The 62,420-nt window shown below is 32.6% G+C and overlaps 6 protein-coding genes and 1 pseudogene across 9 annotated transcripts in view; 2 read left to right on the top strand and 5 right to left on the bottom strand.

The window, feature by feature from the left end:
- Window positions 1–2,621: 2,621 nt before the first annotated feature.
- On the bottom strand, window positions 2,622–3,946 carry LOC105159157 (transcription factor HEC2 pseudogene; annotated as a pseudogene).
- Window positions 3,947–14,953: 11,007 nt separating this feature from the next.
- On the bottom strand, window positions 14,954–16,638 carry LOC105159156 (heat stress transcription factor B-4-like). Its single transcript, XM_011076115.3, has 2 exons — window positions 16,148–16,638; window positions 14,954–15,965 (listed from the first exon to the last, which is right to left on the bottom strand). Exons 1-2 carry the CDS (start codon window positions 16,394–16,396, stop codon window positions 15,099–15,101), a joined length of 1,116 nt encoding a protein of 371 aa, XP_011074417.2. The 5' UTR covers window positions 16,397–16,638; the 3' UTR covers window positions 14,954–15,098.
- A 13,041-nt stretch (window positions 16,639–29,679) lies between these two features.
- Window positions 29,680–32,660, bottom strand: LOC105159155 (putative BOI-related E3 ubiquitin-protein ligase 3). The gene is made up of 4 exons (XM_011076114.3): window positions 32,502–32,660; window positions 32,303–32,403; window positions 31,889–32,220; window positions 29,680–30,271 (listed from the first exon to the last, which is right to left on the bottom strand). The coding sequence occupies exons 1-4, from the start codon at window positions 32,579–32,581 to the stop codon at window positions 29,756–29,758; spliced, it is 1,029 nt and encodes a 342-aa protein (XP_011074416.1). The 5' UTR covers window positions 32,582–32,660; the 3' UTR covers window positions 29,680–29,755.
- A 3,262-nt stretch (window positions 32,661–35,922) lies between these two features.
- On the top strand, window positions 35,923–36,744 carry RALFL34 (ralf-like 34). The gene has a single exon (XM_011076113.3). The coding sequence runs from the start codon at window positions 36,145–36,147 to the stop codon at window positions 36,529–36,531; it is 387 nt and encodes a 128-aa protein (XP_011074415.1). The 5' UTR covers window positions 35,923–36,144; the 3' UTR covers window positions 36,532–36,744.
- A 5,981-nt stretch (window positions 36,745–42,725) lies between these two features.
- On the top strand, window positions 42,726–48,761 carry LOC105159153 (protein MRG1). Of its 4 annotated transcripts, XR_016064582.1 has the most exons (11): window positions 42,728–43,037; window positions 43,431–43,484; window positions 43,659–43,672; window positions 43,948–44,093; window positions 44,418–44,458; window positions 45,573–45,674; window positions 45,887–45,966; window positions 46,317–46,486; window positions 47,245–47,329; window positions 48,105–48,253; window positions 48,616–48,761. XR_016064582.1 is itself a non-coding variant. In XM_011076112.3 (10 exons), the coding sequence occupies exons 1-10, from the start codon at window positions 42,882–42,884 to the stop codon at window positions 47,469–47,471; spliced, it is 861 nt and encodes a 286-aa protein (XP_011074414.1). In that variant the 5' UTR covers window positions 42,726–42,881; the 3' UTR covers window positions 47,472–47,865. The 4 variants fall into 4 exon arrangements, 3 of the variants coding, with proteins under 3 accessions (XP_011074414.1, XP_011074412.1, XP_020548121.1); XM_011076112.3 differs by lacking the exons at window positions 48,105–48,253; window positions 48,616–48,761 and adding an exon at window positions 47,459–47,865 and having other exon boundaries at window positions 42,726–43,037; XM_011076110.3 differs by lacking the exon at window positions 48,616–48,761 and having other exon boundaries at window positions 42,729–43,037; window positions 48,105–48,397.
- On the bottom strand, window positions 48,507–50,017 carry LOC105159152 (transcription factor MYB73). Its single transcript, XM_011076109.3, has one exon. It carries the CDS (start codon window positions 49,807–49,809, stop codon window positions 48,826–48,828), a length of 984 nt encoding a protein of 327 aa, XP_011074411.1. The 5' UTR covers window positions 49,810–50,017; the 3' UTR covers window positions 48,507–48,825.
- Window positions 50,018–62,156: 12,139 nt separating this feature from the next.
- ASPGB1 (N-terminal nucleophile aminohydrolases (Ntn hydrolases) superfamily protein) overlaps window positions 62,157–62,420 on the bottom strand; it is a 1,869-nt gene continuing 1,605 nt past the window's right edge. Inside the window, exon 4 of the mRNA XM_088878180.1 lies at window positions 62,157–62,420. This exon is cut by the window's right edge and continues 387 nt beyond it. Within this exon, the coding sequence (XP_088734306.1) occupies window positions 62,307–62,420 (114 nt within the window). The 3' untranslated portion in view covers window positions 62,157–62,306.

Below are 62,420 nucleotides of genomic sequence, written 5' to 3'. Positions count from 1 at the left end.
AGTCCATTTTGTTAGCCTTTGTTAGATTTTCGTCCAATTTTTATAGTAAAATAACCAAAATACCCTTTGGTTGTAAATTTTAATTTTATATATTGTTAGAATTTTTTAAAGAATATTTTTTTGGATTAATATGCCCTATTGATTATTTAGTTTACCCACCCTTTGTTTTATGTTTTTTTCAAATATTTTAAGAAAAAAATCATCAAGGACAAAATAGTAATGTCCACTCCACCATCTAAGGGCTACATAATTATCTTCTACTAAACGGAATATTAGTAATTACTCAAATAATAAGGGAGTATTTGTAATTATGTCGAACTTTTAGGAAATATTGCTGTAATTTATCCTAAAGAATATGACAGATCGATAAGTTATGACTAACGCTTATCAATATTTCTCACGATTTTAATAAAGTTCAAGACTACAAAAAATCCATGATTAGTTAGCATGCAACGAGTTTTTTACTTTTGATTATGGTAATTAATCGAAATAAAAAAATCATATCTATTTTAGTGAGTTCAGTAATTAATTATTACAGGTCAAAATCCTTCAAGTGTTTTTCCTGGTTTATATATGTACTTATTATTTGTTTATTTTATGTGAAAGGATAAGAATTTTTCTCTGAAAAAAAAAAACAATATTACTTTGTCGTATTTATATTAAATTAAGGGTGTCATATATAAAATTAATAAATTTATATTAAAATTGGGAGATTGATGTATTTGTGGGAAGCAATATTACTTTGTCGTATGGTGCGTGCACCAGATGCATTTCACTTAGTTTATGTGCTACATTTATTTTTATAAAAAATGAATATCATGCCGTATTTAATATTTTTTGGTGAAGGATATTATTGTAACTTTAATAACTTTTAATTATTATACAGATCCATCACTTTGAGAGCCTTTATGCTTTACATTATTTGCCTCCAAAGTCGCGCTTCGATTTGTTTACTCTTCTTTGATCGAAATTACCAAAAACCCCCCAAAAGCATTATTTATTTAAAAAAAGTGGGATCTAGGAAAATTAATTGTATTACAATTAAAATCCAATAACATAACACTTATTTTTAAGGTTATATCTCGGGTTGAAGCCTTGCAATAAAAAAAAAATTATGAGTTTGAATCTTATTTTTATAGTATGTTGTTATTTTTTTTTGTCTCGTTTAATCATATACATTAATTTAAACTATTAATATACTGAATGATATAATAAATCATATACTATTAAAAATAATATGAAATGAAAAACCGTACATAAAAAAGAAATCAAGAACTCTCATGTAGGATCAAACACATACTTTTGTGGTAAAGTATAATTATTGGCAATATTAATTAAATACAAAATGAAGAAATTCAAGTATTTTTAATTAAATTTAAGAATTGGGATTGAAAATGAGAGTAAACATCATTAATGATGATGTGGAGTGCTACGTAGGATTAGGAAGAAGAAGCAGGTAAGTAATGTCACGTGGCAGTGGAATGGTAATAGAATGCGATTAAGAGCGCTGAATTGTAAAGACCACCGCACTATGTCAGTGGTTCACGTGGACATCTCGTGTCTTAGCCCCATCACAATTATGCCTTTCTTGATTTGCCTTATGCTCCAACACTCTTCAATTCGTGAGATTTTGGCATATAATCTCACGCGGGGGCTTCCACAATTAGCATCTCAATGGGGCCAACATCCACTCCTCATTATTCCCATAATTCTTTCAATCATACATGCATTTTATTTTAAATAAAGTTTGTTTGTACTTAGAAGTAAATTAATCATGTACTTTCTCTTATATATTATATTTCTTTGTCTTCCATAATATGAACGAGTGACCTAATTAAATAAAATATCCCTTCAAAATCATTAACCCACCAATCAAACGTCTATATTTCTTCGGGTCATCAAACACTAGGTCTTCAAAAGCTGTAGGTCTCAATCCCAACAAATCAGTTCTGGAAATTACGTTCAATGCATATTTTTTTGACAGAAAAAATTTAATTTAGGTCTCGTGCTACTTCTATTTTTTTAAAAAAAAAAAAGGCTTTAAATTTTAACTTGAAAAGCAGAATTTAATGAAATTGTCCACTTAAATACGTTGGTGTAAAGTGATGATGCTATAATCCATGAATTCACAACTATTATACATTGAATTCCGGGAGTCCCAAATAGAGAATATGTGGACAAGTGAAGGGTGGGAATTGGAGGATCCTGAACATCAAAATCCCCAAAATGCTTCCTAGTTGTGCAATGAAGTGATGATGATTTTGGGGCGGAAAGAGAGGTTTGCTCCAATGACTTGGCACATGTATATGTTTAACTGGACCTACAAGTAACCAGTTTAAGGAGCATGTGTAGGCTGGTTGACCATCCAAATCCCCCAAACCAAGCTCTTCACTGGTCCCAACTCTCATCGCTTTATTGCTCATCTCTCTCTAGATTTTTCTTTTCTTCTTACATGACAAAACTTGGTGTTGGAGATAGTTTGCACATGGGCTTGTAACCTCAGCATAATAGTCAGTGTTGATTCCTTTCCGCTTAAGGATAGCAGCACAGAAAATAAAGAGTGTTGGATGAATTTTATGATTTAAATTGGAATACGTAATGAATGAGATGTAATAATATGATGAAATTAAATCAGAATCTTTGATGAAATATTATGTGCCAAGATTGTAGTATTATTCTCCAGGAATACACATGCATGACATAATTTGGCAATGATGAGGAAATTAAGCGAGCTCTCTTTCTTTACAACACCACCCCCACAATCAAGAATTAAACCCTTAAAAACACAACCCCTTTTGCACTAATTAACAAACTACGTACTGCCTTCATTCTCTGCCTTCTCCGTATCAAGAATCTGCCAAATGCTGCACATTCGTCGCCGATGATTGATGGTACCCTTTTGCCCCCACCGGAAAGTAGTTCCCGCTAGACATCGGCACCGGGAATCCCATCCCGGCAGCCGGCCTATTCGCTGCCACCCGCTCAAGGGACTGAACTTGGTTTTTCAAGAACTTGACGTAATGAATCGCCTCATCCAGCATCGAAGCAGTGTCCATCTTAGTTCCCCCGGGGACCAGTCTCTGCAGAATCCTTATCCTCTCACTTATCCTCTCCCGGCGGTGGCGTGCCGCCACGCTCTGAGGGTCAGTGGATATCTTCACGTTCCTCCTCTTGGGCGGCTTCACGGATTCCGGGTCAATGTGGATCGGCTGCATTGCCGCTATCCTAAAGATCATCTCCCGCATCGCGGCCATTGAATTCCGCTTCTGCTGCGACCCGCCTGAAAATTCATCCGCTTTCCATCTCCCACCACTGGAACTCGGCTGCTGCTGGAGGAAGGCTGCTGCCGATGGGTCCTGATGATGAACCCCGCCGGAAAACGATATGGTGGAAGGCTGGAGGTTCATGAATGTAGGCGAAGAAACATGTAAATTTTGATCAAGACTATTATTACAAGGGATGGGTGCAACATTACTACAACTCCCAGGATGGCTGCTGCTGAATTCCATCATGGGAATCTCATTAACATCAGAGTAATTCCCCGAGAAATCAGGAAGCTTCTCCATCTGCAGCAACATCATTTCCATCTGATCTTCAGCAGCGGATTTCATGAAGTCGATATCCATGGCTCCCTGGATTTAGCTTCCGTTATATATATATTATATATATATACAAGGAGCGGGAGAAATGGGCAGAAAGTGGGGTTTGTAGGAGAAAGAAAAGCTGGGGGACAGAGGGATGGGTAAGATGAAGAGAAGAGCGTGTAGACTGAGAGTTGTATCAGAAGGAGTAGTGCAGTGGGAGTAATTCACAGTAGCATTAGGGTCTGATGGTGAGGAAATGAAGGGGGAGAAGACTGAAGAGGAATAAAATAGTGATATGGGGAACAGGCTAATTGAGGCCACTGCCAAAGATATATATATATATATATATGTATATATATAACAACTACTTCACTCATATTATGTAATAAATATAATATACGAATTATAAAAAATGCTTCACTTATTTTTATTAAATAATATAATGTCAAATATCATAAAGTTGGTGAACTTTTTCCTTTTAAAAAAAAAATCAAAATTGTGAGAAATTAATGAAGATGTATAAAATAAATAAAACAATCTTCTCTACCTTAGCTGCTACATTATATGAGAAATGTCAGATATTGGGGTGTATGATTATTATATTGCTGTATACAAAAGCAATGATCCTGCAAATTGATCACTCGCTAGCTAGCTACCCCTCTTTCTCTCTCTCTATCTCTCTCTATATATATATAAAAGATCAACTCTTCTGAAATAATCATGGGCCATTTCTTACACATGATCACTCCTAACAAAATTACAATTTATAATAACCAATTAATAAACAACTTATATTGCACAATTTGATCATGCAATTCCAATATTTTCAATGGACTGAAATCATAGATACAAACTCTCTTGGAATCTCAGTTTTTTCACTATTAAATAAATAAATAAATAATACAAATAATATATAAGAGAAATTATAATTTTAATCTTGAAAGTACGGGAAACGACAATTTTAGTCCTATATCATAATATTGTATTTTGCCAATTTTATCCTATTAATTTAAGAATTTTGCACACTAAGACAAAAATAGTCAAAATTTGCTAAAATAGACGAAAAATGGCACCCAATTAAGCAGGTCACGTGCACTTTTTCGACTATTTACTCGAATTTTGAGTATATTTGTCCTTTATTTATTGCAACATTCTTAAGATTCTGAAAATAGATTACTAAAATGAATTCATACAGAACTAAAATTACTATTATGTACACTTACACAACTCTAAAATTACAATTTTCCCTTATATTTCAATGAAACTTGAAATAGATTACTTATGGAGCAGTGACCAATTTAAGTAAATTTATTTATGGGGTTTGAATATTTTGTTGTAATTCAACATCTTTTTTCCTACAACTTATGATAGAAATATAGATAGATAGTGGAAATGATAAAAAGGGGCGGGATTGATGAAAATGTTGGCTTAACAGAAGAATTTGGCCCACTGCAGTGCCAATGCCCAATGCCAGAGATGTAATCTACCAACTGTTCCAGGGTTGCCATAAGTGCTTTTGGTGGTTGCACAAATATATATAGTATATGAGTATGTGTGCATTTGAGTGGACGCTTTGATCACTCACTCTTAACTTTGGCTTAAAATTTACATTCTTTTAAAAACCCTAAAACCCCACTCACATGACACTCGTCAGAGACCCCTCTTTAAATCTGCCACTCCACCACCCGGTGCCGGTGGGGGTCGCCCCCCAAACTCCGGTGCCGGTGCTTCCATGCATGTTCAATATACTTAAACCACAATTCCTCCTCAATATTATTATTGTTGTTATGAATTAATATGATAAGTCCTTTAAAATAAATTAAATTAAATTTATTATTTTTAACAAATTAAATAAAACAATTATATATCATTCTTTTATATATTACGGAAACGTAAACAGTGAAATAGCATCTACAAAATCTCCTTGGGTAAAACTTGTGTCTATATATATCTTGATCCTAGCAATAACGATTGAAATTGTAGAAGCACTATACCATATGATTGTATTTGGATTGAAAATTTTAAAATCATGAATTTTAAATTCTTTGTAATAAGTTTTTTGAATATGTTTTTATAATTCTAGATATAATTAAAGGATTTCAAACTCTTTCATTTTTAATTTTGAAAGTTTTGATGAATATGGATGGGTTCAAATTTCTTTGAAGATCCTTTCTCCAAATACTTTCTTCAAATCCAAATTCATCAATCCAAATATACCCTATTATAAATTTGTTAAGAATCGAAACCCTAATCTATTGATTAATAGTTACAAATAAAATGTATGGTAAATTATATTATGTGCAATACCTCTTGAAATCTAATTACACAAATACTCTTTATTATTGATTATAAAATTATAATTACATCCCTTAAAGTTGTAATTATAATTTACATTGACATCCCATCAATGATAAAAATTTACATAAATATTTTTTGGGGAAATTATATTGACACCCGACCCTTAATTAGGGGTCTGCTTATAATTTTATAAAATGTGAGCGTATATGTATAATTAGATTTAATTTTAGGGTTATCTATATAAATATTTATCTTAAAATATAAGTATAATCTGATCAAAAATCTTGAATAGAATTAAATAATTGCTTTATACAGGGTAAGTTGTATAATTAAAAATGATAGTGGAATTTTTTTTTTAAAAAAAAAAAAAAGGAGCAACCATTCTGGAAAGTTCAGAGTCTCCCCCACCCCCACCCTAAGAACCCAAAATATAGGTTGAAACAAATTGGGGTCGGCACACTAATCGAGGAGGATCAGGTTATGACTGCAACAACTTACAACTGTCTCATGTGCTGCTCTCAACCGAATTACCACCGGTAAACTACCTTCCTATTTCCCATTTCCCATTTACTTCTTATTACTTACAATATTTGAACAATTACATCAATTCAATTAATACATCAATCTAATTATTAATAAATGGGTAGGGGTTCTCCAAACCCTCATCTAGATAAATAAAAAAAATGAAAAAGTAAACATAAGTAACATTATGAAATAAATTACGATAAATTCAGATAAAAAGTGAGATAAATGCAAATTACCCCCCTGAAATATTAACAAATGGCGAAAAGCTCCCTTGAAAAAAAAAATAAAAACAAAGGGCAAAGAGCCTCCCCGACATTTGAATAAAGAAGTATATTGCCCCCTTCTGCTGGACAATGTAGTTCACTCACCCATTTTTGCGACTGATTAGCTATTTTGGTTTGTAAATGATTATTTTTATCCCTAATTAGTAAAACTAAAGTTGAAAAACATTAACACTTTCTCTTTTTTTATATTGCAGCACGTTACTCTCTTCTTTTAGAGGTTATTCGTCTATGGATTCTATGTAGTTTCTATGAAAACATATGCAGTTTATTTAGTAATTAGGGGATAAAAGTGATCAGTTATAGGTCAAAATAGCTAAATCAGTCGCAAAATGGATAAGTAAACTACATTGCCCAGCGGAGAGGAGTAATAAGCTACTTTATAGGTTGGGGAGGCTTTTTGCCCTTTATTTTTCTTTTCAAAGGTTTTTTTTTTACCTCTTTTCAATATTTCAGGGGTAATTTGGATTGATAACTATGATTATTCATCATACTAAATTAATCATAATACTCCATTCATTTATGTTAAATTTTTTTATCTTTCATTGGCTGATAAAAGTAATTTTCTTATCGTTGATAAAATTAACAAAGTAGCATGTGATATTCGACCCACGAAACATACCTTTTATATTAATTAAAAAGGACCAGTTGCCTGAGTTGACTATAAGAGGTTTTACGTTAAGGGCAACCCTATAGTACCTCTAACGATTGGTGTTTGTTACCATTCTTATTTCACACTAAATTGAGAAGAAAAAAAAAAATGGGACGTATTAAGCAACACGACAGTCAAACCTCAGGTCCCAGACCTCATCAACACATATTTTGGTTATATATATACAGTAAATTTACCAATTAAGTTAAAATATACCTATATAGGTGGGGGGGGGGGGGGGGGGCACAGAGAGTTCTCCCTTGACAAGGTTGAGATGAGGCTGCGGCAAAATTCCAATGAGGACATATTTAAATGAATTAGAATGACAGGGACTTGTAACGGGTATAAATAGTGCTATAATTATATAAGTTGTGAAGACGACCTTTGGGGTAAGCGACAAACTTTATTCATTGTATCAATACACACTGCCAATTTTCTAATTTGTTCAAATTCTATCCTTTTTACTTTATTTTTCTCATCATCCTACCTTGTCTCATAATTCACTCACTTTCATTTTATTTTCAACTTAATTAAATTGATCAACAATCCTAAATTATGATAATCTCAAGTACTCGCTACCACCACTTTTAATAATCATACTCTTAACAATATTTAGGTTAATTAATTGAGTCTTTTATATGGTTAGAGTCCTTTCCTGAAAGTATATAAACAAATAAATCTTTAATTAAATATTTGTGTCGAGTATTACTTATAAATTTAACATATTATATGATTGATAATCATGTCTCCTCATTGGATGGTACCACTTCCCATGGGATCAAAGAGCCTATTTAGGGAGGATACTGAGTTTATAGAATGGATTGGTCGAGGCTCGTATAAAGACAAGAAGATTCTTGATCTATCAAAAAATTACTAATTTCCAAATTAGGCGGCATTTTGAACTAAGAAATATTGGTATATGTATTCAATTACATATTTAATATTCTAAAAAAAAACTATATTTAAACGCTATATATTAATTAGGTGCAGTATAGTAACAAATATATTAATCATATCATCACATTTTAATATTACTGCACACAAACTTCCACACCCACAGGCAAACACGGCAATAGGGAAAGGAAGCATGTGTGTGGTTTGAGGGGCTGTTTGGCTGCCTGCTTTTCTGCAACAAGCAAGAAAACGCTCTCAATCTCAGCTCGGCACAGCACCCTGATCTCAAGCACCGTCCAAATTGTAATACCAGAAGTACCACTAGGACATGAATATTCAGTCTCTTTGAATTCATGCATGTCCCCAACCATTAACCAAAAAATTTAAAAAAAAAAAAAAAAAGTATATTTTTATGAAGAAGACATGAATAAAGGGACATGTTCTCTGCAATAAGAGGTTCGATTGGATAAAAGAATCCAGAAGAGAGAGATTTTGTTGTTGGGTCCGTCCTATTTTTTTAACTTTGCATTATCACCTTATCTTATCTCCCCCCCTCCCCCCCACCCCACCCCACCTTCTATTTTTTATATAATACCTATCTCTACTATTACACACAAATAATTCCTTAAAATCGTTACCTAATACACCTAAATATGTACATACATATAAATATAAATTCGTTTTAACAACATATTTCTTCATCCCACATTAGAGACGATCGAGTCTAATTAATCCAACGATATACGATTCTCAAAATTTCCAACTCTGCACATTGCCAAGAATTCATGTTCTCGGAGACATGTTTATTTATACGTACATAAAACTATGATCCATGGTATATATTCTAATTTAGTTGTAGAAAGAATACATGTATGTATATACATATATATATATATTCCCTTCTTTTCCACACTCTTCCTTTAATTTGTCATTGGAAATTGCAGGCAGAATTTATTATAGTACAGAAATCAGAGGTGGTCCCCCTTTTTGTTCTGCTTTTACTTCCAACATGATATCAAGTAATTGGAGGGATTTCAGTTTTCCCTCCATTGCAGGAACCAAACAGTCAGAAAACGTGTAACGCTTGTTGCCTGGTTACAAGTATTGTGTTCTCATTTTCACAAAGTACGCTTTTTTCTTGGTGGGGAAAAGAGTGTGGTCATTGAATTCAATTTCTTTGATGGAGAGTGAGGTGAATTCTTACTACAAGCTACTTTGTTCCTTCTCAAGTACAGAATCTTTCAAGACATCGATTTTTGTCTAAGTTGGACTACTTACAAATGTATTACTGTGTGTTTAGCGTTGGAACACAGCCCAAGATATTTTTATCGGATATTTACATTTATACTCCTTATCTATGTCCTATTTACACAAACTATTAATATTTTTGGTGTAATTACAGAAATCATCCCTATCAGTTAAAACACAGAGTTAGTTTGTTTAATGATGCAGACGTTATTTGAGAATGTATATGTAATTTTTCAAATATCAAGAAAAATTTGTATAAATAATGTTGACGTTTCTGATAGGTATATATAAATTTTATAAGCAAGAAGTTGGTTAAGTATGGTTATCCAAATTAAATGCATTATGTCTTGGTCTTATTGCAACATGGACAATACAAGATACACATGAACATCAGCGTATGTTTGTGAAGGCAACGCATGCAAATGCAATGCATATGGAACTCATAAAGATCACTGCAAAAATTCAACTCTCTCATAAATGCAATTAGGCTGATTATTGACCTTTGAGGCTGCTGGTTTCACATTTTTTGGGCCTCACATGTACGTCGGCCTGTTTCAGAGACCCACAGCTAAAACTTGATAACCCATCACACATCAATCATGTCATATATTATTAACCTTAAAACCTCTTCTCTAATTATGACTATAAAGTTGAAGCATGTCTGCGTGTTCACACATGAACTCAAAACAAAGATTCAGAAGTATAGTGGTGAGGCTGCATGCACGTATTGAATTTTTCATTTTAAGTTCTAATGCATCTTTTATTTTATTTAATGTACATGCACTATGACTCATAAAAATTTTCATATAATTAAATAAATATCAAACGTGACATGGATGTATTAATTGCAATAAAGTATAGAATAAAATTTAAAATAAAAAATTCAATCCGTAATCTGATTAAAGGGTTTTTACTTGTATTTTGATGTTTGTCGTAAACCAATTGGATCACAAATAACAAGAGTTGGAGCCATTGAAATGGATGGTGGGGTGGATCCATACTGTCCAGCTATAGTCTTACGTCCAAATGTACTGGGCTTCTTCACTGTCCGGTTAATGAGCCACATAAACGGACCAAAACCCATTACAGACCAGGGCTTATTTCATATGGATAATAATCAAATATTCTTTGCTGTTTGACTTTGATCATGTCAGATTTGTTACCTTTTTTCTTTTGGATTTTCCTATTATTTGTGTAAGGAGCTAATAGAAAATATTTAGACACTATGACATGTTACGGTTAACTGCTGTTGACATGTCACTCATTATGAATGCAAACCTAGCTACAATTCCCCCTTGCTCTTTTTTCCCTGTATTTTTCGTATTATTTTCCTTCAAAATTTTCACAGTAAAAAAACTTTAATTATTCACTGCACTATTAATCACGATGATTTTACTTATGATAAAAATATTATTGGGATGACATGATTCATAATATGTTGTTTTACAGTCAATTATAAGGGTTTTCTCAAATAATTAGGTTGTACTTGACTGAAACTTGGGAACCTTGCAATTAATGTTCCCCTTTCTTGAAATGTAATGTTGCAATGATGCATTTTATTTAAATTTGAGTGGTGATAATTGATGAAGGAAATCCTATATATGTTATATGTACAATCAGAAACTAATAACTTGCAAATGATGTGAAACATGATGATGATGTCTAAATTATGAATCTTCAACTCTACGAATTATGAAAAAAGTATGTATAATTAGTCGAATGATTTTTCCAAGGTTGTTAGCACATCAAATAATGTACACTCCAATCCTGCCTTCATTATTTTGTTTTCAGTTATTTCCTCATCATGCCCTTCTTTCTTAATATCATTACTACTTATGTTCCTATTAACGTAAATCCTTGGGTGCTTTCAGCCCACCTACATCTCAATTTTTCTCTTAAAAATATGAAAAAATAAAATTTTAAAATGGATTTAAAATCTTTAAGCCACTTTTCTTTTTCTTTTCTTTTTTTTCAAATGTGTTAGAGGAGCCTATTTGTCATCATTATAACAAAATAAATATATATTTTTATAAACGAGTAACAATAAAATTCGATAAAAGCATGATTTCTAGCAGGTACTGCATCCAACACTTGTTTATTTATTATATTTAATGCCTCCAAACAAGGCATCATCAAAATTGAGAAATTTAACTATGATTCTAATGAATCAATTTCATCTTTAATTTACTCTTTCACATTACATTTATTTTTAATTAATCAATAAAAAATACTATAATCTGTCGTTGAATTCAATCTCAAAATTTCATCTCTTCAAATACAATATATGTATAGAGAGAGAGAAAAATGCCTTCCACTATAATATTAAAAATAAGTAAATTATTTTCCTATAAAAAAAAATAGTAATCGGGAGGTGAATTTTTATTTCTTTTTTTTATATATATAATGAGGATAATTTACTCATATATAAGATAAATTACATTAAAGTGTGTATATGTATATATTCCATAATATATATAGCATCATATATCAGCATTATTAGCATATAATAAGAGAAGATTAGGAAAGAGGAGTAAGTAATGATGCAACCCCATTTCTAGAAATTGGCTTTAAAAGAATATTTTGAAGCTTCCATTAAAGCAAATTAATTAAAGGTCTCTCGAAAGCTTTAGCTCTACGACCCTCGACAGAAACACACACACACACATACATACATATATATATATATATACATAAAGCTGCATGATACCCTTCACACACATATATATATATATAAATAAATAAATACATACGAAGGTTTAAATTGTCAATAAAGTGGTAATAAAAATACCAAATTATACAATGTCAATAAAGTGCACTAAAAAGACTAAATGAAGAGAAATCAATCAATACAAAAATTCAACCTTTTTCCCCCCCTTTCCCAACTTTCAAAAAACTGGGCTGTTAAGCAACATCCTCTTCCTCTTCCTCATGCAAACTCAAACACAACACACTCACACTCACACTCACTCATCTTCTTAAAGCAACTTTACCCCTCTCTCTCTCTCTCTCTATATATATATATATATATACTCTTTCACTTTTTATATCTATATAAACACACACATATATATATACATATATACCTGATCAATTTATATTTTGTATATATCTATGTACTGTGCACGTGCAACTTAGCGGTCACGTGCCGAGACCTTCACTAAAGAAGACAAGAAAAGGAAGGTCTAGTAGGTATATATAGACTATCGAGAGAAGTAGAGAGTTTCTTAGGGCTTCATTTTTTCTTCAAAAAAAAATAAAAATTGGTGTATGTGTGAGACCAAATCATTGCAAGACCAAGATTTTCTAATCTAACATTATTCCTACCTTTACCTCTTTTCCCCTTTTTCTTCTTCTTCTTCTTGATCCTAGATATTAATATATATATATACATATATTACCTAATTTATTAATATTGGTTATTTAAATATTGTAGGAATTTTTAATTAAGACAAGAGTGATTTTTAGCACCGACCCATGTCGTAGCTGTAAATAATTTGGGAGATCATGAGTGTTCCTATATGTTATTAAAATATTTGATGATTCCCGTCTCCATTTGAGCATTTCCACAGGATTTATTTCCGTCTATAGAAATTAATTAATTAATATTAAAACAGTTTGCTAGTAGTAATAATCAATAAAAAGCAAAAGGTACGTAGCAGAGAAATGCTTAGTCAAACTTGCCATTCAGACTTTACCCTTACATGTAATTTGTGTTGTACAAAGAATCAAGATAAGTGTATTGGATAGCAAAAACAGATATATACGAGATTTCAAGCGTAGGTTGTTTGGAATCATTTGCATCTACCAATAATTTCCCATCTTTTTATAATGGAGAATGTGGGTCGACTATTTCGTATTTTTAATTTACCATTTTAATATTTCATATTTTACGTATCACATATATATATGTATTTTTCTTCGTTCATTTATAAACACGAGATCAATGATCGAGAGGGGTTGTTTAGTTTTTTTATTACATTTATAATATATATATATATATATTGTGTATAAAATTTTATTTTTTGTATAATACGAAAAGAAGGAGATCCATACGTGATAAAGAGAGGGGAAAAGGAAAAATTGGTCCCTTAACTTGTAGGAGATTGCAATCTTAGTCCCTTGACTTTAATGAAAATGAGAATTTTAGTCATTTAACTTAATTTTTGGCAAATTTAATCCACTCTTTCTTAAACGATATGGTAGGACTACTTCTGCTTTGATGAAATTACAGGACAAAACTCACTGCTACACCCAGAATTAAAGGACTAGAATTGCAAATCTCTCAAAGATATAGGACGAAAAATGCAATTAACCCATGAAGAGATGCATGAGTTATACAGTTGAGTGGGAAAAGGGCAAAGGTATTCTGGTGATGAGAAGAAGTATAGAAGCGTTGATAGAAACATTTGAAACAACATTTTTGGTCAGTTTCTTCCCACATTTCGCTTTCGTGGAATAACTCAGAACTTTCTTTTTACTCCATACATACACATACATTAAATATACATGCACACACACACACACACTCGTCTTTGTTCTCTCCTCTCTGTTTGTTTCCTCACTTTTGCGTGACTGACTCACAGTTTCAGAAAACCGAGGAATGGAGATCTTAACCATATATATAAAATCAGAACACACATGATGGCCTAATTCCTTTCGTAGATCATAGTGGGACTTTCTTTCCTAATGGATAATAATACTACTCATTATTACTGTAATAATGACATATTGAAATATAGACCAATTCGTGAAATCCTAAGTTCTTCTTTTTATATAGATAGTCTTATTACATACATATATATGTATATATGATTAGTTTATTCATCAAAAATGAAATCTTGTACTAAGTAAAGAATTAATTTTTGTTGGAGATATGGGCATTTCCATACATGTGTACGTATGATACATAAATGCATTGATCAGACAATTCAGTCACAGAATACAAAAAACAAAAAAAATTGCCATTGAGATGCAGGCTGCAAACCTTTCTGAGTTTTCTCCTCAGTCGAACTGAAAAAAGAAAAGCTTCAGATTCAGGTTCAGGTTCAGCTTCAGCCCCTCCCTCCCTCTCTCTCTCTCTCTCTCTCTTCTCTCTGAACTAACCATTAATTCATCTGACTCAAAACATTCAGATATCGAACAGAAAGAGAGGAAAAAAAAATAAAAGCAAAGATGAGAAGAGAAGAGTTCATGAGACCAAATTCATTAATAATCAAAGGCGTTTGAATGTTGCAGTGCCGGATATATCAAAAAAGGTGAAAAGTAGAGAAACGAGAAAGCCAAGAAAGGGTGTTACAACTAAAAAAGGCATTGTTTTGGAGTATTTGAAACTTGATTCCGTCTTCTAATTTCAGTCTTGCCAAAACCCACCTGCATTCATGGCTGGCTGGGACAACATCATAAACACGAAGCTATATATATATAGAGAGAGAGAGTTGTATATACAGAGAAGCAAGTCAAACGCCCAGACGTACGTACTCACAATCTGAAACATCTTTTTAAAGATATCATCACGTCTAGCTAACATAAAATTTTAAAGGGAAACAAGAACTAGAGATGATAAAGCTGGGTGAATATCATATATTATAATAATAATCAACTGTGATTCAAGAAAAGCTAACATGGGGAAGGAGGCATGAGATTCAACCCTAAATCGTCCTTCTCAAGAACCAATCTTGTCTTGTTTGTCTCTGTTGAGGAATTGTATTCTGGGTGCAATCTTTTCTTGGAAGAGAGTGGCACACCAAACAGCTTAGTTCTGTAGGCGTCATTGTTTGTGGGCTCTTCAAGAATTGTCACACTGCTCTGTGAAGTTTTGCTTGGAGAAGAAGATGAGTTGATGTTGAAGGAACTCAGAAAACCGTTACCTTGCTTAGGGTTTGCTGCCATCTGTTGGTACCCTATGAGTTGGTTCAGAGGCTTCTGAAGCAGTGAGGAGCCATTAATGGGGGTGGCTGCTGGTGCAGAAGAATTAGATGAGTTGCAAAGGAATAGAGAGGAGCTGAATGAATTGCTTGGAGCTACTGGTTTGACATGGTTTTGGACGAAGTATATGATGTCGTTATATAGTTTTCTCATGTGGGCTAACTCCGACATGAGCATGTTGTTGTTTCTTCTGAGCCTTTCGTTGTCTTCAGACAGTGCCGCGAATGAGGTGGTAGTACCGTTGTTGTAGCCACTACAAACACCACCACTTGCGGCGTTGCCCACGGGGGGGACTGCGCCGGTAGGGGATGGGAGCGGTGGTGGTGAGTCACACCAGTTGTTTGGTTGTTCATCGGAATCAGGTGGAGAGATGCTGACTCGGCTAGGGTAGGGGAAGAAGCTTTGGCCGGTGATGGGATGGTGGTGGTGTTGGTGGTTAAGGGCCACCTGCGGCTGAGCAGTTTTCCTCCGGTGGATCTCACATAGCAAGTGTTTCTCCCCTTTCTTGAAGAACTCATTTGCAAACTCCCATCTATCCGGGACAATCTTTCTGAAACCCTAGTTCACCAAACCCAAAAGAAAAAGGATAAGAAGGAAAAAAAAAACAGCCAAGTACAATCATATAGAAAAAAAGTTAATTGTTTCATGCATTTGAAAGAAACACAGCATGAAGTTTTTACACCATGAATCTATCTGTATGCATGCTGTAGTGTGTGAAAAGCTGATGAAACTCAACTCACATAGGTGTTGAGTTGGCGGACGAAGCTGGAGAAATTGTTGTGCTTGAAGTAGTTAGGGAGGAGGTCTCTGGCAAACTCCGGCGGCCGCCAAACAACAAAGGTGGTGTCGTCTTCTCCCCAAGAAACTATGTGGTCGGTGGTGGGATCATCAACAAGTTGGTAAGTCTTGGTCAGGAATGGAGCAGGGACAGATTTGTGTGAGTCTAAGGATAACAATATACCCTCACAGTTATCCAACATCAAAGCCATGGAACTATACAGGGTCTTTTCCTTAAAGAATCTTGGTTCTTGAAAATGAGGGTTTTTGAGGGGAGGGGGGTTTGAATGATGAGTGGAAATGTGAAGTAATTGGTATAGAGAAATTTGAGTTTTTAGGTGGGGGGGGTGGAGGTGAAATTTTAAAAACTGGCAAGGAGACCTCGGGCATGTAGTGAGAGAGGAATATGTGTCTGTCTGTCTAGGACTGTGAAATAAGGGCCTTTCAAGATAAACCCGTGACAATCCTTTTCTCTCTCTCTCTAAATTTATTAGAATTTGTTTCTTATTATTATTATTTGGTTAAAGTGTAGTGAATATGATGGAATGCACACACTCACGCACAAGAGAAGAGAGGGGTTAGTGGGGGGAGGGGAGTAATTGACGGTGCCACCCTTCTTTCTTCTGTTCCTTTTCATTGTCCTTTTTTGGGAAAAACTTTTTTCTTCTTTTTGTTTGTCTTCTCATCTTTTAAACCACTGATACTGCTCTTTTGCTGGACTACTCTCTGCCTTCCTTCTTTACTGGAGATATTCTTGTTTTTTCCTCTCCAATTTCCTTTTTTCTTTTTCAAATACATTCACATACTTCTTTGTAATTCAATATTAAACCATAAAATTATTAATATCACCATTCAACTTCACTAAATATCAATAAATCAACATATGCCAATTTCCGTCTCATGAATCTTCTGGAAATAGTCAACAAAAATATATATAATTAAGAATGAAAATATATAAATGAACCCCAAGAAAAAAAAAACTAAAATAATTATGGTACTATCACAAAGCAAGGGGCAATTCAGTCAGTACAGACAAATATTCCTTAATTTGCAAGATCCCAATTTATTGTTATTATATATATATATATATATGGGAACAATAATAATTAATTAATGAAATAAAGAAGAGGCAGAAGAAGAAGGTGTTGGTAATCAGTTCACGTCAAACGAGTGTACTGATGTAGCTTCCACATTAATTTTTGTAGGTATCTCCTTGTTGTTTAATGGCGACCAAACCACACACTATCCCTCTCTCACTGGCGCACACATATTTTAGGGATCCCCCATACCACCTCCTACTGCCCTTCTGCTTCCTTTGAAGAATATATATCGTGTAATAATAAGGAAAAGCCACACTTCGAATTACGTGATGGGATTTAAAGCCTGTGGGCTGTGGGGTGACGACATTTCTCTTCTTCTTCTTCTCTTCGCTTCTTTTTTCCTTAATTTCTCCTCTTCTTACAATAATATTCCAAACTTCAAAAAGAAACATCATGCATACAGACAGACGGACAGACAGACATACATACTCTCTGCTCATTCTTGACCTTTCCTTGTGTTTTTCCTGCCCACAAATACACACACTACTGTTCTGTGCTGTGCTATCATCAGCTGGTTACCATTGGGGAGCTTCCGATCCTCTTCCTGTTTCTTTGACCCTGCGATTTTTGGCTGAGGTGGCTCAGGTGTTTGAATTATTGGCCTATAAAGTTTCCATGAATATCCTTAAATCTAACACCTTTTTAATTTCTTTCCTTTTAATGCCCCCAAGAAAATTAAATTATTCCCAAAAGAAAAAGATAAGAAAAGAACCCTCTTCTTCTTTTTCTTATCTTTTTCCGGTCTTCACCAAAGGATGTCCATCTTTTAAGGGTTGTTAAGTAGGTAAAATCTACCTATATTAATTGTAATTTTTTTTTATTAGTATGTCCTTTTTATGAATGAAAAAATTAAACCAGAACAAACCTATTGTAACTATTGCTATAAGTCAATTTTAATGGCCATAAGATGTTCATCTTATCGGTATAGTCTCGTTAACATACTAATAAATCAAATTTAATTTTCACAAAAACAGATATTTTGATAAAATATCATGTAAGGTTACAATAACGGTTTTGTAATGAGGTTCGATTGAAAAATTAACATTCAGACCGCCAAGATTTCAGAAAAGTGTATGAAAATTTAAAAATAATTAAATAGTTAATTACTTTTTGTTTTTTTAGGGATAATTACACTCTCCTGCCCTGAGATTTGGTGCAATTACACGTAAATCCCATGTGGTTTGGGAAATTACATCTACCATCCCTAATATTTGCTTCCGTCGAACAAATAAGTCTCTCTGTTAATCAAAATTTACTGAATTTATTGATATTAACAGAAAAATTGAATGAAAAATGATGTTTACCCCCAATTGACTTATTACTAATTTATTGTAGCATAAACTATTTTTTCTTAAAACTAAACTATTTTTATAACGATGAAAATATACTTACTTACATGTATTAATGCGTGAACACGTATGAGGGTAACTTGATAATAAAAAGATTTATTTAACCTCAAATAAGTCAGTAATAAGTTAATTGACAGTAAATATAGAGTTTTTTATTTTTTTTTTGTTAATATAAATAAATTTGGTGAATTTTGACTAATAAAGAAACTTATTTGTTAAATAAAAGCAAACTTCAGGGATACTAGATGTAATTTTTCAAATTACAGAAAATTTACGTATAATTATTCTAAATCTCATTAGAGGGAATTGTAATTATTTTTTTTTTTAAGATGGAAGGCTATATATGTGTGTGTGAAAAGTAAAAGTCATTGATTAAATTTTGATGAGTAATTATATATAGTAGGGACAGTAAAAAGTAAAAGAATAGGAAAATGATGAGTAATAATTTGAGAAAGATACCCCCAACTGATTATTTTGATGATGGGGTTTGATCTTGATGGTCATAATGGGGGGAAAAAGTTAGCACTGTTGCAGTTCCCCACTGTTATGATTAATTCTATCTTTTTCAGTTTTTGTGTGGCTGTTCTCCACATTCATCATCTAATCCTATGTTGCCCAATTAGTGGGACTATTTCTGTATCTATATGCACACAACTTTCTTGGACTTGCTGTTAATGTCTTGCCTCACAAGCTAAATTTCAAACATATACCTACCTACCTCCTATCTCCTCTGCTCTTCCTAATTATTACAATATATAACAAATCGAGGTCTAGTTCATATACTTAAGTTGGGGCTCCATAATTTTGAAATTATATGTGGGATATTATTCTTTTTAAATAGTAAATGTCATTCTATTTAAAAAATAGTTGTTGATAAGATAAAGTTATTATAATTAATACAAGATTATTATAAGTGTCTATAATTGTTAGATAGATATTTGATATTAATGATTGTAATCGATTTAAAAAAAAAAGAAGTTTATCACTTTCACTTAAAAATTATTACATTATATATTTCGCCCATTAAACATAAATTATGTATTAGATATGTAGAAGTACCAAAGTATAGTAGATACACTATATAAAATATTAAAACTTAATAAAATATATCAATAATTTTAAGTTAAAGTTATGTGAATTAAAATATATTAAATCTTACCATTAAGTTAAATCATTTTCTTGACACATTTTACCAATTTTATTGCGTGATTTAAAAAGTATATGTTTAAATTAAAGAAATCTATTAGATTGTCAATTAATTAGTGATACACAATTTTTAATAACTGGTAATTGATGGTTAGATAATTAATTAATATCCAGAATATTATAGCTGAATTATGTTCGGTGGTATGATAATTGACGACGTTCCAAATATAATTAGATAGCATTTTGGACTTATATCTAATCTTAAAAAAGCGAAAAATTCAATAAACAATGACGGAGAGTAATGAGATTTTAAAACTAGCTAGCTAGGGGGAGACACACAGAAGTGTCAGTCTCAAGTCCCGACATTAAATTCCAAACACAAAATGCTTTCTTAAATTCTGAGAAAGACAGTAAATTAAAAAGACTTCTAAAAACTTCTATCCCTAATTGTGTTGATTGTTCCTCCACTTTCTCCGGCCAACTTCAACCATTTTTCTTCTCTCAATTCTGAACAGTTTCAGCGGCTGACATGGCGACAGGACTCTCCATGTCTTTTCTTTTTTTTTTTTTTTTGGATTGTTTCTGGGTTCTGGCATTCTCGTGATACTTGCTTTTTATTTGGATTTTTGCTTATCCACGTACGCACGTATACGTTTATTCTCTCCTTCACCTTAAACACACACACAAATATATATATATATATATGCACAGAGTGATAGTGTATATATGTAAAAGGGAATATGTCACATGTTGCATCGATCTAGAGGTACCTCATTTGCAATTATTTTTTGAACTTGTCTGTAGAATCATGCATACTGCAAATCTTGTCTCTTGGACTCGATCGCTTTTGGTCCCATCCCATGGAAAATTCTACAATCGATTCGATTTTGACATGTAAAATATTGTTGATGTTGTTGATAAAACTGATGAGTAGGTTATACAATGAGTCTTGTGGTCCAATATTGCATTGTTCAACACCAAAGCTGATGTAGGAGTTGAGAACTTTTAGTTAATCAATAATTAAGATTGAGATCTTATAATTTTAAAAGTATAAGATTATTGGTTTGAGTCACCTCACATCAGATGTAAACACTAATTTCATTATGTGAAGTTGTTCTAGTCTATCAATTGTAATTAATTTGATAATTGTTTAATAATGGGACCCCATTATTTTTTTTGTTAATGTAGAATATTGTGATAATTATTGATGACTATTTTTTCCTTTTAAATGAATCATTAAATATTGAGGTTTCTAACTATTCCAATTTTTTTACCTTTCTATTATATATATATATATATATATGTATAATTAATTAGGAGAGTGAGGGCACTAAACACTAAAAATTGATTATTCCCTACGCTATACGTAACTACTGCTTAAAAATCATAATAATCAATAATATCTACCAGGCGAGTTAGACAAATCAATGTGAAAATTTGAATTTAGATTACAGTTAATCAATATTTATTATGATTTTACCTATGATCAAAATATTTATCATATTTTTTGTTGTGGATAATATTTTGGTCTGACTTGCAGAAACACCGGCTAATAGCCGTTGCAAAAACTATAGTTAACTAATATCTTCTATGATTTTTTATTTCTAATTATGATAATTAACTATAATAAAAAAAATACGTATTTATTCTAGTGAAAAAAGTATAATTTTTTGTTGGGATATATTTCTATGATCAAAAGTAAATAAAATCACGATAAATACAATTAACTGTAGCTGCTCAATGGTGATCATTAACTATTGTTCCTGCAAACAAGATTTAAAATATCAGCTATAACTCATTATAAGTATTTGGATTATAATGAAAATTATGACAAATGTGAGTTAAATTATGTCAAAACTTAAGATCTTATATTTATTTTTTTATTATGGTAAATAATAATATTAGTTTGTCATTGTTTTTACATAACATAGCAAATAATTTATTTTCTTTCTAGCGGAGGACGAAAAACTTTTTGAAACCATCTGAAAAGCGATCCAAAGGAGCCCACTACCAATCTCACTAATATAGATTCATGTGAACGTACATGTGTGTATATATATATGTATGTATATTACACCCACACTATGAATTAATGTTGTATTTGTCTGTGTGTGTGTGTGTGTGTGTGAGAGAGAGAGAGAGAGAGAGAGAGAGAGAGAGAGAGTATGTGTGTGAAAGAACAAGCAAGAAGATTCTATTCGATAATATCTAATAAGAAGGCCACCAGCTCTCTCACATGACCACCGCCGATACTCTTACACACACTTCAACCCAAGAAATTAATTAATAATTAATATACCACATTTCCAATATAGTAATCATAGTTATATAATGGGATAATGAGAATTTCTAGGAGAGACAGCTTAAAACACACAGACCTGCACACAATACTCATTTGAAAATTAATTAAACTCACACTCAAACCCAGAATCATGATCGGTCGTCCATCTCTCTTACTCTCTCTTACTCTCTCTCTCTCACACACACGCACGCACACATGTTTGTGTGTGTCATATCCATAGGTCATGTAATAAATTTAAGGCACACTTTCCGTTGTCTCAAGTAAGTAAAAGACGAGAGGAAGAATCAAAAATGAGTACGCGACAAGCTATATACAAAGGTTTCTTTGCTATCTGTCTCTTCTCACAACCCTCTAATTTTACCCAATATATATTGTTGTGTGGACTGACTCCAATCTGCAGGGCGAGATACCCAACATGTTTATTATTATTCGTTAATCTTGAAATAATCACACACGCGCACACACATGTACGTGTGTGCATGTATACAGATATCGTGTAAGTATTTTTCTTGATTTGTTTAAGTAAATTAGTATATATGACGGTAAAAAAATTTGATGGAAGATCTTTTGGTGCAAGTTGCAGGGTTTGGTGTAGATATTTGGATTAATGGGTCACGAGGGGTTACCCGCTTGTGTAGGTGTGAGTAGTATTATCTATATATATATACATATATATATATTTATGGCAATTAATATATATATATGTGTATATATATTTATGGTAATTAAGGGAAGGCACGAGGAAGAAGCCAAGTCCTATATATTAAAAGGGTAGGCTTCTTTGATTTGTCTTATTTTCTAAATAATTTTCATTCTACTACAGACATTTAAGTGTATTAAAATTTTATGTGATTACTTTTCAAGAATTAATAAAATAATGATATAGAAAATTAGAATTATTCTTGCAGTGGTGAATGAAAATCTTGAGCCACCAAGCGCACAGAAAACCCATGAGTTTCTTAAATAAAAAAAAAAAAAAAAATCCGCATGCGTTTAGGATATAATTACGTCAAGTATTAATCTTTTTATAGTTCATTTAATAAATAATATAATAAATATTTTAAAATATATCCTACGAGTCCTAACTTCTAATTAATTATTTTTTAGTATATATTAAAACCCATTAATTGGTCAGTTCAATTTATACATATGCAAACACAATTAGGAATTAATTAATTAAGACTAACAAGTCCTTTTTATTGGACGTATCCAATTGTTACCTTTTGTCAACCCTTTAGCATACGAATGGCCAGAAATTGTGTACTTTTGGCAATCAAAATCCAATAAATTGAAATTTGAAAATGTAATAAAAACGGGAAAGAAAGTAGAAATGGGGATATAATTATATATGTATAGTGATTAGACAGGAAAGCAACAAGTAATTGGAATAACTTAGAATAATAGAGAGAGAGAGAGAGAGAGAGAGAGAGAGAGAGAGTGAGTGGTGTGTCTCCATGCAAAAGTTCCTTTAATTAAAAGAAAAACACTAAAAAAGCAGCTTCGGCGGATGGAGAACTGATGGATGATCAGTAGACATATTTTGTATCTAAGAATATTGTGTGTGTGTATATATATATATATAGGTGATAGGTCCAATCCAAAAGGAGTTTTGGATGGCAAAGTTTAAAGTTATAACACAATTGCATGCCTCATTCTTTCTAATCAATTAAAGAAACCCCATTTTAACACTCTTTAGACATGCATTAAAAGCAGAGAACTTCAACACTACTCTTTTCTTTCCTTATCTTTCTTCCTTCCCTTTCTTCCCCTCTCTTTTTTTCTCCTTTTTATCTCTCTCTCTCTCTCTCTCTCTCTGTCTGTGTTTAATTTTCACAAGAACTTGTAATAAATTATTAAGTTGATTTTGACTTAACTCATCACATGTAATTTACTTCTTTTGGTTGTTGTCATGACGATAGAAAAAAAAGAACAACATGATCCCATGAATATAAACGAGTAATTAACTACTGACAGTTTGATGATCATGAACGTCTGATCAACAACATTCAAATTTATAAGTTGAAGCATTACGAATTAATCTTTTCGTGAATTTTGTTTTTCGTCCAAAATGAATTAATTCATAACTTTCCTTGTTTTCCCCAAACATTCTTGCAATGGTGTCATGACTTCAAGTACACATTATAAGGGTGGCAAATTATGTGTAAATTGAAACACCAGAGGCACATACAACAACTTAACGTATGAGCTAAAATGATAAGACAAAAAAAGTGGATTAGTGAGGAAATGTAATGTTTGTGTCCAAGAAAAAGACAAGAGAAAAATTGATTAGAATATAATAAGAGGGGAACATAAAGGCTGTTGGATCACATGCACATCACCTTTCTTTTCTCTCCTTCTGTTTCTCTTCTTTTCATACTAAACGTTATGAGAGAGGAAGCCCCAAAAGATAAAGAAAAGGAAAAGTTGTAATTAGGGTTTGTAGGACCCCACCCACATATATTATTCTCAAGGCTGCTCCTCCAACTCCAACTCCTACTTCATCTTCAATTCCATTCTCCCCCAATCCAAGGGATTCCCAATTTCTTTTTATTTAAAAAAAAGAAAAAAAAAGAAAAATTAGTTAGTGGGTCCCACCCCCCCACCATGATCATCTTGATCACCATCATTTCATGCAATGTTGAAGACCCACGTCCTCTCACGTCCAATTTTTACTTGCAAAGCATATACTTAAAAGTAGCATTATTAATTGTTTGCCAATAATTCACAAATTTGGGAGGCGTTTTTTTCTTTTTCTTTTTATTTTGTGGGGGGTGAGGGTAATGAACATCTCATCATATGTTGGAGATTTTCATCAATTTTAAGAGCCGTTGATTGGGGAATAAAGATTGATATATTGATTTCCGGGGAAAAAAGCTATTATCGCTATATCATTTGGGTTGCTTGGCGAGGCTGTAGGATCATAGAATTTCTTCTCCTTTTTTTGGAAAAAACAAACTTAATTATTACTGTTTTACTTAATTAATACCATGAGGACAAGGGTAAAACGGACTTATCAAAATTAAAAGTATATATCGGTTTAACGGGGATTATATAAATAAGTGTAATTAATACATATATAAGCATAAAGTTACAAAAAAAATAATTGCAAAAAACAATTTTGAGAAGAAACTAAAATAGTTAAATTGTTTCAACGGTTAAACAGAGGTTCCCGTACGTTGTCTTAACTCTCATTGGTTCAACTATATATAAAGAAAAGGCAGAAATCGTGGCTTTAATCCTTCAAATCACCGACCTATGACACAGGTAATCAGTAGTTCATTCCATTTCCTGATACTAATCCAACACTTTTTCTTTTTTTGTTTTTTTAATAAAGCAATCAAATACATTAATAGTTACTTATAGATATCATTGATTGAATCAACAATCAGCAAGAAATTATCAACTTTAAACATTAATCATTTATAAATATCTTGTGTAATGGAAACATCAAAATTAATGCAGCCCATTGTCATTGAATTTTCTGTGTTGGTTTTAAAAACATAGTATCTATGTTACTACCCATTAATTCCCTCTTTTTCTGTAAAGAATTTGGTGATAATAGTATTTTTAGTGTTTTCTCATAATTTCGCAGTTTCACTCCCTTCTTACTTCTTCATATTTCTTTTTCTTACAAACTTTTATATTTTTGATAATTTCATTACTATAATTTGTTTGTTTAACTTTTTTCTTTCTGGTCGTCTCACACCATGATTATTTATTTCATAAATTTCTTTTATCACTATATCGCACACCACAGTTCTTTTTTATATGCTTGGGGACTATGTGCAACAACTACTAGAAATTTAAAACATGAAAAATTATTTATTATATATACACAGAAACAACGTATCACAACGACTAGTGTTGAAATATATTTTACCATCGATCTAACCAGAGTTACATATATATAACTATATATATATTGTGGATGGCATGAATGATATTATAATAGAGGCAGGACATTACTCGTGAAAAGACAAGTGTAGAACTACGTACGGAAGTGCATGGGTTGGGGAATGAAGAAGGGGGGGCGTGGAAGAACACATGAAATTCTAGAGACCACCTCTGTGTGTATTATATACAATTCATGAATTCTTGCATCATTATCTTCTCCTACTATTTTAGTAAATGCTTTCATGGGAAACTGTAAACGAATATATAAACATTTTGAGAAGGAAATAATAGCTAGTCATACAAAATATATATATATATATATCTACGAACTCTAACGTTTGATTTGAAATAATTTAATTTTTCCACAAATAATTACAACGGCCACATATGAAAAAAAAATGTCGATTAATCAGATTATGAAGCCTAGTTCGTTGCTGTGTTAATTTCTCTAATTACACCAATTTCATAAAGCATGCCCAGGTGAATACTATACTGTCCGTAATTAATTTAATTATCATATTAATTAATTTTTCCGACATAAAAAATAAAATAAAATATGTGTTGGGAACTACTGGTCTAGCTCTCTACAACTGACATTCCAAGTTGTGGGGCAATGGAAATATATGGTGGACTCGTGCTGGGGGTCGAAGCATGCGAGCTTATAATTCATTCTATGTACAAAATATATAGTTCATTAAAGTGAATAATTAACCTTTATAGTAGTTGATTAATTGAGTACTAATATTTTTTGACGATTTATTGACAATAGCTAATTTATATATATGTAATGTGATCACATTCCTACTTATTTGTATACACAAACTTTCATTTTTACTTTAAAAAGGTAAGGAAGTAAATGAAGAAAAAAGTAGAGAGTTTTATTCCGATATAAGCTTAATTAAACGATAAGAAAATATGAGCAATTTTACTTGGCAGGTTATTGGAGACTCCGAGTGTTAAATCAGATCTTTGACATTATACAGTTTATAATCAGACGTAAAATTTATAATTTTATGATATTTTACAGACATTTTTATTGTATATAATTTTGGGGTGACGGTCAGTTGTAATAACACGAACAGATTAGAGAAATTTAATTGTAAACACGACTATGAACATTTTCAAAATCACATCACATTTTTATATCGTATTTGATTTATAAACAAGTAAAAAATTGAAAATAAGAAATAGGTAAGGGGAAGTACATATTTAAAGTTTGTGGTGTAAAAAATGGAAAGGTTGATTGGAGAGAGTGAGGGGTGGGGGTGGCAGGGTTGGCTTTTTTGGGGGTAAGGGCCCTCTGAGTCTCACTCCTCACCTGACAATTACGCTTTATGGACCTACAATAGATTGTTGAAGTGAAGTAACTTTGGCAGAGTATAGAATAGAATGCAATTTTGGATTCCAGAACAAAATCCCACATCTCTTCTGTACAATATGCACAAAGTGCAAGTTTAGAAGGCTCAGATGATATATAGCTGATGAGTGATCCCCCACCCAAAAACAGCTTTATAGGGAATAAGGGAGTCTCTCTTTGCATTCCATTCAACTTAGCTGTTTTGTAAAGACCTTCACTTTTTTGCATTTTCCCTTTTGTTTTCACTACTTATTCAAACACAGATTCACCCTCACCATTTAGTCAAAGGGACTAAGCATCCACAGTTGTAATCATTGATCAAACCAAATAAAAAAAATAAACTACAAGTCTAATTGTTCTTAACCATGGGATCATTTGACGGTGCATTCTTTGTCACGTCACGTGAATTCGTACATGTCCTGACATATAGGATGTGTTTGAGTACTTTTTCTCAGTCAATTGAATTTAAATGTAATATTTCTCTTTAAACTTGAAATCATAGTAATAACTTAAATATACGAGGGTTTTAGTTGAAAGGCAACTCATTATTTAATAAGTTCTTCGTGTATATGGATTTGAGAAAAGACTATAATTGAGAAAGTAGAGGTTGTAATATTGTTGCGCATGGTATGAATTAAAGAAGAAAGATTATAAGAGTAGGTAGGTATGCGGTTCAACAGTTGATGATGCAACTAAAAGTGGTGTTTTTGAACAGAGTAGATGGAGTGGATGAGAAAGGGAGGTGAAAACACTTAAACTAGCTAAAAAAGCAAACAAAAACATGGATGGATTTTTCTGAACATATGCATATGCTAATGTCTTTTTGGCGTAAGAGCTTTAGGTGGGAAAAGCATTGACAGGACAAGAAAATCGGGCTGGGGTATCATAGCACTGGCGGTGGGATTGGAAGTGGAGGACGGAATAATCATCAATAATACTTCTACTACCCCTCTAATACCCTCTTCCCTCTTCCACATATACATACATACATACATGTGTGTTTGTGGCTTTGATATATAATCATGGCCACCATTTTCACTTTCCTCTTTGTCATCACTTTCTCTGGCATACTTAGATATAAAGATTTCCACCCCAAAAAATAAAGCTTTAAGGAACTGTCTTTATCTTAGTTTAATTTCACCTCGTTTTCGTTAAAGTACACCATCCTCCCCTTCCCCGTCCCATGTCTAAAGTGAGGATTTACAAAAACATAGAAATCCAACCATCTTCAATAAAGTTCTAAGAAGTTAACGACTTCTTTATATTGCAAATTTTATAAACGATAGTTAGCATGTATATCAATGATACATAGTGTATAGACTGCTGTCTGCCAGTTCCAAATAAAATCTTGCAAGTCCATGCCACATATGTAAAACCACTTGTTGTAAGAATGTGGTGCGGACTTTAAGATTGGACCTCTCTTTTTCTCTCCAGCTCGATGTTGGGCCCAACTGAAAATTTTCACGTTCAGCCCTTTGGACCTATTTTCGGCTTTGACGGAACCCAGGTGGTCCAAGAAGAGTTCGTCCAGAAATCTTTCCTTTCAATACTCTGCACAAAAGACCCACGAAAGCTACAGTCTTCTGGCAGAAACGCGACCGTTCAGGAACGAATTTGGGTATGCACATTATAACCAAGGTCGCTAGTTCAATACATTCCTCACATTCCAACCCCAGTGTAATTGGTTTATGTCAAGGTGAAATTATTTTTAAAATGTAAACAAAAAAAATTTAAAAAATAGAGTGAAATTCAAATTGTTAAAATTTTAAATCATCGCCGCGGTGCCACTAACTTTAAAAAAAATATATATTCTTTCATGGCACCTTGGTCTTAAAAAAGAATATTTAAGTGATCGCGGTGACATCAATTTTTTTTAATTTGTAATCGCGGTGACTTGAATTATTTTTTTTGAAAAAAAAAATTTAGTCACCGTGATTACAAATTGCGGTGACTTGAATAATTTTTCTTTTTTTTAAAAGTTAGTGGCACCGCATTTTGACATCGTTGTGTCACTTAAAATTTTAACAATTTCAATTTTACTCTATTTCTTTTTTTTTTTTTTTTTACATTTTTAGAATAATTTCACCTTCTCAAGGAAGCAGAACCAACTCCAGCTTATTGTAACCCACCAAGAAAACGTGCTAAAAGAGCTAAAACCGTGTAAGATACGAATCAGAAGGAAATGTCAAAGCAGTTCAACAACTTAAATGATACATCTTGAACAAACCAAGGATAGCACTGCAATACGGCTTGATTTTTCGAAGTGTTCAATGTTGTGCTTCATTCAGATTAGTGAATCACTTAATGCTCGAGAAATGAGAATGCTGGACAAGCGTAGGAAAAGAAGTAGGTCAACAGGGATAATATAGTCGATTGCATGTAACATGAATGTTTATGTTAGATTCACATCATTGATCATCCCATTACAAATAAACCTCCATGCCTATATACTTTGAGGATTGACACAAGGGACAAATGCTCAACTTACTCTCACATTCTTTACACAAGCAGAGATGCTTACAAGGTAACAAAAGCATGCATACTTCGTTTACTCGACAAACCTTACAGGTTATCAACTCCATTCCGTTGCTGTCCTTGAGGAAATCAACTGGACGACCATTGCAGCAGGATGCTGTATCATCAACCTCACTATCTCCACACCCTTCTTTACTATCTCGGCTTTGTGCATAAACCTGCTGTAGATTAAGCTTGAGAGTGTTGATCATGTTCTCGCTGTATTTTGCACGTTGTTGCCAAGCATTGGCCTCAAAGGCGAGGTGTTCCATTCTCGACTCAAGCTCCATATTCTTCTTGTTTATGTCTTCCACCTCGGCCTCTTTCTCCCGGAGTTTCTGAAGGACCTTCTCTTCCACATATGAGATAGTCTGGAGTTGGGTTGCCTGAAACTTCTCCAAAAGAGCTTGCCGCAAACGATCGCCCTATCAAAAGAGTAAACAAGATAAGCCATCAAATGGTATAAAACCCATCTTAATCGAAAGACATTCTTCAGATCTGCAATAAAAAGATAATCCCGCATATAAAAGAGGATGACATAACTAGGCATCACCTACTATGCTCAAGATTGAACACGTGAATCAGTTAAAAATGGTTACAAGTGTTTATCTAATTCTAATAGTCAATTTCAGTTCACTGGACGAAATTCATTTTTCACAGACTGATAAAAATCCTGCAATTGGGACCAGTTAGGTCCTAGGAAGTAACTGTTGATGCTAATGCATGAAATTTTTCTTGGCCAGCTTGTTTCTAGAATTGGAAACATAATGTAACAAACATGTCGAATAGGAAACAGTTTTTTGTTGAATGATAGTGTGGCAAAAACGTTTTACTAAAAGATCATATTATTAGCAAATAATCAAAACAAACACAACATGCCTGGACCTCTTAGCCCATGACAGAATATGAGCTTCAAGAGTCAAAACCCGCACAAGCAACCATTATATTGGGCTAAGTCAATAACCGTAAAGGTTAAGCAATTGCGTCAACGAGTTAGCGACAGATTCTAAAGCGATCACTCTCTTGTTCCACTGTTATGTTGCAAGTTGGGTCACAAGAGCAAGATATATTTAATTAGAAGTAATATGAGCAAAGACACATCTTGCTGCATCCAAAATATGGTGTATATGAGCATTGAGGATGAGTATCCAAATGCCATGTCGAATTCCAATGGTTGGATATGTATGTTATGCTGAGCTAAGGGTTACATCATTGCACACAGGTATAATATGGGCTGGAGTCATAGCTGTACTATGAACAACAATTAGATCTTGAAATAAGGAAGTTGCATCACCATCACAATCTAGCAAAAGGAAAATAGGAACTCAACCTAGCACAAAAGACATGCCAAAACACTGAAAGTACACATCCAGCAGGGAATTACATAATAGACACTGCCAACAATTAATTGTATCTCGTCTCTGCAACTAGCAATTAATTTGCATCATATTCTCAGTGTAAAGGAGAAGTTGAGTTGCACACTCTAACTTAACTTAATACTCCATCTGAAGAAGAGAATTTCTGAAAACCATATCCAAGTAGACTCTAAATTTGCATGGAATATCAGAAAGTTCAGAGGAGATTAACATTGAAATCTGAATAATTGCCAAAAGAATATTGTCTTGAAACTCTAAATACTAATTCAAAGTACAAAAGACATCATATTCAAGCATAAACAGCTTCAGATTCCATGCATAACATGTCGAATTCTCCTCTTATAGCTAAAGAAAGTTGCAGGTACCAAATCCAAAATACCTTCACTCCATTCCTAGGTTTTAGTCCGGTACTAAATTGTCAACTGTCCGTGCTATTTAACTATCTCCTCCAAGCCAAATAGAACTCACGATCCAATTCCTCACACCACTCAAAAAAGTCAATCCAATAACGAAATTGCAAGAACTAATAATCAGCCCCAAAAATTCCAGTATCAATTTCAAGCAAGTAAACTCGAACCACAAAAATCGATCATTCAATTGAATTTTCAAGAAAAATTAAAATTCATCTGAAAAGCAAGAACAACTCGAGACCCCAGTATTTCCCACCTGAAGTTTGATGTATCTGTCAATCTCAGCATCCTGTCTTTGCAACTCGCGGTCAAGAGCATCGCCCACCAACCCAAGCAAAGCTGAGTCACCCGAAGACGCCAATCGGGGATTTTCCAGTGAAAGTCCCAGCCCGACGGACACCGATCGGGCCTGCAATAAATCCGCAGAGGATAACTGAGAGTTATTATTGCTGTTGTTATTGGTAAGATTGTTCTCCAGAAAAGATTGCTCTATGGGCCTCTTCTTTTTGGACTCAAGCCCGGAACTCCACTGCAGCTCCAGCCCGTTCTCTTCATGAGACGGGCCCGGCGCCAACCCTGCCACTTGAACTGAATAATGGAAAAGAGCATTAGGGAAAAACGATTAAACCCCATGAAAACAAAGAAATCAGTGAAAGATTAGAGGAAATACAGGGAGGGATGTAAGGGGGATGGTGATCAAGAAGATTAGGTGTGTTGAAGTAAGGCACTTGCTGTGAAATCTGACCCTCCATGTTGCTGTTATACAAATCCCTGAAGCAGGAAAACGAAGAACATTAGAAGTTGATGATGAAAATAATTACACAACAAAATTCAAATAACCAGCCATACAGTTTCTTGGTGTGAGATACCTGAAAGGTTTGGGTTGTTGTGGCTGTGAGGGTGGTTGCTGAAGAAACTGCTGAAAGTGATTTTGAGGGAAAGAAGTCATGGCTGACGTCTAGAGAGAGAAAGAGAGGAAGAAGAAGAAGAAGAAGAAGCAAAAAGGGGGTGTTGCGGGAAGGTGGTTCAAGGATGAGAGAGAGAATCTTTTGTATTTGCTAATTGGTCCTTATAGTATAGGAAAATTCTGGAATTTGTTATTGTAGATAACTCTAGTATATAACAACAAAGGAAAAGTCAATTAAGCCTAATTTAATGGACGAAATTGAAATTATATGTTTGAGTTGTATTTTAATAATAGCTGATTTTTTACCAGTTGTTGATTGGATATAGGTATTTAAAGTGGTTGATTAGTATATGATTCTTGCAGTTATTGATGTTTCCTGTAATTGTAATCAATTTATTTAAAAAATAATAATAACAACAATGAAAAAATATATTTAAAAAAAATTAAATATGAATTTTGGATTCTGTTGAAGAAAAAAGGATATTAAAAATACTGATTTTTAATGCTTTCTAGTGTAGTTAATCATTTTCTAAAATGTCAAATAAACTAAAAGTATAAAATATATTTTACCCAAACATTTGTCATAAATTCGCTGAAACCAAATATATAAAACTATGTTTTCAATATTTAACTTGTTAATAAAACTTGAAAATTCTAATCCATCGCACTTGACTTGAATCGTATAATTGCATCAATTTATCGTAATAAATCTAAAAGTATTATTATTATTATTATTATTATTATTTTGTATCTGAATCTAATTACAACGTTCAAATGCAAAAATCTGAATATAGCCATGCCTGAAATTCAAATACAAAATAGTTTAAAATATGAAAATTACCTTCTCTTTTTTTTTTTTTTTGGGTCCAAATATTGAATTTCTATACATATTAAAAATAAAGTGAAGTCTCTGTTGCTATGGTTTCTAATTATTTAAAATTAAAAATGTTAATGTGAACAAAAGTAATAAAAGTTAGCAGAGTGTGAACTCTGAATTTGACTTAATGCTCTGTACTCTAATTTGGTGCTCTATTTTCCACTCATGTTAAATATTTTATCAAAACTTAAGATTTGAGGTATTGAAAATGCTCATGTCCTATTACTTTAGAGGTGGTGGGTTTAAATCTCACATTATATATGACGTATTATTTTTACTATATAGTAAGTGTAATTTATATTAAAATAGTATAATTTTGATTATATTTAACTTATTCGATATTATTTATTAGAATATGATTATTATAACGATCTTTGTTAAATATTAATATTTAACATAAATAATTGTAACTGATTTATTTCAATTAATAATAGTCCATCGCTCTCACTTTAAAAAAACACTAATACATTGCATGGGTCATAATCATAAATGGCGTAACCAATAAATTAAAATTTGAATAGATAAATAGCGAATAACACGCAAAGTGCATGACATTATGACCTACCAGAAATAAATGCTCTCGCTTTACTTTTAATAATATATTCAAATTTAAAAATTGATCAATAAATTAGTAATTTAAATTAATAAATATATTCAAATAAAATAAAAAATAAACAAATTATTTATAAAAATATACATATACTCATATTCATATAATTCAAACTCATGAATGTTATGGATCGAGTGAATTCACATTAGGCCTATCATTTTGTTTTTGGAAAATGGATAAATTCAATCCGCAAGTGTTTGGATTTTGGGTTAATTTATTTAGGCCTACATTTGCTAATTCCAAGGCCATATGTTGGCCCGCTTTGAATTTCAAACATGTGATTTAACAGCCCAAAGATTTAATAAGTACTTTTCTTTCTTGCTTTCATTTTCTTTTAGGATAATTACATCTACACTCTTTCACCTATTGTTCTTTCATATAAATTATCTCTATTTTTTATAAAATAACATAAAATATAAAAATACTCCTGTTGACTTGATCAAATTTTAATATAATTTTTCAAAGACGCCCACAGGAGTATTTCTATGATTACTCAAAAGTAAAGGGGCGTCAAAATAATATATATAGGGATCATAAATATAACCCCGTATATATTTTTTATTATTTAACAATTTTTAGTTTAAATTTAAATTATTTTATCAACTTTTGTAGTTTGGTATATAAAATTATACTTTTTAATAATTAAAATATTAAATTATTCTATTAATATATCAATAAAATTTATTACTAGATTATAAATTTAAAAAAAATTATCAAATTTTATGGATTATTTAAAATTATTAAAATTAATAAATTATTTATCCTCTATTTTTATTTATAATTAAATTTTATTAAAATTAATGAATAATAATTCAAAATTATTTATATAGTTTATATAAATCACATTAGAATTAGTAAAATAAATAATTTATTTATTATAAACTATTTTGAATTATTAAATTTATCTATTTAAACTAATTATTCCTTCTTCCCCAACCCTAGGGTCATGCCCACCCTCAAATATATACATACAAATATGTCCAATTATACACAAACTAATATATTTATATTGTATAGATATATATATACACATATGTATAATTTATTAATTATAATAAAATTTAGTTATGAATAAAAATAAAAAATATATATTTTAATTTTAAGAATTTAAAATAATTAATAAAGTTATTTTTTAATTTAAAGTATAACCTAGTAACTATTTTTTATTGATATATTAATTAAATAATTTAATATTTTAATTATTAAGAGGTCTAATTTTATATAGAGACTCAATAAAAATAAATAAATTAATAAAATAATCATATTATCCATTCCCCTATACATTACTTTGACACATTTTTTACCTTTTGATAATTATAGAAACACTCTGAGTGTATTTTTGTTATTGAAAAAATAAATTAAAATTTGACCGGGTCAACAAAGATATTTTTGGATTTTAAAGATTGTCGTAGGTGATTTCTATAATTTTTGAAAAAATAAGAATAATTTGTGTAAAAGAGAAATAGAGGGAGGGGTGTAAATGAAACTACCCCTTTTCTTTTTTAAGTGAAATCTTGAGATATGTGATTTTGTTAAAATTGGAGAAAGAAATAGTTGCATAAATTGAAAATAAATAAATAATATTTTTCTAAAATTTTATTAAATAAAGATAAGGTATATGAAACCTTAATAGTCTATCAAGAATCGAAAAGGATAAAAACATAGCTTGATTTTTGAAATATATCCGAATATTGTTATTTGGATAAAATGATAAGTTGAGTAAAAAATATATTCAAATTTTTTCTCCAAAAAAAAGATTGGTAATAATCATTCCCAACAATATATAGAAAGTGATAAGAATATTTTTATTTAATAAATATTATTGATGCGTATCATCAATTATATTTGATAATTTAAAATGTACAAGAGATTGAGTAACCTTTTAATTGTTAATAATGAGAGAAAACAAAAGGGGAGAGAGGAAAGGGCGTGAATCAAGGGAATAACGGGTGCTGTACAGCAGACAAAACTAAATTACTCGTCGGCGCATTATCTTCTTCCTCCATGTGACTCCCTTCCCCCACATCTTCTCCCTATCCCCCTCTCTCTCCCTTCTATTCCTCTCTCATTCTCCATTCCACACACACCCATTTCTCCATATTCCCATTTTCCGTCACCATGGCAGCAAAACTTCCCATCATTCTCATCTTCTCCCTCCTCATTGTCTTCGCTTCAGGCAATCCCACCGCCAACCCTGAGATCGATTCCCATTCCGGCCTCCAGCCCATGAATGAGACCGTGGAATGGGATTTCCCGACTCCATTCCATCTCGAATCCGAGCTCGTTCAAGAGCAAGAAGAAGAAGAAGGGTTGCCTCGCAGATCTCTCTACTGGAAATCACCGGCGAGGAAATACTACATTTCATACGGGGCTCTCTCCGCGAACCGGGTCCCCTGCCCCCCTCGCTCCGGCAGATCCTACTATACCCATAACTGTTTCAGAGCGCGCGGCCCCGTGCACCCCTACACCAGAGGCTGCTCCGCCATTACCCGCTGCCGGAGATAAAGAGCTGAATTTTTTTGTACTGCTGTATTCTTTTCTCTTTGTTTGGCTTTTCCAATCAGCAAAAGTTGTACGATGCTCAACTGGTGCTTCTCAAGACCTCTTTCTTGTTTGTTGAACTAGTGTTTTCTTGGATTGTTACGTTGTTTTCTGGGCGGCCTTCAAATTTTCTAGATCTGAGTGGAGCAATGTATGTACGTATTTGTTTATTTTTGAGATTGTTGTGTTCTCTGTCCTAGTTCTTTTTTGTTATATTACCATAAAAACAAATCTGTAATAAAAGATAATTCAATCAAGTCCAAACAGTATCAAGTAAATAAGTTTGCCCCTTGTTTAATAGTTAATTATTAGTTTTATTTTATATGTTGAAAACATAGAATTAACCAGAGTGTTTGCGATTATTTTTACTTTAAGTTAAAAATTAGTAAAAGTCGACACTATTTCAAAGTAGAAGTTAAAAGTAAAAAAAAAAAGTCAAAAGTTTTTTTTCAAGGACATATTTGGAATTTTATAAATAAATCATAGAAATTGTAGAAAGTTGTTTATATTATAATTTAAATTGATTTAATTTCAACAGTTCAAAAAAATAAAATAAGAAACTCTTTTTAGCAATAAATTAATCAATATTTATTTCAAATTCTTGCAAACAACCTCTATATATATATATATATATATATCCGATACCTACTATATTTTTTGAAGCTTAATCACCAAATAAATCATGCCTCCCAAAACCTACTACCCCAAGCACACTAAACAGACAGCAAAAATATCAAGCCAACCAGTCCAATCCTACTGCCTCTTGCCCAAATATTGTACTAGCCGGCCAATGCCAAACACCAAGGTCGTCACGTCACTTATATCCTACACACCATAAAAGTGAAAAAAATCTCATTAAAAACACAACTAAACTGGCTCTAAATCTTTCAAAATATGCTTTTATAAATAGAAAATTAGGTAAATGAACAAGGTAATTAAGTTAACTAAACTTTTCCAATAGTAAGACTTGCTCCATTTTTCACTTGTGTTTTTGTACTCTCTACACCAAGTTCAACTCCATTCTTCATATTCAAACACTCTATTTTCAATTACATGATATCACAATATCATATTTTTACTTGAATTTCTTATTTTATTTTATCAGATGCTATTTTTACTTAAATATCCAAGTACTAATTTTTATTTGCAGGTTAACCCTTAAAATTTTGAAAAGATCATTCGATTCTTCTAGTGTTGCCAGACTCCATACATATTAATATTATTGTATTATGAATTAATAGTGTAAAATACTTGAGGATACATAGTTTATTACTTTGTGTTGGTGTATAGTAAGCCGGAGATAACTAAACGTATAAGGCGTGGTAAATGCAGATTCAACTTAAATTTTAATGTACCGATGGAACTACAATAATCAAATTAAAAAAGTTGTTAATGAATTTTAATAAAAAGTTATCTTATAACTAAATTCTTTTAATTGGAATAAACAAAACAAATTTGTTTTGATATATTCTTTTTATTATTCAACCAAAAACTAAAAAAAAAATGGATAATAATAGAATCCCTTCCGTTGCAAATCAAATCTTCCATTGCAAATTCTATTTCATCTTTTAATTCATTCAACATAAATACTCCATGTATATAAAGAATATTTTATTTAAAAAAAAATTTTATATACATAATATATATGTATTGAATAAAGTAAAAAATGGAACAAAAATTGTAATAGAAAATTGGATCCGCTTCCAATGAAGCATACTGGTGCCGACAATCCTAATGCGTTTGCAGAATTAAGGAATTATTTGTTGCTCATAATCATGCAAAGCGGGCAGAGGAGACATTATTCGAGGGGCCTATCGTCCCTCTCTTGATCTTTTGTCAATTGATGTATTTTCTTATGGTTTATTCACAAAAAGAAAGAATCATTTCTTGGGAAATTGATAATACTGCAGGGCATATATAATATTTAAATAGCATCCATGCACTGTCAAGTTCATAATACTGCACTTCCGTAAAAGTTAAAAATAAACCAAGTACAAGAAAAAATATGATCTTGCCCACGTTGTAGCTGGTGGAGCTAAAATCATGATCGCGGGAAATGGTATTTTTGATTTTATAAGTTAGGTGGTTTTATTTATAATGAAATAGATATTTTTAATTCTATAAGTTATAGAAAAAAATTAGTACTTTTGTATCTCATCTACAAATTAATGGTATAGGGCATACAGTAGTGAAGTATTTTTTGCTGGAGACAAATCAGACATTCTTCCCACAGTAATATATAAATGCTCTACTTGATCCACTTGTGGAAGAAATGATTCATTATGTTGCTTCTACTTCTCTTCAACTTATAGAAATACGAAAAGGATGGGATTCAATTTTTGCAGTAGAAGAAAAAAGTTGCCCCTCTTTTTGCCCTAGTTTCCTTGGAGATTGTTTTTTCCCCTCAAGTTTAGCTAAATATCCCTTCAAAAGTTGTCCCAAACTAGATAACATACAAAATTTTCCTATAGTCAATAACCACACAGTCGATAAAACTCAAATATATAATCTTATATTATTCTTGAAACTTTCACCTTAATTACATAGGGGCAAAAGAAAAAAGTCATGAATAACAGATGTGATCCTTTTCACTAGCCATAAATGCAAGAGCTCTTGATTATTGAAATATCTATGAGGGAGAAGGCTTGTGACAGCTGCATTAGGGTTGTCAGGAGAGCTTCGCAAATTGTAGTTGAGTTTCTATTTTCATTCATTATATTGAAATATTTTTTTGTTTTAAATAAATAACTTTGACAATAATCCCAAGAATGGTACAGGAAACATTAAGCGATATTAGAGGTGTAGTTTCGTTTTTGTCCTCTAAAACTAAAAACTTTGTGAAATCCCACCTCTGCCATAAGTATATGTGAGCTTCTTATTTTAGAATTTTTTTTTATTCAAATCAGGTTCAATCAAATTAAATTAATTATAGAGCAAGTGTGAAATATTTGTTATATAATTGGTCAATTTTTCTAAATTGTATATCAATTACATAATAAATATATTACACTTACCATAAAATCGACTCAGGTCTGACCAAATTCTAATTCAGTTAAAGTTTTCCCTTAATTTCAATTGATTGTTGGTCTAGAGTGATTGACACGGACACCCTTAATTCCTAGTGCATCAGTGTTTTAATTTCTCCTAATTGCATTTGGATCCACCTCCAAAATAGCTTTACATTCTTACCAAATTAATTTTGAAAGAAAATATGAATGAAACATTTACTTATACATTCAACTTCTTTTTTATGATACCTACTCGAGTTACGTGAATTCATATTAATCTGTCCAAAAAAAATTTCAAATTCTTAAATTTTTATTTTTAAATATTATTTTATAGAGTATAGATGAATTTCAAATTCTTTGAAGTATTTTTCCTAAATAATTCCTCCAAATATGAGGATACATATATATATGTAGATATATCTCATTTTAGAATTGGACCCTTATAAAAAATAAAGAGCTCATTTTTTTTTTTTTTTTTGGATCTAGTAAAAGAGCTCAAATTGAAATGTGGGATTTGGATACATGATATTGGGCAGGCATTGATGTAAAAAGGAGGGAATGAGATGAAGAAAAAATTGACTAAGTATGAAATGAAGCACGTAGTGATCAAAGAGTGCCGCCATTAATGCCTATATATCCAATTGTTTCTGTGGAAGAAAGGTGTAAGAAGGTTCGAATTTGAAATGTCCGACTTTGTTTCAGCATACTATATATTATTAATGATATGTAAAGTGATGGTGGCAAGATTTTATAATATATATATATATGTTTATAAATTTCTTCTTTCTTCATCTTCAACTTTAATTTCTTGCTTTTGGTGTTGGTACTGTGCATCTTCTTTCTATGCCTGGGGGCGTAAATTTCATGGTTTTAAGTTACCATTATGTGAGAAATATTCAAAAATTATTTTTAAGATATACAGTATTTATGTAATTAAATTTTCACTTGTAAAACGCGATTATGCAGAATAATAATTATAACTTTATTTTCAAATTGAAATAATTATAAAGTTATAATATGAATATCCAATTTACTTAACATTCATAATACTACAAATCAATGACAAAATATTCAGACTTACAAGTGATGAAATAATACAAGATTAATACATTATTCTAACACTCTTAAAAACTTCAATCAAAGATTAATAGCGAACCATCGCGATTCAAACCAACTATTTATACTTTATTCTTAACTTTTTACGTCAGCGAAAAATAAAAAAGAATGATTGAGAAAATGATGAAGTAGCTAGTTTCCACTTCCAGGGCTTGGACCTGATCTCTTGATTCCGCCTAGCGTTAAAGCGTTGGTTGCTGCATGTCCATCTCCACCGTGACTCGGTCCTCCAGTTTTCACTGCTTCCACGTATAATTCCTCCAAGATTTTCATCATCTCTCTGTCCACCATGTTTTCATGCTCCCAACTTCTCAAGGGACGAGCATCGTTGGGAAGGAAGACAGACCAGAGAAGAAGAAGAAAAACAAGCAATGTGAGAGGTTTCGCCATTACTAACTAAATCTTCAAATTAAGGTTATTGGTAAGAAGATTAAGGTTTACTGTATGAGATGGAGATATGCATAATTTAATGCAGTATTTATAGAGCGGAGAATTGCATGCATGCAAGAAATAAAAGATGACTGGCGAAATGTTGGAAATTTGACTGTTTGATATTCAAGATTTGAAAAGGGGATGATGGTGTTGTAATTAGGTGCCCGCCACGTTTGGAATTCTGGGAAAAACTGAAAAGGCTGGTGTTGGAATTGGAGTCCAACTTTGAATCTCAACTCAAAAAGGTGCACAACAACATACAGTTATACGAAGAATTCCATACAATTTTCGCTTTTCAGCATGCGCAGCCGCTTTTAAGCCACAACTGCATTTTCTCTGCATATTCTCTCAAGGAGACTGGATGGGAATGCCGTCAACATTGCGTCTTTTTTCCTTTTTCACTGTATTTTTTAAGAAAAAAATATTGCAAGAAAATAATCAAGATTGATCAGGTAATTCCAACTGCCAAGGTTTGAAAATTCAAATAAAACTATGATTGGGAGACAAAATAACCAATTCTCCTTAAATAATACATTACTTTTTTAGGTGCGCTTGATTTAAGGTGCACAATGGATTGATCAACGTCTGTCCATATTAGTCCGAAAAAGTTCAGTTCAAGACCAATTCACTGCTGTTTATGATTGATCCTGAAGTGGTTTTGAGCTTTTAAATGAATTTTAATTAAATTAATTTTAAAATATAAGCCTGACCTACAAACTAGCCCGATTGGTTGGGCCAATTTTATTTTTACGTTTGTTGGAATTTAAGGTATTTTTTGAATAATTACTTAATTTATAATTATTTTATGAAATAAATAAATAATAAATTAAATAAAAAAATAACTAGAAAAATAATAGTTAAAACTATATAACTTAAATAATTATTTGACTAACAAGTTCACAACAATAAACCTAGACAATGATAAGCCAAAAAATATTTAAAAAACAAACTTCGAAAAAAAAAGAGTATTGATGAATTAATATTCCAAAATTTAGAAATAAAAGTTTTAGCATTTCAATAATTTAATAAACTTATTTGTCAACTTAGAAAAATAAAATAAAATAAAAATTACGCATTCTTAAAAGAATTGGCCCACTAGCCCCGATTAAGCCCAATTCAGGACCCAACAGTCCTAAAAACAAGATTGGACTGATCCTACATATTGATATTTGGGGTGAACTTAATACCAATTCAATTCAATTGGCACTGGATCATGGTTGAATCAATCTATTTTTTTATTGGATCAACCTAATTTTAGGTACAACTAATCTAACTCAACCCACTATGCATTTTAAGGCTTGATCCTACACAACTAGTAAATAAAGTTCTAAAAAATTTACGTGAAAAAGAGAAATACAAAATAAATAATTAAGGTGTTTTTGTTTTGATCTAATTTAAAATTTTCACAAACTCTTTCTTGATTATTAATTATAAAATTATTATTACTAAGTATTTTTCAACTTAATCTTCTTATTTTATAGTTAAATATTTACAAATCTATTTATAAACTAAAATATACTATTTTATAAATTTTGAAAACATTATATAAGATGTGTGATTTTATAAATTATGGAAAAGAATAAAGTATTTTTACAATATGGCAAAAGTGCATCTGTCTGTCCTCCGTCTGACCACTAACATGTGACGAGCCATACCAATCAAGTAAAGAATTCCTTTGATCACTGCCATAGGACCATAAATCGACACAAAAAAGAAGGGATTTTTTTTTTAATAATAATAATAATAATAATAAAAAGCATGTCTGGGGATACAGAAAGCTCCAAACCCAACTCCGGCGGCTGTGGCGGCGGCACCACCAACAACCCCGTGAAGGACGAAGCCGTTGATGCAAGTCCCTTTCAAGAAGGTGAGCAGGTCCTTGCTTTTCATGGTCCTTGCCTGTACGACGCCAAGGTAAGCTTATCCATTGTTCTTCTTTACTGAGAAACCCAATTGAGTATTACAAGTGTCCTTTTTAGGTATGAATGATGTACTGTATTCACTGGAGAATTAGAAACAAAATGTGGTGTAATTCTGTGGGGAAAGTGGAATGAAATGAATTTGAAGTTTTTAATTCTATTTGATTCGTGATTTTGTTGGTGTTTTTGTACTCAATTCCTAGTGTTGTAAATTGAACTGAACCCAAGGATTGATCTGAATTTGCACAAGTACATATATTAGTGCTAATCTGTGTGTGTCTACTGGTTATTACAAGACAGACTATATTGTTCGGTGGTGAGGGATGCTGTACTTGTCTATTGGTTTCATATTCCATCTTTTATGTGGTGCTTTGTTTTCGGTGACAAGGTACAAAAGGTTGAGTTTCATATGGAGGAATGGAGGTATTATGTCCATTATCCTGTAAGTATAGTCTCATAAATTTCTACTGCTAGCAGGTTTAGCTATTATATTGCGTTCTGGTTTCCAGTAAGCTTTATGTACATGTTGCAATTTTTCATATGCATAACTTATTAAGTAACAAGTGCTGGATTTTATTAAATTTTAATTTATGTTTTTCTCCTTCTATTTTTTCAGGGATGGAACAAACAGTGAGTGCACTTGCATCTGCTCTGTACATTCTGATAACAAGAGTTCTCTAGATTCTGGTTTAAGTATTCAGAGAAATCCTGTCCATTTTAATTTTTTGAAGTTAGACATTTTAGATTTTAGCTTTTTCAGTAGGCAATCCTCTGAAAGCTTTGAAGTGAACATGATATTATGCAGCGAAATGCATCAAATTTGGATTAAGCATTTGTTCTTCTGTCTAATTCTATTGATGAATAACTGTATGAAGTACACAACTTCTTGTTTTGGCTCTCAACAGTTGGGATGAATGGTTGGGTGTTGATTGCCTGTTAAAGCGTACTGAGGAGAATGTTTGTAAGCAAAAGGAGCTTAAGGAGAAGCATGCTGTGGACAAGAATGCGAAGCTTGGTCGTTTATCTCAAGATAAAACTAAAAATTCTATTGGTTAGAATTGCTGTCTCTATGTTTAGTGATGATCAACTGTTTCTAGTGAAATGTGAGTTCCTGCAACAAAAATTGATCACTTCTAAGATGAAAATCTGGCTTAATGTGATATTCTGATCATACCACGTCTTTCACTTGGATAGAAATCTGTTTCCACCCAGTCATGTCTAGCCTAACATGCGTTTTACAATGTTAATAGACATTAATACTCAATGTCTCGAACAAGTTAAGATTTTAGTTAACAGACATTAATAATGAAATCTTTTTGGCTTGTATTGCTCGAAAGATCTTACAACTGACTTCTGGGTTGCAATGCTATTGCAGGGGTGAGAGGCAAGAAGCGGAAGCATGAAATCATCAAAAAGGTAAAACTGTGTGATCATCCTTTAACATGTCAATGCCACGTCTCCAGGTTTCAACTTTGTCTTTATGCTGTTATACTGCTGATCTTAAGTTGCTTCGAGTAATCCTGGACAAGAGGAATATTTTAAAAATGTTTCTTACTGGCAATTTCTGTCAGCTTTTTCTCTAAGTAACAGGTGTAACTGCATTTTCTTTTCTCTTTATCCATGTTACATAGGATAGCCTATGCATATTGGTGTCTTACCATGTTTACACGTTACAACATGCTTCCCAATATGAATTTGGTATCTGGTCTGGCAAACTAATGAATTGGCCAGTAAATGTCTAAATACAACCTCACAATTTTGTTGTTATGTATACATGAGATGGTTCCTTTGACCTTTGTCATATACTGTTAAATGTCCATCTGGCAGATGATAAAGGAATCGTGCTACTTGCGATTGAAGCATTCATCAATATCTGAGGAGTAATATCCGAGTTGCAGAAGATAGCTCTAGGATAAAGAATGAGTGACCATTCTCATGTTTAAGCTGATACCCAGATGTTAAATTGCATGTAGCTGTAGCTGTAGCCATACATCCAAGAAAAAATCCTAAAATTGAGGATGTAATCACAATTAGAGTAATCCTTAAGTTAAGCCAAATGCAAAAGAATTTTTTGAACTTCCATCTTCTTTTTGCTTCAAACTGAGGCAAAAACTGATGGTAGTAGTGTGTTTTATAATGTGATTTTATACTGAAATGGTTTTTTATGTCACTCTTGTTTAAAAACTTAAGTTATAACTCTGTGACCTTAGTTAAGCGATAAACTTCATATGTCGCAAGTGATAACCTCATCTGGTCTCATTTATATTGCTACATAAGCTAGTTCTGCAACATTCGAATCAAACTAGCAGACTGGCATTTAGAAACTGAAAGATCTCAGAAACTAGAAATGCTATCGATGTTTCATTAAATTGCTGTAAAGCTACTTAGCTTTTGGTGGTCTTATTCAAGTCGTTAACTTGATGTTGGTTGTTTTTATGCTATTTGGATAAAATTTACTGTCACATTGCGTACTCTTTTGGTTTACTTGGTTGAAGATTTCAGTGAAGTTTATATCCTTTCTATTTGGTAGGAGGTATGTGTTCCATTGGAAAAGCTTGTAAACATCCAAATTCCGTCTACCTTGAAGAAACAACTTGTTGATGACCACGAATGTATAAATCAGCTGGGCCAGGTACATGATGCAAGCTAAACTGCCTACGTGTCGCACCTCAAAAATGGTGCAGCAGATCTTGTATTTTCAATCATCTCTATTTTATATTTTCTGCTTACCATATTTTCTCTGTTTGGAAACTTCTAAATATATGAATTTTGCCTGCATATGGGTGTATAAATCATCAATAGCTAATTCGAGGTAATCTTTTACTGTAAAAACGTTTCTTGCAGTCAGTCAAACTTCCGCGTTCTCCTAGTGTTTATGAGATACTAAACAAGTACTTTGATTACAGGGTGAAGAAAGATGGCATGTAAGTCCATATTATTAGCTTATCTTTTATGCATTCCCTTTACTTGAAAATTAGTCTATATCCATATTGTTCTCTGTTAAATTTTTTGCTTCCTACTTTTACTACAGTAACAAATTTCGTATGATGTTTGAAATTCAGAAAGAAAAAGGGGTTGGGGAAGGGGGGTGCATAGTAGAATTAAAACACAGAACTCAGTCAATAGGAATGTCATGAGAAGAAGTGACTCCAAGGTCAAGTGAAGTAATAATTTAAGTATTCAAATTATTGTCTCTTGAAGCATTGTTAGATGCTTGGTTTGGTTCTTTATCACTTAGCTCTTAATCTTTCTTTCATGATTTTTGATGGTGAAGGATAGTTGAGACAGTTGTAGATATTGTCAACGGGCTGCGCTGTTACTTTGACAAAGCGTTACCAGCAATGCTCCTTTACAAACATGAACGTCAGCAATATGAAGAAGTGATTGCTGATAATGTCTCTCCTTCGGGTGTATATGGAGCTGAGCATCTACTAAGACTCTTTGGTATGCTTAAGTCTATATTTGGACAGCCTTATTAAAGTTCCTGTTCTATAGTGTTTTGTAGGTGATCGATTCTTAAGATATTTGGTTAATCAAACTCTTCCTGGTGTTGCTTGTTTACATAAGAATGCCTTGAACTTATGTGATCACCAAGGTTTCAAAGGCAATAACAAAATTCACCCAAGGTCCGTCTCCTGGCAAAACTGACTAAAAGAGGCCACGAGTCAGTCAGTAAAGACACTTGTGAGCTGAGGCATATGCTTAAACTTACAACCCTTTTTCACAAAATTTGTTGAATGCCTCCCACATCTTATCATTTAGACTTGCACGTAAGGGGTGATTGCTTAATGTCCACCATCTTTTAAATCAGCATATTGGCCGCTGGTTCAATTATTCAACTCTTTTCAGTACTCTTGCTCGTTATAAAATGAATCCACTTCTAAATTTTCATATAAACTCGAAGATATTTAGTTATTGCAGTGCCTATGGCCATTTTAATTGGTGCATAAATAAGAAATCATGATCTCATTTTACTTTTCTCATTCTTTGCCAGATGTAGATAAGCTTATCAATTCTTCTGTGTATTCACCCTCTGTTTCAGTGTAATTCAGTTGCCAGTATTACCTTATCTAAACAGTGAATTCACATGATATTTATGACATGTCAGTGATAGAAACGACTTTTTGTGTATCAGTATTTGGATCTGAACTCAGGCTCTCCGCTTTACATTAGTATATAAACAATGTTTTTCATATATCCAGTGAAATTGCCGGAGATGCTCTCCTCTATTCCGATTGAAATGGAGACGCTAACGGAGCTCCAGCAGCGATTGCACGACTTCCTCAGGTGTGATGATCTCATTCTCTTAATGTATTTTACTGTCAAAATAACTTGTTTTTACTATTCTTTTTCCCCGTATAACCTGATGCATGTCGTTTTTGATAGTGTATCTCCTTTATTTCGTTTCATCGACAGTTTGATCTTATAGAAGCTCGCGCATAACGACTTCCGTTAACCACTACAGTTGAGTCTTAGGATTTTCACTGAAGCAGACCTGTCCTATTTCTAGAAGGTCATAGAAGTAAAAAGGGCCAGGACAAGTGACAAGACATGGAGTTTATCTGAACAAGAAACTGCTCAAGTTTGTTTGAATTTTATCAAGCTTGAAATTAATTGCATTTCAGCTCATTTTACTGTCTGAAATGAGTCGGTTTGAACGAGCATTGATTGAATTCTACAAAAGTCAAGCTGAAGTAGGTACCGGACCTGATCTGAAGTAGCTTGATGTTTTTGTAAGCTGGTCCTTTAACTAACCAAATGAACTCAAACGAATTGGAATTCACACTTGCATAACTGGAAAGAAGTTTTGATGGTTGGTTGACTATGCTTAACTTATAGAGCCCAGATGACTTTTCAGCGATCAATATCAAACCCTAAACTTAGCTGGTCCGGTCTTCAACTTTTCATAGAAGTACAGACTGATCTTATCAGTTAGTGTACACTTTTGTAGCGATGCACATATTTCCTATTATACTGATGTACTCTTTACTTTTTCCTTGGCACTTTTCGTGTCTTGCTTATGTTTAACATAGGCTGCTAACTTCCCATCTTTGTAATACAGATTCCTGCAGAGCAACCAAAGTGCATTTTTCCAGTCGAATTACGAGGGATTCGACTCTGCTGTTAAGAGAGAAGATAACTGAGATATCTTCTTCCACCTCCTCTTCATATCTATCTATGCTTTAAGTCAAAAGTCCGTGTAAGGAATTGGTAATCGGCATCTTATGCTCATCTTTCTGCATTATTCAACTCTAAGTTGCAGACCTTCCCATTGTATGTTACTGCAAATGAATCGGGGACCTTCTTGTACAGTTCTTTTTCCCATTCAATCAATCTATCATCTTTTCTATCTTATACCTCATGGATGTCCAACTTGAGTACGTAATGTGAAAACTTTCATATCATTCTTTTCTTACATCCAAATTCAAACGTGAAATGGTGTTGGTAGTAGTTAATTAATTAGTTTCTAGAGAACAAAAAGGTAGTTAATTAATTAATGAATTGCCTAAGCAGTAGAAGTTCATCATCTCTCCATTGCTTTTTCTATTTGACATTAAATTTCTTGGCTGCAGATATAGCTGCTGCTATTCCTCATCCTCGTCCGCCTCCGCCTCCCCCATCTGTACACTATCCCAAAATTATTCCTACGGAACCAAAGATTGGAACTAGAAATTAACAAAAGAGCCCCAAACCATCTCTCTGTTTTCCACCCAGTAAGCATTTTTCCCATGATTTGATTTGATCGACGCCGCCTCATTCATTCACTCACTAGTTACTCATAATCAATCAATCTTGCTTATCCCGATTCGCTTGACGACGGCATCCCTGATGGCCTCACTCTGCATGCAGAAGCCGTTTTGTTCAATTCCAGCCATGTAATTCCACACCTCCTTCCTCACCATTTCTTGCATCACAGCCAGAAACTCTGCGCTGAAGAACTGCTTCTCCGGCACCCCTTGTGTCGCTGCTGGGTTAAAATGCTGAGTTGGCAGCGGTGGTGGCATGGCCACATACGGTGGCGGTGGGTGCGATTGGATAATCTGGGTGGGGTGGTTGGGTTGGATGGATTCGGGTTTTAGAGTTGGCTCCATTGTAAGTTCCGGATTGGGGGTAGATGTGGGCTTAAAGTGCGGTTCTGTAGCTGTCTTCTGATTCGGTTCCGTACCGGGCAAGGAAAGGCTGAGCGATGTAACGGGGTCAGGCTGTACGTCTTGCGGGGAGATGCCGCAGGTTCTAGCAACTGGCCGGTAAACATGCTGGCCAGACTGGCTCGAGTCACTCATGGCGGACTCGGAAGGACTACCAGGGTTGAAGCAAAAGCCCGAAACAGAGATATTGGTACCCGGGCCCACGCTGGCGGATCTTTTGAGCGGCGGGTGAGCTTCAGGATCGAAGTTACTGAACTCCTCGGACATGGACAAGCACTTGCGCTTGAGGGTGGAGTTCCAATGATTCTTGATGGCGTTGTCTGTCCGGCCGGACAGCAAGCGGGCTATGGTGGCCCACTTATTCCCAAACTTAGCATGGGCCTTAATAATGGTGTCGTCTTCTTCGGGCGTAAAAGCTCGGTGCTCCACCTGGGGCGAAAGCTGGTTGCACCAGCGGAGTCGGCAGGATTTGCCGGAGCGACCGGGAATGGATTTGCTTATCAAAGACCAGTTTCTGGGGCCGTGCTTCTCAACCAGCCTCTGCAAGAGGTCATCCTCCTCGGGACTCCAGGGCCCCTTGATCCGATCGGTTTCCTTCTTCTGGTCCGTGGACGCCATTAAAGAAAAGAAGCAAGATTAAACAAAAACCAGATCCAGAGAGTCGTCTTCCTTTACTGGTGCAGAGATAGATACAAGTGTGTGTGTGTGTGTGTGTGTGTGTGTATAAATATATACAGAGGAAGGAGGGGGAAGGCGGTTGGATATGGGGGGCTTAGTAATGAGAGAAATAGAGTGAAGAGGCGGAATTTATATATTAAGAAGGAAGGAAGTAAAGGAAGAAGATAGAGATGACCGGTTGAAAGAGTGAGTGAGAGAGAGAAATAGAGCAGTTAGTAACCTACTAACGCACAGCTGGCACTGCACACGCGTCCCCCAAACGCCACACCTCTCTCTCTCTCTCTCTAACATATCTCCATTATTATTACTTTAATTTTTTCCTTTTTATTTAAAAAATTATTATAAACCATAAAATAATTATTTAAATTCATAATTAGATAATAATAATTTTGTAAATTGTATTACTAAAAAAGAAAAAAAATAAAAGGGGGGGATCCAAATCACCGACCGTTTTGGAAGTTAATATGAAATAGAAGTGAAGGAGGGATGTTGACTAAGCCAGGCTGGAGAGCATTTAGAGGGGTTTGTTGTTGACATTATTTTTCATGAGAGAGAAGAAAGAAAGGTTGATGATGTGCGATTTCATTTTAGAGAGAGAGAGAAAAAGGAGAGAAGTGGGGGTGGAAGACGACAAAATTCCCAACCCTACTAATACTGCTGCTACTACTAGTAGTAGCAGCAGTGAGGCGTATGCCATTCTCTCCATCCTTCCGTCCCCCTCCCACCCCCATTTCTAAATATTTTTTTTTATTTTAAAGTATTTTGTAAATAATAGCAAAGTATATAAATCAATATATTTTATTAAACAAAAAAGAAAAAAAGCTTAATTCATCAATTAATATAAATTTTAATTATCTTATCCAAATGACATTTCTGATTTCATTAATCACCGTTTCTAAATAGAAAGGGTCTTTTTTTCCTTAAATATTAATGTAAATGTATTTTCTAAATCTGTTTATTTCTCCCCATAAAATAGTACATGCCCACTTTATGTACTAATGCGTGTATACTTGTACTGTACAAATCCATACACACACAGATTTATTCAAAATTATAATTAATAACAAAATGTGAAGGAATATTTTTGGTCTAGAAATTTAAATGGTGTCACATCAATCACTTTTCATAAAATAAGGGAGGTTGCGTCGTTTAATTTATTGATAGTTACATAATTGTTACGTGCGTATTTTTAAATAACACAATTATCATACATGCGACACATAAAAGACCAGATATTAACTTGGGAAAAGGGGATGAATGAAAAACTTTAGTTGTTAGGGCATAATGTGATCAACACATTGTTATAGAGCGTTTAGCGTCTTTTACACATTTTTCCTGAATTCCATATTCTTCATTCTTTCTTTCATATAATTTGATGGGTTATTATTGACGTAACTTGCGACTTAATTTAAATTTTATTATGTGAAGTATTATTCACTTCAATTTGTGTGAGGCTCACTATTTTATTTTGAAAAAAATGCTCACATTGCCGCATTATTTGTCAATCTGGGAGAACAAGGCCATGTGTCCGTTCCCAACCCCGTGTTTGATGAGTTGATTATGTAGGCAAACATCTCATAATGCATATGATGAGTTTGAACGATTTATAAGTCTCAAAATTTTCTCTTCCTAACGATATATTTTTTCAGAACAAAATCATAAAATTTATACGAAATTAGAATAAATTTGAGATTTATACCTCATTTAATGAAACTTCATTCAAAATCCAAACCTCATCAGTTGTTGAAATATTTGAAAAACAAACTAATTTAATTAATTATTTAGATGTTGTATTTCCTCAACTCTAAGTTAATTTGAGATTTTTCTTTCAAATTAATGTAGAACACAAAAAATACGTGATGTTGCTTGCTTATTATGATTTATGCTATTGTAAAAGAAATTCTGTTGATGGTACTAATTTTTATTGCTCTATTTCAAAAATAATTGTCCATAATAGTAATTTTAATATTTTTTAATTATTTTATAATTAAATTTTTTTATCTCTCAACCCGCTACTTCATTTTTCTGTATCATGTGGTCAATAAAACTTAATTTGAACATCAAAATTCAAATGCATAATTCTAAAATTATTATAATTCAAATAGTATTTATTAATTATAATTTAGTTATAGTGGATTCATACACAAAAGTTGAATTAGATCTAAGGTAGGTTTGAAGATTGATATAGAGAAAAGCCAATACTAGGAAAGAAACGCAGAGATAGTAAGAAAAGGCAAAGGAGAGAATGAAGGGAAAAAGTCGGGAAAAGGAAAGAAGAAAGAAGCGTGTTAAGGGGTGGGGCATTTTGCCAAAAAAATTAAAGGTGCGAGTTTTGTCTTTTTCCTCATCGAAACAAACACAGAAATGGCGCATGAGGCCAGCAGTGACTCAGTAGCCGTTACTACTCGTTTACAGCTGTTCCGATTTTATACACATATAATCAACCCCCCTCCATCTCTGCCAACATACACTGTCACGTGCTACCTTCGCCCCTCCCTCACCAACTTCTGTCCTTTCCCCGTACCCCCGCACGTGCATCCCTGACCATCCATGCGCATCCATCACGTGACTCCTCCTCCCTCGTTTCTTCCTAAATTCTTTCTTATTTTTAATTGTGTTTTATCAACTTTTAAATTAATTTCAAGATTATCACATTAAATATGTCAATTTTGATTTATATGTCATTTTATAAACAAATTAACCATATCTCATTTGAGATCATAATTATCTAAATCACCTCATCCTCAATAATAATAAAAACTTGTGTCGAAACTTTACGGGTGGAATACCAATTTCAATTTTATTCCAAATTAATTCTAAAAGAAATATCAAATGAAGTATTACTTATAAAATCTAAAACCGTCGCAAATGCTCCCTAACTTATACAACTGTCATTTATTATTATTTTGATAAAATACAAGAAGAATGGATAAATACTATTATTTTTAAAATATTATAAGCACTGGGGATAATATTAATATTTCTTTTTTGATAGTAGTGAATGGATAAATATTGAATCTGAAATGAAGAAATAGTGTGAAATAAATAAAAAAATGGAAGGGTAGGCGGAGATTGAGAATGAAAAATAGTGTTAGGGCAGAAGGGGGTTGCCAAATAGTGGTGAGATAGATGAATAAAACTGATTTGAACTCAGATAATGTTTGCAGCTGATGAAAAATGAGTTGTATCATTTCATACGCCAATTACTACCTAACAAAACTGCTTTTTGCTTTGTTTTTATTTTCAAAACTAACAATCATTATTACAAATATCTATTGCGATATATATATATATATGTGATAGGCTATAAATTTAGGCAACAAGCTTTTTAATACTTCTAAAGAAAAAGTCTCCCTCTATTGGACATTTAACCAAGTACGGAATATTATACTTTTCATTTTTAAATACCTTATTTTGGGCAATGTACAAGCAAGGAACAACCCTTTTTTTTTTTTATTTCTTTTTCTTAAACTTTGGGTTTATTAATTATTGAAAGATTCTTCTTGAGTTCTGGGCAAGAATATTAATTGGGGGAATGATTTTACATCTACTTTTTTTTTTTATCAAAAATATTAAATAGTTTTAATCATATCAAATCAATAATAAAATTTAAGGTTAAATACAAATTACCCCTTATGTTATACGAAATGAACACATTACCCCTTGAAAAAAAATATAGAACAATTACACCCCTCACGCGAGTTCATGCAACTCACGCGCTTTTTTTTTAATTTTTATTATAAAATTATATTTTTAGCCTTATTTAATAACTATTGGATCTAATTTGAATTTAAGGTCCAAATTAAACTAATAAATCTACGGTCCAGATTTTGACTTATTTAAATCAACGGTTAATATTTAAATAAATATATGAACTTAAAAAATATAAATAAAATATATATTATATATAATTAATAGTTATATATATATATATATAGAGAGAGAGAGAGAGAGAGAGAGAGAGAGAGAGAAACAGCGACGGGGATGGGGAGGCGATGGTGACGTGGAAGAGAAGATGGAGGGATAAAGGCCGCGAAGGGAAGGAAAGGCGAGGCAGAGGGAGAAGGGGGAGGGGAAGGAGGAGGAGGAGGAATGGGAAGGGGGCGGCTGCGACTGCGACAAGGAGGGGGAGGAACGCGAAGGGGAAGGGGAGCGTGCGAGGGAAAGAAGGGGAAGGTGGGGGATGACAGCGATAGGGAAGGGGGAGCGGTCTAGGGCGAGCGAAGAATAGGGGGAAGGTTCGCGGAGGGGGAGGGGAGGCAACGTCAATGTCGAAGGGGGCAGGGGCAAGGGAAGGAAGAAGGGGGCAGCGGGAGGGGAGGGGAAGGGAAGGGGGAAGGGGGAAGAGGAAGGGGAGGGGGCGGCGGCGGTCGGTGAGAGTGGGTGATGAGGTTTTTCTTTTTATTTTTAAATAAAAAAGTACATATTATTAAAAATATTATATTTTTTATAAAACTTAGTATCTTTTTATTTAATAAATATTTATATATATATTATAATTATTAAAAAATTTATATATAATATATTCTATAAAGATAATATTTATTTTTAAAAGAATCATGTCGAGTCGCAAGAAAGGCAAGTGCGATGACACCTCCCTCTAAGGGAGTAGATTGCTTCAATTTTAATAACACAAGGAGGTAATTTGATTTTTTTTTTTTTTTCACATAGGGATATTTTGCACATTACCCATATCTCATGGGAGTAGCAACATTTTTTTTTATTATTTAATCGAAACTATCAATCAAGGGTATATATATGGGTCACATATTTTTATGAGTTTTAGACTTATTTCAAATTTATTTACGCTGATAATAATTTGTTCTAATCAAGTATTGTAACGACTTGAAAATATTTTTCATATGATACATGGTTTACTTGAGTTGAACATTATTTCAACTTACAATTTAATTATGATACTCGATTTGAACACTCAAACTCAATTTGCTTGACTCACGCATCAACCGGCTGAAGACTTAAGCTTCAAACAAGTCCGATTCAAATGTCAAATCACCATATTCGAATTCATATTGCAATATCATAACATGATTTATATATTCGATAATTTTGTATTTAATTTATTATGTTTGTTATATATCCAATACATATATATTTCAATAGAATGAATAAATACTTGTACATGATTGATCTATTATCGAGAAAAAAATAAAGCGTAAATTATTTTCTAAATTCAATTAGAGACTCAAGAAAATTAATTTAAAATACACTTGTATTATTACATGCTAAGAACATCATGAAAATCATTTACTCGTCTGAAATAGTCTTACTAATAGACTTCTCCAATTTATCTTTTCATGCAATAAAATCAACACAAAATATTCATGGAAAAGAAACCACGACAATAAAGCAACAAGTAAAACGCTTTTACCCACTACCCAACAAGGTTAAAAGCGACTTTAGAAAGAAAAAAAAATCTCAGAAACTTTTGAAAAACGTGCACAACTTAGAATGAGACCACATAATCGCTTGTCTAATCGATAATCAAAAACCCTTAAACCGCTCCTATTAATATTATCCTTCTTAATTTCCGAAATTTTATTATTTATTTATATTATGATTTTATCATATAATAATAAAAAATTGACATGAAATAATAATAATATATTTATAATTGAAAGAGGGGCCATGAAGTTCCGACAACGTAGCAGCTTAACTTGCCACGTCAGAAGTTTGTTAGGTGGGGCCGGGGGGTGATTTGTCCTTTTGTTGCAATAACTGGACTAACCGCAGCCTTGAAATTTCGTGGAGGAGCAGAGCCGAAGAGTTGTTTGGTTTTTGTTTTGTCTACTTGCTTTGGGCTTTGCCAGCTAAAACGCACTCCTCCTCTCAACCAACACTCTACTCTACATCTGCCCTTTTCTCTCTCCTCACTCTCTTTATTTATCCATTTTTATGTTTATTTAAATGCTCATTAATAATTATTTTCTTTAATTTTTTTATTTAGTTCTTTTCCCCCTTTTGGTGTCCGTAAATGAAAAAATTGAGGTGATATTTTACAAACTCGTTATGAATGATTGCGCCTGCACCTATGCTATTTGTGCTGCTCAACATCTCTCAAGTTAATTTATGATCGTAAAAATTAAAATTTAACCGCGCAGAAATTAACAAGTTTAGTTAGTGCATACGTTTAGTCTCATTAAATGTCTTTTTAATAATTCGAAGTTACATAGTGAGTATGACAACGATATGTATTTTATCATTTAGGTTTGGTGTTTGTTTGGGATAATTACACTATTTTCTTCTATAATTTAATGTAATTATATATAAACCTCATATGATTTGAAAAATTACATTTAATACCTTTTGAAATTTATTTTCATCCAACAGATAGTTCCATCTGTTAGTAAAAAAATCTTGATCGATTTTATGTAAGGAAAAAATCATATTTATCCTTAATCAATTTTATGTAAGAGTGTATGGTAGTTTGGTCAGAAAAAGATTTGTTTAATCTACAATAAGATCGCAAATTAATTAGGGGAATTTTTTTTCCGATCTTAACAAATTCTTTTAATATTACTAATATCTAGATCTATTTTTTGGACAAACACAAATATTATTAATACTATATCTAATTTTTTGAATTATAGAATATCTACGTATACTTACCTCAAACCTTGGACGTAAATGCGTAATTATCTGTGGTTTGAAATGCCCAAGTAGTGAAGAAGTAAGAATTCTGGTATGTTTTTTCATTACGTCAAATAATTATCTCAAATTATAGCAGAATTATTTTTAGGACAATAATTAAATGCAGTATTTATGACATCGAAATATCAAATATGAATAAATGTTACCATCAAACATTATACGAAATTATTGTGAATATTCCCAGTAAACGATGAAAACAAGAGGAGCAATCTTAATCATTAAGTACTTTTCATACATTCTTAACCACAAAATACATGATTGGTTGCCAAATTATGTACAATTCCACTTGGATTCAAATCCAATTACTCAAAAACCGAAAATTATTATAAAGGTATTTAGAAAATCATTACCCACCGACAATTTCTATATTATTGCAAAATAAATCATTACTACTGATAAATTTCATGATTTTATTTTATTTAAATATTTAAAGAGTTTATTTCTGCATTAAAATATAATCTAATTCGAAAAATTTTGGCAACAATGAAAAATTAAAATCCAAATTGAATTTGGTCGAACCTGAATTAATTATATGATAAATACAACATACTTATTGTATTATTGATTATATATCAAGTATAATACACTTATCGTATAATTAGTGTACAATTCTTGAAAAATAACTAATTATATAATTGTATTACACTTACTTTGTGATTGATTAATTTAATTTTATCAAATTCAATTTGAATTAAAATTTTCTATAATTGAAAATGGTTTTAGCCTAACATAAAATCTGGGAGGGTACGTTGATAAGTTGATAGTCGACAAGATTGTTACCCGATAGAATGTCGTGCACTGTAGTTACGTAGGATTGAATTTGATGGGAGAATATCTATTCTAATTTATGTCCTTCCTCTCTCTAGACTCTACCTAATCATTTTTCAAACTTCCTCATCAACAACTATTTAATGAAATTTTATTTATTTATAAGAATACCGACCACAATAATTGTGTTCGATTACAATATCTTGCACATCCAGTAACTGTAGATCGTAAAACGTAACGCCACCTATTGATGAAGTCTTATTTAATTATAAGTTTGAGGGCTAAAATCTGAATTATGAGTTTCTGTCAAATGTTTAATAATCTCTCAGTATAAGTCGATGAGACTTAATTTAATTGACGAAATTGAAGTTGCATGACTTTAGGATCGTGAGTTCAAAATCTATTAATATGCGAAAATTTTCTATTCTAATAGTATGTATTGTTTTTAATGTTGATAGTTTTTTCTGAGAGCCAAACGAAAATATATTATAAAACCCCAATTCAAAGAGTGGAAGAAGAAGTAGTGCACGGACAATAGGAAAAACATAAAAACTGAAGGTCTAAACTAATGAAACCAGAAAATCAGAGAAAGTATGAAAAGATAAATTACTATCGATGATTGTAATCGATTTATTAAGAAAAAAAAATAACAATTTATCGCTTTCACTTTCAAATATTTTTTTGATATATGGTTTGTTATGAAATTATCGATATACTGAATTAATCTTTGATATTTTTTATATTTATTTCCAAGATTAGAAAGCAATTGAATGCATAATCTTCAGATCCACCTAAGCACTAAAATCCAAAATCAAGCTTTGATGTATAGTTTTCTTGGTTGCTCTTTTCTTCTTCTCTCTGAGGGAAAAAATGAAAGAAAACAAAAAATATCTTTGAAGTTTTAAACGAGAGTGTTTATATGGACTATCCAGCAATTTGGTAGATGGAGATAAATGACATCTCTCTCCATACATCTGTCCAATTTATTTGATTTGAATTACATATTTCAAGGACATTTTGGGAATTTACAACGTTTCATTTCGTAATTGGACTTTGTCTTCTTTTTAAAAAATAAAAAATAAAAAATGACGAATTATTATTTTTTTGAATCAATCGATTACAATTATCAATATCAAACCACTACTGAACTATGTCAGTTATATACTAATCATCAATATCATATAACTATATTTAATTAATAATTACTATTAAAATAGAATAATATCCCATATATTAATAAAATTCAAAATCATTATAGTGATGGAGTATCAACTCCGTCAATCGAATTATGTCTGATGGCCCGTGATTAGATTTTCTTGATATCAACAATTGATTTCTATTACGTGTTCCCATTGCAGGTGCGATTTATGGTCGTACCAAATTATTATCTACTATAGTCGTGATTCTCATGGGGTGATATTTTAATAAATAAATGAGGAGAGTATGGGTACGTATAGGAGTCGGACAGGACCCACTAATATTTGACTAAATAATAGAATTATTATTAATTAATATTAACTAAAGAAACATAAGAACAATCCGGCCGCCGTTGGATTGGAACCCGACAACCCGTTTACTACTCCAACTTGTCCAATTTACTTTTATATTATAATAATAAATGTTATTTAATTTAGAGGTTGAGTGGAATACAACTAACGGGAGGAGTTTAATTAGGGTTGAAGGTTGGAAAGAAGCAAAAGCTCCATACGTCTCAATCTCTCTCTACTATTCATTATTGTCTCCCACCAAAATCTTCTAGAATTTCCCTATTGTTTGGCTGTTTTCGTTTGTCATATCATTGTTATCAACAAAGTGGTCGTTCCAAAATTTTCCTGCCACTGCAATTTGATGTGGGTTGTCTCAAGATCGTAATCATACAAAACGTGTTCAATTCTTTTTTTAATTACAAAATATATTAATATTCGCGTATAATATATTCGGATGGTTCTAACTTAATTGTTGTCGAATTTAAATTTGAATATATATGAACTCAATATGGTTATTGATCATTTTTAATTTTTGATTTACGTAAAATTGTATGTTTTGAAAAATTTATAAATATTAGTTTTTTATATCCTAAGTGCCACTTTTTTTACTTACTATTTTGTTATGATCTTCACTATTTGCCATATACGACCTCACTGATTTAGACGTTGTAGGGCTATAATTTAAGTCTTTTCAATATAGTTCTTGTTGTCTTTTGCCTTATTGGAGAATTCAGATCAGCCTAAGCATATTTGGATATGCTCTGTGAACGCAAAAATAAGCCCTACTCATAGTAAATACATATTTATAGTTAACCTCACTTGCTGGAAATTAAACCCCTAGAGCTGAGTAGGGGTAGAAGGTACCTGCTAACACTTGTCTTGTAAAGCACTATGAAAACAATTTTACCCCTTGTAGGTATGCAAGAAACCCTCCTCCTAATAAAAATGCTTAAGCTAGTAACATTTCCTTATAGAAAGGGAAAAAAGTGAAAGAAAAAAAAAAAAAAAAGGATCCCATCTTCAGGTCCAATTGGTGCTTCCACTGGATAAAAATAATTACTCTAATATGTTGGGAAGTCTCCACCTACAGGAAAGCCCAGAGGTCCAAGATCCCTCAACCAAAGTTTGGGGATCAAGAATAATCTGGCCCGTACCATTAGGTGCCCAAAGATGGCCCAGGTGGCATGCACATGGGTCTCTCAGGCTTCGTTAATAGACCCCACAAGACTGGATAAGCATCGTCCACTCAAGTAGGGACACAGGGTAGCCGTAGGAGAAGTGATGGAGATGTCCTTATCCCTAAAGCAATCTTCAGTCAAGAATCCTAGCATGATGATGTATCTTTTCAACTACGTTTTCGGGATTCCAAAAAGTTTATCCACAGCAAATTCATTTATCCTTCTCTCGAAGATCAGAGGATTTGGAAGACAATCCTCTCACCAAATTCATGGAGGATTCAGCCTTATCTAATCAGTTGAGGAGTTACTTATAAATTTGAGTAGACAAAGTCAAAACACATTAGTTATAATTAATGAATATATTAAATGTTTTGATCATAGCAAACATTATGATCAAAATTTTACGTGAGTGTTTTTACTAGGATGACATCTAAGCTGCACTGATTTACAACATAGAAAATAATCATTTTTGCAGTACTAGTAGTAAATAGAATAGTTATTTTGGAAAGAGATGTAGAGATAAATAAATTAACGGGAGATGAAGAGCAAGATTTGATTGATGGGTTGACCCATTAAACTGTGTGTGAAAAGTAGTGGACAAGTAAAATGTATTGGATTGAGCTGGCGGAAGGGAAGTGTTTGACTGGGTCGCAATACCACACCAACCTGCTCTCTAATTTCCATGCAAAGCTTCATCTCTTTTCCCTGTGAAATTTAGGACATTAACTGGTGCTCTGCCCTACATCTTTCACCTCCTCCGCAGAAAGAATAAAGAGAACGCAACTCATACTGCTCCCTCTTCACATTTTGGATCTTCATCATCAATAACACACCTTCTTCTCCTGTGTTTCTTTTCCATTGTGAACAATAAAATGTACTCATCAATAAGTCTGTTGACTAATTGGATAGTGTTTGGATACCAATTTTCAACATTTTGAATTCTGGCACGATACATAGTTTGATGCTTAATTAAAATGAGTGAGTTAGACGTGAGAAACAGGCGAAATGAAATTATTCTAAAATGAGATACACCATTATGTTTCCGCGGTGGGATTTTGATGAATAATTGACTTGAAATTAAAATGGATATAAGTATTTACGTGGTTGGGAGAATATCCAGAGCTAGGAAGTTTTCTGATGGATGATGGTTCATGTGTTTTCTTTCTTTGGTTGTTGTTATGCAGTAGATCATGTTTAACGATTGTACAGACTGACACGGCATCAATTGATTTTATGTTGTCTCAGATGATCATCTTCTAAAGGGCCCAAAACTTTTGTGTTGTTTGTTTCTGGGTTACGAAAGTTGTTTTCGTTTCTAGAGAAAAAGAGTGTGTTATAGACGTCTCTTGTGTCCTAAATCACTTCACAAACTTTTCCAGCAATAAGAGTCGGTTTAATTTCCAACCATACACACCAGTTTCACTTCTGGCCCAAATCCATTTTTCTCCAATCTATTTTCAAATTTGAAGGGTTTAGTTTGAACTGGCCCAATTTTATATGCCCTTTTACTAGAAGAATGTATGGCATAAAAAAGTCTACGTGCATAATAAAATATAGATTTTAGAAAAAAAACATATTATAATTTTAAAAATATATAATTAGTCAGTTCCAAAAATACTTAAAAAAAGGAGAAATTTATTGGAAAATTTTAGAGAAGGAAAAGGAATGTGGAAGTCTTTTTTTTGAATAGGGATGTGAAAGTTGAGAATAAAGAAAATGGAAAGTTGAGGAGAGAGAGAAAAATGGAGGTTAATAAAATAAGTAAAATAAATTGACAGACTAAAAAATTAAAAACATAAAATATGTGCTTTTCAATTATATAAAAATATAAATAAAGGAAGCTCACTCTTTTAGTATATCTTTAATTTTTGATCCACCATTTTTTTGTAAAATTATTTTACCAGCTATTAATTTTGTATTTAACTAATTAAAATTAAAAAGTACAATCTTCTTTAAAATTTGTTGTCTCCAATGATTTGAGAAATTTAATTCTTGATCTGGCCGAACAAAATCAATCAAGTTGATATAATTAATCATTTTTCTTAAATTGTATACAATCACATGACAAATATGTTAAAATTATCGTATATTATGATTGATTGAGGTTGGATTAAAAATTGATTTGAACTAGAATTTTTGGAATGTAACAGTAAAATAGAAGCAGAATCATAAAAGAAGAGGAAGATTACTAAAAGTACTAATACTATTAGTTGAAATTTGAGGCTAATAAATGAGAAGCAGCAAAAATGTTAACAAAAAAACAAGCAGCATTGGCAAGAGAGAGGGAGTGGTAGTGTTATCCTTTCTTCTACTACTAATAATACTACATAACCATCTACTCCCAAATACCAACTTCCATGAACCCGTCTTCAGTAGCGCACCCCCTAAACATTCCAACTGAATTGAACCCATACGACACCTCCCCTTTGCTAGACACCGCAATCAGCCC

The sequence above is a fragment of the Sesamum indicum genome, linkage group LG3 (genome assembly GCF_026168435.1).
Source record: "Sesamum indicum cultivar Baizhima isolate 11 linkage group LG3, ASM2616843v1, whole genome shotgun sequence".
Lineage (NCBI taxonomy): Eukaryota > Viridiplantae > Streptophyta > Magnoliopsida > Lamiales > Pedaliaceae > Sesamum > Sesamum indicum.
Note: the sequence above shows the minus strand (reverse complement) of the source record. Positions and strands in the feature narration are given on the sequence as shown.

What these genes read in the sequence shown, in the direction of transcription:
- LOC105159153 (XM_011076110.3), top strand. Translation starts at nt 42,882, where the DNA reads ATGTCTGGGGATACAGAAAGCTCCAAACCCAACTCCGGCGGCTGTGGC. An exon ending in GTATAAATCAGCTGGGCCAG is followed by an intron (nt 45,675 to 45,886) that starts GTACATGATGCA and finishes CGTTTCTTGCAG; the next exon opens with TCAGTCAAACTTCCGCGTTC. An exon ending in AGGGTGAAGAAAGATGGCAT is followed by an intron (nt 45,967 to 46,316) that starts GTAAGTCCATAT and finishes TTGATGGTGAAG; the next exon opens with GATAGTTGAGACAGTTGTAG.
- LOC105159152 (XM_011076109.3), bottom strand. Translation starts at nt 49,809, where the DNA reads ATGGCGTCCACGGACCAGAAGAAGGAAACCGATCGGATCAAGGGGCCC.
- RALFL34 (XM_011076113.3), top strand. Translation starts at nt 36,145, where the DNA reads ATGGCAGCAAAACTTCCCATCATTCTCATCTTCTCCCTCCTCATTGTC.
- LOC105159156 (XM_011076115.3), bottom strand. Translation starts at nt 16,396, where the DNA reads ATGGCTTTGATGTTGGATAACTGTGAGGGTATATTGTTATCCTTAGAC. An exon ending in TCCGCCAACTCAACACCTAT is followed by an intron (nt 15,966 to 16,147) that starts GTGAGTTGAGTT and finishes TTGGTGAACTAG; the next exon opens with GGTTTCAGAAAGATTGTCCC.
- LOC105159155 (XM_011076114.3), bottom strand. Translation starts at nt 32,581, where the DNA reads ATGACTTCTTTCCCTCAAAATCACTTTCAGCAGTTTCTTCAGCAACCA. An exon ending in CAACAACCCAAACCTTTCAG is followed by an intron (nt 32,404 to 32,501) that starts GTATCTCACACC and finishes TTCCTGCTTCAG; the next exon opens with GGATTTGTATAACAGCAACA. An exon ending in TCCCCCTTACATCCCTCCCT is followed by an intron (nt 32,221 to 32,302) that starts GTATTTCCTCTA and finishes TCCATTATTCAG; the next exon opens with TTCAAGTGGCAGGGTTGGCG.